This window comes from Benincasa hispida, chromosome 11, assembly GCF_009727055.1.
Source record: "Benincasa hispida cultivar B227 chromosome 11, ASM972705v1, whole genome shotgun sequence".
NCBI lineage: Eukaryota > Viridiplantae > Streptophyta > Magnoliopsida > Cucurbitales > Cucurbitaceae > Benincasa > Benincasa hispida.
In genome coordinates this window covers 35,021,809-35,093,897 of record NC_052359.1, presented here as the reverse complement: position 1 = coordinate 35,093,897, position 72,089 = coordinate 35,021,809, and the positions used below count along the sequence as shown (strand labels likewise).

Here is a 72,089-nt window from a genome sequence, read left to right as displayed (position 1 = left end):
CGAAGTCAGGGATGATGGCAGTAATGAAGCGCCAAGTGGTGCTCAGGGGACTGAAAATGAACAAATAGTTGGGTACAGATCAACAGGCTGACAAGATCAGTGAGATTGAGATTGATGCTACCTTGGATTTGCCAATAGCTATGCGAGAAGGTACTAGGTAGTGCACCAAACACTCTATGACAAGCTTCCTGTCTTACAGTAACCTATCTACAAGATTTAGAGCTTTCACCACCATGGTTGTTAACCAAGACTGGCCCCTCCATCAGTTGGATGTGAAAAATGCTTTTCTAAACGGTAAGCTAGAAGAATAGGTATAAATGAACCCACCTCTAGGTTTTGAAGCACAGTTCGGCAATCAGGTTTACAAATTTAAAAATTAAAAAAAAAAAAAAAAAAAAAACTTGTATGGCCTGAAACAGTCCCCTAGAGTCTGGTTCGATCAGTTCACCACCTTTGTTAAATCTCAGTGGTTTGTTTAAGGACATTTAGATCACACCTTGTTCACTTAGAAGTTAGCACCAGAAAAAATAGTTGTCTTGATTGTCTATGTTGACGATATTATACTGTAAGGGGATGATTCAGCAGAGATTGATAGGTTGAAACGACAAATGGCAGATGAGTTTGAGATCAAAGATCTCGGTGACTTGAGATATTTCCTAGGAGTGGAGGTAGCAAGATCAAAGGAAGGGATCTCAGTGTCTCAAAGGAAATACACTCAATATTTGGTAAGAGAGACTGGAATGACAGAGTGTAAATCGGCAGATACACCTGTAGAAGCCAACTTCAATCTAATAGAGCCAGTAGATGATGTTCTTGTGAACAAAGAGAGATATCAACGGCTTGTGAGGAAACTGATATATCTTTCGCATACCAGACCTGATATATCATATGCAGTTAGCTTGGTCAGTCAGTTTATGCAGACTCCGTATGAAAGACATATGGAGGCAGTTACACGAATTCTGAGGTATCTGAAGTCTTCTCCTGGAAAGGGCTTGGTTTTCAGAAAGCATGATAAAAGGTGCATCGAGGCTTACAAAAATTCAGACTGGGCTGGTTCTGTTATAGATAGAAAGTCCGCCTTAGGATACTGTACTTTTGTATGGGAAAATTTTGTTACCTGGAGAAGTAAGAAGTAAGGTGTCGTGGCCAAAAGCAGTGTCGAAGCCGAATACAGGGCTATGAGCTTGGGTATATGTGAAGATATTTGGTTGAAGAAGGTTCTGGTAGATCTACATCAAGAAAGTCATGGCCCGATGAGACTTTACTGGGATAACAAGGCTGCCATTAATATTGCAAACAATTCAGTTCAACATGACAGAACCAAATACATTGAGATTGACCGACACTTCATCAAAGAAAAACTGGATAACTGTAGCATTTGCATTTCTTATGTTCCGTCCAATCAACAAGTTGCGGATGTTCTCACCAAAGGGTTACCTGGACAGACTTTTGACACCTGTATTTGCAAGTTGAGTCTCATTGACATCTATGCCCCAACCTGAAGGGGAGTGTTGAAATTGTAATTTAGCCCTAAGGGCATTTTGGTCTTTTTATGTGGTATCTGCAGTCTAGGGTTTCTTACTGTTTGGTTAATTATACCTATCCCTATAATGTGTATTGTGTATCTGAATTACAATAAAAAAACTCTTATCGTGGTTTTTTCTCCCTGGTCTAGGATTTTCCACGTAACTCTAGTGTTTTTTCTTTTCTATCCTAACTTTTCAAGAAAGACTATTGTAAAGAAATTGGAAAAAAACTAAAATATGGTCATCAAACGTGGTCTTGAAAATTTGTTTTTGTTTTTAGAATTCGGTAATTAAGAATTCCATTGTTTCTTTGAAAAGACACAAACAAACTATGGTAAAGAAATTGTGAAAGAAAAAGTATAAATTTTCAAAAACTAAAGGATGTTAATTATGAGTTTATAGAAAAGAAAACATAATTATGCTACAACTCTTTGGAAACAAAAACAGGACAAACAACAGGGTTTTATAGGATTCAACTTGTATACAACACACTATGTTCCTTTGACTGACTCAGAAGAAGATGCAAATGCTGTTCAAAGGGCCACTGCATTCCTTATTAATTGGTAACTACTCTTGCAAAAACAGACATTATGCTTACATCTTGAAAAAAATAGTGTTGTTTTACCAGCTTTACTTCGAGTATATAATCTATGTCTTCGAAGTAATTAAAATGTGATTCTGTGTTTAGTTGGATTGGATTAAAGCACTTTCAAACCCAACTCAATTATTCAAATTGTAAGTTTCTTCAACCCAAACAATCCAACTCATAAAATTTTCATTTATTTGAACCCAATCCAATCCAAAACCGTATCATATGCACTTGGATTCTTCATGTCATTGATTTTTTTGAACACTTGTTTAAATACACTCGTTGATCTCAAATAATGCAGGGTCCTCCATCCATTAGTTTTTGGAGATTATCCTAATTTGATGAAGGACATTGTTGGTTTAAGGATGCCAATTTTTACAAAGGCTGAGAAGGAGCTAGTGAAAGGGTCTTGTGATTTCATAGGGATCATATATTACTATAGAATTCATGTGAAGGATAAACCTCCCAGTCAAATCCTGGAAACTAGAGACTATCATGCTGATGTGGCAGTACAACTTTTAAGTATGTTTCCTGACCATAATCTAATATATATATAAGCACAATCTAATTTATATAAGCTAATCATTCTTTGCTTTGATAAAATTCATAAATATTCTTTTTGGCCACCAGTTGAGTTTGATATATATATATATATATAAGAAAATTATATTAACTTCTTGCAACTCTTTGACACAACAGGCATGGAAGATGAAAGAGCACCTGAGGTGAGAGTTGGGTCTTTATGGCTCCCTGTGGTAACCATTTGGTTTTTTAAAAATTAAGTTTATTCTCTCTTAATTTCTTACGATCTTTTACATCTTTCTTAAGTAAACGAATTGAATACTTTACCAAAATTAAAAATAAGGATGGGGTCTTTCCCCCGACTCTGAAGAAAGTCGTCAAGAAAAATGGACAATTCCCGACGATAAACCGTCAGGATTTAAAGGTTTATCCTGACAGTCAACCGTCGGGATTTGACTATTAGTCTAACGGTTTTTTAGCCGTCGGGATGAAGTAATTTATCTCGATGGTGCGAGTGTCGTCAGGCATTTTACTTTCGCCTGACGGTGACAAGGACCGTCAGGATATATCTATCGCTCGATGGTTGGAGTATCGTCGGGCTATGTCCTTGACCCCGATGGTCTCTAGCCACTGTCGAGATATCTTTAAATCTCGACGGTTACTAGTCACCGTCAGGATTTCTTTGCCCGACCCCTGTACCGTCGAGATATATCTTTTAGCATCGGGATTATACATTTAACCAGATATCATACCTATTTAAATCTGTTAAATTATTTATTTTTTTTAGATCTGTTTTTTTTTTTCAAATGTCATACTTGTTTGAATCTTACAAATATCAATCAAACTAAAATAAGATTGCCAAAATGAAGTAAATGTCCATAATAGATTAATAATATATAGAAAACACGTTTGTATCTACAATCTTAATCCAAGAATTTCTATAACATCCACAATTTCTTAATCCAAAAAAACATTACATGATAACAAAGTAACATTAACCTTTCCTAAATCCAAAATAACATTAACAAAAATCTATAATCTAAATACATTTGCCGAGAGATGCATCTTCAACAAAAATCTCCAGATACCTACAAAATATAAATTTTAAATAAGTTTAATGTTCAATATACTATATACCAATCTCAACTAAACAAACCAACTTACTTCAATCATAAACAAACCAAAAAACTAAGAAACCAACTAAGAATATTAATGAATTGAACTCAATCATAAACAAACTAATTTAACTAAATTATAAACAAACCAAGAAACCAACTTACCTCAATCATAAACAAACCTAAAAACAAACTTACCTAAATCACAAAGAAACCAACTTACCTCAATCATAAACTCAACAAACTAACTCAATCATAACTTAAACTTAAACATACTTGTACTTAAATATAGATATGCAATCAACTGACAAACTAACTTAAATAAGCTAACTTACACAATCAACTAAAACATCCCCCCTCCCCTCACCCCCAAAATTATTCTCAATCGTAATATACAAACCAACTGAAACACATATCTATACGTTTATGTTGTTACCATAACTACAGGATAACAACATACATAATCATCTAATTTAGCATAAAATGAAATTCAAACTCAACTTCAGAACATTAACTATACTTTACATAACTATACGTTTATGTTGTTACCGTAACTGTAGGATAAAAATATACACAATCTTATAATTAAGTTTACTACAAAAGTCAAAGAGCTCATATCTAGTTCGATCTATCTTTCATGAGTTATAAGAGCATAGCTTTCATATCATTCATCTCATATTATCTTTTGGCGTCCTATTCATCTAATCTAGCCAATCTAGACTTTAAGGATTCTATCTCTTGTTGTTGCTCCTCTATAATTCTTGATGAAGATGCACTGGACGATGATCCCTCTATATTTTCTCACTTTTCTACCCTTTGGTGTCCTATCAAGGCCCACTCCTGCGCCCAACATCTGCTCACATATTTCTTCATCCGATATTTGTTCAGCCCTTCTTGGGTGGAGGATTCTCTCAACTCAACCATTTGACTCTACATCAATAATTAAGACTAATTATTGTATGACAATTTTATATAAATAAAGTTACATTGAAGAATAAAAACTTACATATGCATCATTCGTAGTTTGATTAACAAACGAGTTATCACTTCTACAGTGTGTTTGCTTAAATAAGTCCACTAGGTCCATTGTTTGACCGTTGGATCCCGCGATTTTGCATACTCCGATAATTATCACGCTCAATACTATGATAGCGTACTCCATTAATAATGCATCCACTGTATAAGCGCACTTCTGAACATGGCCCCATCGCTAGTGAATATATGTCATTAGACATATCTCCATTTTCACGCAATGAAAGAACTTGTTAAAAAGTAATGTCACTCGTCATTAGTAGTCAATTGAATTTTTATTGGTCTTTTAAACTCATACTTACATGAGATTTGAACCAATTAGGAAAGCCTCGTTGGTGCCTTCTGTATAAATCATTCTGACTTTAAGCTTCATGTCGAATTAGTCTCGAATATTACTTAGAAGTAAGAGACGTGTCTCGATTTTATATTTCACACTTTGTATCAAAATAATCAATTACAATAGAATGTTCAAAACTTACGTTCGATAAGATTTAATTTCCATGCAATTGTTCAAGATGTATCAATGTGCACTGCATTTCTCTTCTCTCGATAGTGTTCTTACTCTTGGTGCTCCTAATGGTCGTGCATTTTGTCTAAACATCAAAAATTCACCACATATCTCATCCTCCGGAAGTCTATCATCATTTCTTTCATTTCTATTGAACCTTGTCTTAATTCCAGTTATGTACAAAGAACAAAATTCCAACGATTCATTCATTATATATACTTTTACTATAGAACCCTCAAGACGTACTTTGTTTCTTACATATTGTTTCAATGTTCGTAAGCTTCTTTCAATAGGGTACATCCAACTATAACTAATTGGACCTGCAACTTTTGTTTCATAGGGAAAATGGATTGCTAGGTGCACCATTACATCAAAAAATGTCGGTGGAAATATTTTTTCTAACTTACAAAGTATGATTATAATGTCTCTTTGTAATCGATCCAAATCTCCTATAGATATTGTTTTTGCACATAGATCACAGAAAAATTTGCATAACTCAACGACAATAGTGGACACGTCTTTTTTCAAGTATGCTCGAATACCAATTGTAAGAAGCCTCTAAAGTAGAAGATGAAATTCGTGAGTTTTTAGCCCCCATAGCTTTCCATCTTTCTCACTCACACATCTTGATATATTGGATACAAACCCATCAGGAAGTTTGACCGATTTCATCCACTTACAGAATGCAACCTTGTCATTAGTAGTCAATGCATATGCAACGTGTGGCTTTACAACTTTGTCAACTATTTTTTGCAGGTGTAGTTTTTTTCATATATTTAGATCTTCTAAATCCAAACAAGCATTAGTTGTATCCTTATTCTTTCCTTCAATATTTAACAATGTGCCTACCAAATTATCACAATATTCTTTTAATATGCATAACATCCAACTTATGACTCAATAAAAGTTTCGACCAATATGGAAGTTGGAAAAATATACTTTTTTTATTCCAATCATAAACTTCGTTTCCGTTTTTATCACGTTTCTCTAGATGTTTGTTAAGCATGGGAAAGTTTAACAAGTTCACCTTTCGTAAGATATCTTCTCCATCCATGTCAACTGGGGGAGGTCTACGTTCCACTTTTCCATCAGATTGTTTGCTTTTGCGCCAACTGTGATTATCTGGAAGATAATGTTGATGCCCCATAAAATATTGTTTTTCTCTTAACCTCATTGATGATGTATCCTCTTTACAAATAGGGCATGCTTGGTAACCGTACTCAATCTAGATAGGTTACCATATGTAGGAAAGTCGTTAATAGTTCACAATAAGCAAGCACATAGTTGAAAGTATTCATTGCTAACACAATCATAAGTGTGCACACCATCATTTCATAACTCCTTTAACTCTTCAATCAATGGCTATAAGTAAATATCAATTGCTTTTCCAGGAGATTTTGGATCGGGTATAAGAAGGGAGACAATGAAATTTGTCTCTTTCATGCATTTCCAAGGTGGAAAATTGTAAGGAATGAGCACCATTGGCCACATTATATGAAATACTCATATTCCTGGATGGATTGAATCCATCTGAAGCTAGTCCTAAACGAACATTACGTGGGTTTGAAGCAAACTAAAAAAACTCACGATCAAAATGCTTCCACCCTTCCGCATCACCTGGATGTCGCAACACTCCATTAGTTTCAATATTTTATCTTTATGCCACCTCATTTCAGGTGCAATATGCTTAGATCCAAACAATTGCTTCAATCTTGGTATTAAAAGAAAATGTCGTAAAATTTTATGTGGAATCTTTTTACTTTTTCTAGATTCAACTTTGTACCGAGATTCACCACATATTGTACACTATTGCAAATCAACAAATTCTTTCCAATATAGGATGCAATCGTATTTTCAAGCATGAATACACTCAAACTAAGTCCTAAGTCTCGTAATTTTCTTTTAGCTTCATAAAATGAACTAGGTATAGATGCTCCAACGGGTAACAAATCAAACGACTTGTTAGTCCAACTACTAAGAACCTTAATATGCATCAACTTCACCAAGAACAATAATAACGAGAAATTTGTACAACCAGGATACAACTGGTTGCGAGCTTCATTCATTAAGTCTTCAAATAAGTTTGAATTGTTATCTCTTTCTTGGGCATTGGTGTGCATCTTATCCTCGTTTTCTTCTTCCTTTACATCAGCAATTGGACACTCTAGATCCTTTATAATATTCTAAATTTCATTTTCTTTATCTATAACATTCATCTCTGTCGTACTTAATCCATCATCATGTGTCGATTGAGATATCTGACTCTCGTATCCCCTAGACAAGTCGATTAAATCTCCATGATATACCCATTGATGATAAGATAGAGAAATTCCATTCATGAATAAATGTCATTCAACTCCATCTATTGGCTCCCACCTAGCATTCATACATTTTCTGCATGGACATCTTGTTTTTCCCGACTTATTAACATGAAGTTTTGCAACATCAAGGAATCGATATATTCCTTCTGCATACTCAATTGATAACTTATTCCTAATCTTAATCCGCTCTTTATCTATACTTAATAATATATGTGATAAGTTAAACCTGTATGATTTAAACAATTAATTATATTAGAACATATAGTTCCAATTTCTCAATTTTAATTTCATTTCATTTACTCTTATTCCTCTTTTGATATTATACAATTTTCTCTTATAAAAGTAGATCTAAGGGTAGAAAGGCTTGAGATGTTTGGAGATAGTTTCAAAATCTTAGTCGAAGTCCTAGAGGTTAAAAATTTAGGCACCATTAATAGTTATATGGTTTTTATTTTTGAAAATTAAGATGGTTATATGGTAGAAAGGCTTGAGATATTTAGCTCCATATATGTATGAAGAATAGGTAGTTCAGCAACCCAAAAATGACAAAATCAATGTTCAAAGACCCAGAAAAAATTATCTAAGATTGAATCACAAAGAATAGAAAATCAGACTATTTTTCTTAAAGACATTCTAAGTAAACATTCACATGCAATCCCATTACAAGATTCTATTGTTTAATAAGAGAACCATGTTGCACTAAATAGTCCATGGGAGTAACGAAGGGAGATTCCTCAAATAACAAAACACAGAAAGAATAAAGAAAGAGAAACTAAAGAATACAGAAAACATCCCCAACTAAAGAATACATTTTGAGAATGTCAATTCAACGACAAGCTTATCAAATAGTGCTACGTTGGAGAATAAGCAATTGTGAAAATGATATTTTCAAGTAATAAATTATTGTTATTATTATTAGAGAAGATATTGAAAACCCATTAAAAATAAAATGAATTCATTACTTTCCATCCAGCTTCCAATTATTGACCCAGAAGAACATTCCACCCAACAAACTTTTTCGAGAGAGAAGAAGGAAAAGGACTTGAAATACACCATGGAAGAAAAGTCACAAATGAGATGTTTAAGGCATTAAATTGTTATTATAATATGTGCAATATAATAGTTTGATACATTATAATAGTCTATGTTTGAAAAAGAAATGATGAGTAAGAAATATTAAGCACTGTAATAAATATGAATTTGAAATAGTAATATTGTAGTTACTTGAAACCTCAATAACAAATGTACATTGGTCTGAAATTGGGTGAAAAGAATGAGATTCATAGATATGGTTGGAAGAATGGCCATTGGACCCTAAAGAGAACTCAAAAACTTTTGCCAACATACAAAAACTAATTTTAAACATAACAATTAAACTCAAGATAATAATCAAAACGATAAACATAACAATCGTACTGAGCAAAACTTTTCAAAATTAATTACACATACAAAAATTCATAAATGTTACAAAATAATGTACACTCATATAAATATGGTTCTTCAACTTCTTAGTTCTAAAGTACTTAGTTAATGCTAGAAGAGTTTAGCCACATTAGTGAACAAATATTCCTTTAATTAAAGAAGAATACAATTCAATTTTACTTATACAACAAGGAAGAAAAAAGCTAAGAAATGTAAAGCTCCATAACTTCACTCATAAAGTAGGGAAAAGGGAGAAAGACAATGATATCAATGAACTCTAAACCAAAATCCAAATATAAATATGTACAAAGGGCATGTTTATAGGAAGAATAGTAATGAACAAAACTTTATAAGCAAAGTCTAGAAGCACACAACCAAGAGCAGAAAAATAACTAATTTATCATGCAACTATGCGTGTGCGTGCTCGTCCATTTGAATTTATGTGTTTTCTTTGGGTATGCAAGTATTTATGTTTGTATGGATATATTTACATACTATCAGCTTCAAAATATAAAGTTTGGTTCTCCCACATCCTACATATTGTCGAATATATATATATATAAAACGTATATCATAATATCCAACCAGCTCAAAAATGAAGACAAAGTAGAAAAACTAGTGAAGGGAAAGAAAAAAGTTACCTGTCCGGCGAGGGAGAAATCGAAGATGGCGTGCAGACGGAACTCAAGGGGGACCGGACAGCGGTGGATGAACGAAATCGAGGGAGAAATCAGAGAAGAAGGGGCGTGCGGACGAACGAATGGCAAGCTCGAGAACGGAGAGAACGGACGGCGAGAGAGAATGAATGGATGGTGAGGGAGAATGGCGTGCGGACGGCAAGAGAGGGGGAAATCGGATAGGAGAAGAAGAAATCGGGAAGAAGAAGAATCAGGGAAGATGGAGACGGGGAGCTCGAGCGTCATTTATTTCGAGATAACTGTCGGGATATAGTTATTGACAACCGTCAGCATAACTTCGCAATCCCGACGGTGTTCTGACACAATCGTTGGCCAAAGTTCCCCAAATTCCCAAAAGATTCTTAGAACGCCCGACGGTTGACCAAAAATCATTGGGGAATTTAACATTAGCCAACAATTAGAACTGACCGTCGGTAGTTTTAACTTTATCCCGATGGTCCTCGTCAAACCGTAGGGATAAACTTAATAATTGTCGACGGGTCCTAACCGTCGGGCCAACTTGCAACTACTGACAATTTTCTAACACGACCATCGACTAAAGTTCCTCAAATTCCCAAATGAATCTTTATATATTTAATAGAACACCCGACGGTTGAGTGAAAACTGTCAGAAGTTCCAAGTTCGGTTGATAGTTAGAAAAGCCCATCGACAGTTCTTAAACTTATCCCGACGGTCCTTGTCCACTCGTCTGCTAAAGTACCCCAAATTCTTATTAAAAAAAAATTATATTTATATTACAACTTAGAATACCCGATGCTTACGCGGAACCGTCAGGTGTTATTATAAACTCACAATGGTTCGACGCCATCGTCGGGCTAACTTTACAAATTCCAATAGATGGTTTTTATATACTGCACACCTCGCCCGACGGTTGATTGATCACCGTCGGTCTTAAATAAGAATTTTCGACGATTTTTGCTGACCGTCGGGAGAAAGTAACAGGCCCAACGGTCAAATAGAACCGTTGGACGAAAGTGCAATAAGCCCGACGGTTTCTTAGAAGACCGTTGGGAGGATTTAAAATCTCGACGGTTTATTAGTAAATCATCAGGATAAATGTTTATGCCGACCCCGTATATCCACCGTCAAGATAGGTTGAAATCGCTGACTCTTTTTTGGTCGTCAGGAGAAATATCATCGGGAATAACCAAAATTCTTGTAATGAATGTTAGGGATATTGAAACCATCCATATATACCTATAACGATATGTCTAATAGTTTCATTTTTGGAATCACTCAAAAGACTTCATACAATTGAAGATATTGTCTGTGGCTTATGTATCCATGATCTTTCCCTTATCTAGCTGAGATGTGAAATTTTGGTTGCATTCTCAACAATTCTCCCCTCAAAATGAAACACTTTCAAGCTAATTCTCTTCAAATAGTCATCCTTCCACATTTACTCTTGAGCAATCACTTTTAAACAAGTCAACTCCTTTTTGTAGAAGCACATCCGTTATCCCATTAGCTCAACTTCGGATCTCCACCATGACTATATTTTTTTTTTAGACTCACGACTTCTTTATTCGATATTTGAGGATTATACTAACATTATTGTTAAGTCAAGGGCATGACTACAATGTCACGTGCATATTTTCAAAATGGTATGATATTGTATATTTTCGGTATAAGCTTTTATGATTTTAGTTTTTTAACCATCCAAAAGTACTCATACAATTAGATATATATTGTGTTTGACTTATATACCCCATGATCGGCCACTTATTGGCTGGTCACATCCTCAACAAAAGATCTATTAAAAAATTTGTTAACACAAAATTGAAAGTTTAAAACTATATTAGGCGCACAATCTTTTGAAGGTTCTAAGACTTATCAGACATGTAAAGACCTATTGACACAACATTAAATATAGTTCTTATCTTTTTGTTTAAAGATATATTAGATACAAAATTTGAAAGCATTGTCAGACCTGTAATCTAATTCCATGTCATCCATTACCATGCAGGGCCTTCAAGAATTAATACAATACTTAAATCAAGTTTATGGCAATCTTCCTATGTATATCTATGAAAATGGTATCTCTCTCTCCAACCATGACAAAGAAAGTTCTATTTCTGAAGCTATGCCAAAAGAAAAATTCTCCATGATACCTGAAAATGTTAATTTATAACTTCATTTTGAATTAATTACACTTTGGTTTGAATGTTATATGTCTTATTAATTAGGTCTTTCATTGAAGAGAAATTCATCCTTGGAAGATGGGCAAAGGGTGGAATACATGCAAAGCCACATTGCAGTAGTTCTTAATGCTTTGAGGTAAAAATGAAACTCACATAGATTTATACACATTCAATTTATTATTGTGTTTTAAAAAACTGTTCTTGATTTGAATACCCTGTTGATATTAATTGATAGAGTTTCCTGTATAGATGCATTTTTGAGTTGTAGTTTGAAATTGATGCAGGAATGGTTCAAATGTAAAAGGGTATTTCACATGGTCATTTCTTGATGTGTACGAGTTATTAAGTGGCTATAGTACTGGCTATGGATTGATCTACGTAGATTTGGATGATCCAGATTTGAAAAGATATCCCAAATTATCTGCAAAGTGGTACTCTAATTTTTTGAAAGGAAAAGCTGCTTCTTTAGATGGAGTTTTGCAACTCCAAAACAATCATGGTGTGCAGTGAACCACCAAATTTTAGGATATATATATGAAATATTTATTTTGTGTATTTGCCTATCCATCTTTGTACACCATATCCCATAGATTGAGAAATCTCTCCCGCTTTAAAAAATATATGGGTTATTTCAATCGTTGTCAATTACTTTTGAGATAGAACTCCAATATTATGTGACAAGTATCTCTAAGTTTTTAATGGAATAAAATATTTTATACTCTTTTGTAAATGGTAAGATACATAGCATTCTCGAACTCCATTATATCTAATATGATTTCCTTTTGAATTTGTATCTTTATGGTACAAGATTATCGTTAATTGAGCCAAACTTTGTCAAAGTGTGCGATGGTTTTTTTTTTTTTTGGAATTGACGATATTGTACTTGACAAATAACCATAGTGTTGTGAAAATTATATATGACCATGTTATACTTATTTTATGAGACGTTTGGATCTTGATAATCTCAAGATATTTTAAGAATTTATGTTCCAGAGTATATCCTAATATTATTATTATGATCAGGATTATCGATTTTTTTTCAAAAACTAACTATATGTTTCAGCGGCATTTGTGAGTGTGTCACTGCTACTGCTCTTTCATTGGCACATTACCATTACACTAAAAGTTTCCTTTAGCAACGTGCATGTGTCATTGAATGATAAGTTTTAGTGATATGCACAACTTTCGTTGCTAAAATTTAGCACTATGCAGATACAGAGAAAGATGGACTTGTAGGAGCTTCTTTTTGTAAAGATTCTGGGAATTGGGAAGATGGATTTCAACAGAGAGAAATTTCTGTAAAGTTGAGAGAGATCTCAATTCTTCTGGAGAGTAAAAACAACCTCCGTATATACAGACCACCTATATTTTATAGAGAGAGAGGATTACTTTCCCACCCTCTTCCCTCTCCCTATTCCCTGCAACACAGGAGAGTTATTTAATTACTTTGGATTAAATTAATATATAAATAACTAAATTTAATTAAATAAATAATTATTAGATTAATTGATTGAGTGATTGAGTGATTTAATTAAATATCTCATATTTAATCAAATGAATATTTGAATCATATTCAAATGTTTATTTCTCTATTCAAATGTTTGTTTCTCTTATAATCTATCGTTTTAATATGAATTTCATTCATATTAGCTTTTAACCTATGGTTTTAATATGAATTTAGTTCATATTAACTTTTAACCTATAGTTTTAATATGAATTTAGTTCATATTAATTAATCTTCCATATTATATAGTTTAATTCAAAATTAACTATATTATAATGTATCTATATACATTAACTTAATTGTATTATAACGTGTTATTCCCTAAGTTAATTTGAACACTTTAAATTATTCTTTTAAAACATTAGTCTTTGTTTTAGTTGTAAGCTAGTAGAGAGACCTAATGAACTTACAGATTATAAGTTTCAATAATTCGAGATTAATTAGTTACTTCATAATTAATTAATCAATATTCATCAACCATAAGGAAAACCACTATAGATCCTTAGGTGCACTCTTTTGTACTTAGCACATGTTGTGTCCATTGATATAATCACTTCATATAAGTCGATACTTCACGAGTTATTCATAATTACAACTGGATTAAATGTTCATTTTGCCCCTGTAAATCATCTCTGTATCCTTAAGTACCATTGATATTCTAAAGAACAATTTGTTTAGGGTCCAACCATAAACCAAATCTTTCTCGGATCAATGAGAGGGTTGGCTCCATTGTTCAAGTCTTGGAGTCATCACTTAAGGAAATTACTCATCTACTTACCCTATACGAGAAGGAGTGAATTCCATCTTGTTAAATTACGTTTCTAGCTTCCTTTTTTTATCAAGTCTCCAAAATAGTAGGCATATTGAGTCAGCAACTCGGGGCACTCTCACCCATACAAATCAGAGGACGAGCCCTCATAGGCAAGAGTTCATAACTCACTCAAGATTAAAATCAAGTTATATATGATCATCCTCTAAAATATTAATCTCTTTAATTAACAGAGTCATAGAGAGAGATTAATTATTCAGTAGTCCAGTCTTATACAAACTCATTGTACATGATATCCCCATTCACATGTCTCCATATGAACGATTTAGATTATATTGTTAGTAATATTTATAAAGTGAGCCATATTCATAATATTACCAAGATAAGGCACCCAACTTTATCCATCTATTATAGATTCTTCAAGTTATTACATGAACATAATCCATTATATGTCAACTACATAATGTTCAGTTTCATGCAAATAACCTTGAATTTTCCTTTATTGGATATAGTTATGAAAACTAAAGACATGATATAAAATAACAAATTATTTTATTACATTTGAAATTTATTTATATATTTACAGACCACGAATTTAGGGCATAAAACCCAACACCTCACTCTTTGAATGGTCATCGGGTAGGGTTAAAGGCACATAGTAAATTTTTGTTAAAGGGTAGTTCTCTTGAGCACTTTTTTCATTTTCCCATCTTGTTCGTTGTGTAGTAATACATGATATGGATACATATTTCTAGGAAGATTGATGGGTGAGGGATAGATCCCTATGCTCTATGTATCATTGTTTTTCTTCTTTTTAATTTCTTGGTTTGGTCAAGGAGTTCAATTTCCTTCTCATATGGTTTTCATCATTTGTTGTTTGATAGGAAAGCAACGAATGTTGTCTCTCTTTTATCCTTGATTGAAAAGGTTACTTTTAGGATTGGGAGCAAATGGACACTTTTTTTTTAATCATAATCCTTTAGAATGCTTCTCTTACGAGTCCTAAATTAAGTTCTTTACCAGACAAGTTTTACTTGGTCGTGTGAACACTTCGGATCGACTTTTGAGAGAGATGTCTTCATTAATGGATTCATTTTGTTGTATTCTTTGTTGATATTCAAAGGAAGATATGGTTCACTGATAACTTGTAGAAATACAAGTTCTTGTAGCCTTTTATTTCAAATAATTTAGGAAAATAAAAAGAAAGTGTGATAACTTGAAGTGAATTCATAAAAATAATTCAAGCTACGCGATCACGTTTTTACAAGAGATAATCTCCTGGAATTTATAATTTATAAATTTTGACATTTTTTGACGCATGATTTGGTTAAAAAGAAGTAAACGCCTCTTGAAAGACGAAAGTTGCATCCTTGATCGCAAAGGTAAAGAAAGGCGATACAAAATTACACGTGTAGACAAACCACACGATGAAGATTGAAGTACAACGACGGTGTGGTTGGCAAATTGTCAAATCACAAAGCAAGTTGATAGCCGACTTTAGCTCAAGCATGCCAGATTAAATGAATCTATGACAGGATCATTCAGTGTAGTAAGGCAAGGAATTAAATGTAAAAGTATCATATCATCATTGAAGAGATGCGGAAGATACACTTTTTGACATCTATAAACAGCACATAGCAACTCATGCAAAATATAGAGACTTTACAAGAGATTGCGAAAGTTCTGTCAAAATACTTCCATCTTCAACCTCTTAACTTCACATTGAAGATTCTAAGTGAGAGCTTAGTCTCTTCTCTAGAAAATGAGAGATTTTTCACCCTTCATCTCGAGAGTAATCACCAGTAGTAGATAGCATTAGAGCCCAAAGGAGCAAGAGATTGCAACTAGCAACTCGACATCTCTTTCTATCACTCTTACTCTTGTCTTTCATTCATACTTCGTATTAAAAATCACGTTTGAGAACTCTATTATTTTTAATATGAATATGGTTACCACGCATTTCATTTCACTCCTGTTCTCTGTCGCTTTCATCATATGCAACTAAATTTTCAATAGGTTAAAAAGATAAACTAACATTTTCCAAAAGCATGTCTACATAAAAGTTCATCTTGTTTAATATACATTTAACTCTATGCCTAACTCAGTGAGAACTTGATTAGGTAACAAGTAGTCAACTGCTCGATAGAGTAAGTGACTTAGACTCCATTAAACAAGCATTTAATTAGCTTTAGAGATAAAGTTAGATCTTTTGTGAAAAATTAACTTAGCATGCATTCTAAAGATAGAACAAATGTGGCTTTTGACACCGAAAGGTGGATTCCTTTCAAAAAGTTGAAATATGAGTGTCTATGTATGCTATGCTTAAGGAAATGATAGCAAATCTTCTTAACCTTACTTTATCCATTGTTTTTTGTCCTCACTCCATCGCCTGCTACTGATATCTTGTAGAAATACAAACTATTGCAATCTTTTATTTAGAATCATGAGGGTTGATGAGCAGAATATGTGTTAATATTGCTAAGTATTCATGTGAAATAATAAGTTTGCGTCGATTAGCACTGAAAAGCCCCGCTAACCCTATATCATGCGTTATTTTGCGTCAAAATGTCTATTTTTGTAGATGTCACAAGAATCGATCGCATGCGTTGATCCCAAACCTTTGTAAAGTTGATCGTATGCGTTGATGTTAATGAAGACAAGTTCGTCGCATGAAATGTTGCAACTGTAGTGTGATAGTCGTGATAGAAGGTTGATCGCAAAGTGGGTGGAATACGTTGTTACTTCATTAGAAACAATTATGAACACATACCTTTGGAGTATGAAAGAGACAAGATCATGATGACATTTCACCTACCGCATCAGTGATGACAGTGATTCAGAGGGGGATTATCAAAGTTGTCGGCGTCTGAGCTCTATAAATAGAGCCTTGAAGCCCAAACTTAAAGCATCTGAGACTCTGCCTTGGGAAAATTCTTGTGATCACAAATGATAGCATGAGCAAAAAGTCTTTGAGAGTTCTTCACTTCCACATCCTCTTTCAAGTGACGACCGACGCTTCACCGGAGATAGAGCTCGAGAGAGACTACTCCACTGCCCACCACCAGTAGCCTTAACATACATCTAATGGAAGCAAGAGATTGCCTACATCTAGCCTTCTACCTCTCTTCTCAACTCTATATTGTATTACATTTTGACTTAAGACATTAATACATTTTGTAATCAATGCATCTCTTTAGTTCCTTCAACACCATCTTCATAATCTTCTTCTCCTTTATCATCTTTTACTTTTATCACGATGAGTTAAGTGTAGATTGCAAGAGTTATCACATACTCAATCATGCAGTATAGAGATATGATGCATGTAGCAAACCATCGAGAGGTGTGCATTACGTGAGTATCGTGAGCCAATCCTGTTTACTTAGTGCGAGGCTATTGCAATGCTTGTCTATGAGCAGAGTAGCTATAACCAACTACCCGAGAGGGTAAGTAGTGAAACTTACTAAGCAAAGTAAGCAATGTTCCTAGGGATGGGAATAATCTTATGCTCAACGCAAACATGCATTATAGAGATGTAATCATGTGGCTGACCATCGAGTGGCGTGTAATGCGTTAGTGTGGCAAGCTGGGATTGCCCTTGCTACCAACTTAATGACTTGGTGAAATTTTCTCCCCCAACACTACTTCTCCATGAATGTCATTACACGTTAACAGCTGCCGCATCTCTACCGATTCTCATAGTCAAACTTCAAATTTTCAGTCTATTTAACTAGGAGTAGGAGTAGCGCATAGTTAATCAACATTTTTCTTTTTATTTTTATTCCCGCCTCAAACGCATTACTTTACAAACATCACTTAGCTGCAAGTCCCCGTGTTCGACCTCAGATCATCCCGAGAAACTTGCGATCTTGTTATACTTGGTGAGAGAGTAAGAAAACTTGTGATAGGACGCATGGTCATCGCATACACGGTTAACACAAAATGCATATTCTTCACATTAACGCATGATCATCAACGCATGACAATTAACACATATCAAATAGAACAATTTATCCTCAACAACTACTTTTAGTGATCGCTAAACACCACATCACACTCACCACATCATCATCATTACCTTGTAGTTATCAGTGTACTTATTTAGAATCACACCAACATTGCTTATAATTTACACTTCACCACAAGAGATAATTAAAGCATTCAAATAAGTCACACTACTCAATCCCTGTGTTCGACTCTGGACTTACCAGGAAACCTCGTTTGGATTTATACTTAGGTTCAAAAAAGGAAAACTTGTGCTACGTCATTATATTCATTTCATACTTCATCTAGGCACGACTTAAGGCTAAAAGATCATACAGACACTTAGGGAATAGAATGAGGCAAACAAGTTTTTGGCGTCGTTGTCAGAGAGTTGGAAATTAACTGACCTTGAGTTCTTCTTTGATCTTTTGTAGGGCTTCAATTTCAAGTTTATTGAGCACTCACCCGAAGAGTAACAGAAACAGTATATGAGTGAAGGCGACTAACCTGAACTTAAATTTGACCCTGAGATTGAACATATATTTCAGAGGAACAGAGCAAACAAAGAAAGAAGATTGAGAAATCAAAACATGGGAGACAATCTCAATAATCCCAACAATAATGTTCAAAATCTCAACATTCCTATTGTGGTCAACTAAATTATCCAAAACGTGTCAACAATCCCAACAACAATGCCATAGCCTTAATTCACCAAATAATGTTAGCCCATGATCACAACAAACCCATAAGGAAGTATGCTTCACCAAGCCTTTATGACTTCTCTCTAGGAATTATGCGGCTCGTTTTTTAAGGTGCTAAATTCGAAATGAAACTAGTAATGCTTCAAATGATCCAGAGTGCTAGTTAGTTTGGCAGATTCTATGGAGAGGACCCTCACTCACATCTAAAGAGTTTTTTAGAAATTTTGCAATACTTTCATTATCCCAAACATCACTCTTGAAGAGATCCAATTGTCACTCTTCCCGTTTTCCTTAAAGGAAGATGCTAGACGATGGGTCTATTCTCTAGAACCTGGTGAAATAATCATGTGGGAATAGATGGTGAAGAAATTTATGAAAAAGTATTTTCCACCCATAAAGAGGTCAAAGGGTATTTTTTATGCCCTAGTTTATTGTATTTTTCTCTCTTTATTTCTCACCATTGTAAACATTATATATTTATATGTTTATCTCACTGGATTGTTAGTCCAGGTAGGAGATTGTTGGGAATGACTTAAACTTGCAGTTCGTAAATGTTGTTAATATATTCTATTTATCAATAAAAACGTTGTTGAGTTTTTTATTCAATAAATTACTATTGATATGCATCCTTCTATGAAAATCCAATAAACGAATCCATGGCTATAACATGAATACTTTAACTTTATGTGGTGACATAAAAATGAATCAAGTTTTAGTATGTAGCCAAAATGGTCTATAAGTATACAAATGAGATTAGGTACCTCATCTTGGTGACACTATTGGATGCAGTCCATTTGACATACTAATACAAATGATGTGATCCAAAAAATTATTCATGTAGAGACATATGAGTGGGGGCATTCTATGCAATAAGTTTGCATAAGATCGGACCTCGAAATAGTCACTTTTCTTTATAACAAACGTTTACTGTTTAAACTGACTATCTTAAACTCAATGACCTAGGGGAACTCAATGTTGATCTTGAGCTAACTATGAACTCATGTTTATTCGGGATTATCCTTTGATCTGCATAGGTGAGAGTAATCCAACTACACTGCTCAATAAGCCTCTCATTTTGCGGATACCGCCGGATAGATAGCTGGGGACATGGCTTTGCAATATGGAATTCACTCCTACTCAATTTAGATTTAGCATATGGGTTGAGCGCTTCTCTTAATCGTTGATGCCTTGTCTTGAACAATGGAGCCCCGCTCTCTCATGAAAGAGAGGGTTATGATTTATAAGTTGGACTATAAACCAATTGCTCAATGGAGGATCAGTGGGAGCTTAAGGAGCAAGATGTATTTACAGGGGTAAGAAGGTAATCTTTGACCCAGCTGTAAATACGAACGACCTGTGAAGGATTAACTTATCGATTATGGTTTAAATGGACAAAAATATATCTATAATGAGGAGAGTGCAACTATCGGGCTATAGTGGAATGTCTTGATAGTGAACGAATAGTGATTAATTCGGTTTAAAGAGTTTAACCAATTAATTAGAAGTCATTGGAGCTCATAATCTATAGGTCCACAAGGTTCCTCTACTAACTCGTAATTTGGATTAGTAAATTGAGTAATCTTGATAAGATTTGAAATGTTCAAATTTAATTAGGGTTTCTATTTATTGTATTCGATACAATTGAAATGTTTAATTTTATCAAAATTAAATGAAATTGGAGAAACGATTAATATTTAAAATATGATTTAAATACTAATTCTATAATATTAATTTCATTATGATGGAATTGTTTTTTTATTAATTTAATATTAGATATTAAATTAACAAAATTAATTAAAAGGTTTAATTAGTTAGTTTTATTTAAAAATTAATTAATTGAATTAATTTTTATAAAACTAATAAATCAAATTAAATAAGTTTAATTTAGAAAATGATTTTGGAAATCATTTTTGAAAAATAATTTTGAAAATCAAAATTCAAAGTGCAGATTTCCAAAAGTTGGAAATCTCCACTATGGTGCAAGGTACCTTATTCACTCAATTTCATTTTCTCCATGAAGTAGGAGATGACCTTCATGCAAGCTTTGAATTTGCTGATGAAAGCTCTATAAATTGAAGTGCTAAGTTGAATAATTGATTCATGCTTACAAGTCTTTCTTGAAGAACTCTGCAAAAATAAATTACCCTCCAAATCCTCTTCATATCTTATATACATCTAGCTCAATTTAGTATTTCCACCAAAAAATCCTTGCAAGAGAATAGTAGAGAAGATTTTCGTGGTGGTCTACTTGAAGATTGAAGCTCTTTCACCTGGAATTCAGTTGGTATTGAAGAGAATTCTTCAAAGGTATTGTGTTCAGCAAACCCTTTTCTGTAATTGTTACTTTGAAGCATGTTTTAAACTCAAATTAAGTATAATTGAGTGCTTATTGATTCTGTTTTTCTCTGTTGCATGTTATACTCTAACAAGAGAATACCAAGCGACGAAAATACATTAAAAATTTCAAGCAAAGAGATTGAGAAACTCTCAGTTACGCGTGGAATAGATTCAAAAAGTTGGTAGGGATTTGCCCGCATAATGACATTCCTGATTGCATACAAATGGAGATTTTCTATAATGGGCTAAACAAGAATTCACAACAAGCAGTTGATGTGACTGCAACAAGAACTGGAAGGCTGTTAGACAAAACCTACGTTGAGGCAAAAGTAATTCTATATAGAATCTCAAGAAATCGTGAAGATTGGGAAAATAATGACATTAGCTCGAGATTAGGTAGAAAGTAAAGTGACCAAGGAGAAGTTGATAAGGAAACTGTGACTACTCTGAAAACTCAACTGGCTACCATGACAAATTTGCTATAATCAATGACAATGAATCAAGTCAATACCAGAAGTAACAACCAAGTCAAGGTGGTGCACCATAATACTGAAACCAGCTACATGGGAAGCAGCAAGCCGCATAGTTATGAATTGTGCCCATGAGACCCACAGTTTGTATGCTTCATGAAGCATGATCCTTTTTCCATCACCTATAACCCAGTGTAGAAAATTTATCCCAACTTTGCTTAGGATGGGAATCAGTCAGCGTAACATGACAGATTAGGCAGCCAATAGGTAAATCGAGGTAGACCACCAGGATTCCACTAGAATTACTAATGTCACCAATAACAATACCACCAACTTGCACGAGAACATCACCAACCCACACAGGCATCCAGTTCATCATCCTCTTCCATAGAGAACTTGCAAAAAGAATATATGCAGAAAAATGATGCTCTTTTGCAAAGTCAGGCTTCCTCAATCCATAGCCTTGAGATGCAAATGGGCCAACTCGTTGGTGAATTGAAGACAAGACGACATGGTTCCCTACCAAGTAACACGAAGGATCCATGCAACATAGGAAAGGAGCAGTGTCATATTGTGACATTGCAAAGTGGTAAACCTCTAAACGGAAAACCAGATCAACAAGAATCAATAGCAAGGAAATGAACCAACCAGACCAATATAAGTCAGGACCTATAAACTTTGGAGCAAACAACAAGCACGCCAACTCCAGATTCAGACAAAGACAGCTCAACGCTCGAGACAACCAAGGAAAAGGATGAATTACAAGAAGTGGAAGTCGTTGATCGCAGAAAATCCAGTGAGAATGCTTCAACTTCAGACATGCAACCAAACCACTCTTTTCCTCAACACCTAAAGAAGAAAAGTGATGAAAAGTAGTTTTATCGTTTCCTTAACATCTTGAAGCAATTTCATATGAATATCCCCTAGTTGAAGCGGTAGAGTAAATGCCTTCTTATGCAAAGTTTTTAAAAGATATTCTATCCAAAAAGAGAAGGTTGAATGAATTGGAAACAGTGGCTCTGATGCAAGAAACTTGAATGAATTGAAAACAGTGGCTCTGATGCAAGAAACTAGTTCTTTTCTCAAAAGAGACATTCCTAAAAAGATGAGGGAACCTGAAGCTTTATAATCCCTTGTCCTATTGAAGGAATTGAATTGGGTCACGCCCTATACGACTTAAGAGCCAGTATTAACTTAATACCACTTTCGATCTTCAAGAAATTAGGGATCGGAGCGACGAGAGTGAGTGGACAAGTTTATATTCCCAACCAATTTCATAATTCTGATTACTTGCCCATTATCTTAGGTAGGCCATTTTTGTGCACAGGAAAATTCCAAAAAGATGTTTACAAAGGTGAGTTGTCACTGAGGATGAATGAACAGGAAATCAAATTCAACGTATTGGATGCATTGAATTATCTTGATGGAGCGAAAACTTGCCAACATATTGACGCATTGAATGGAAATGTGAATAAGCTGAAGTTGAGTCTAGCTATTTTGTAAAGAAGATTTTGATGTCGAAGTGGTCAGTGCTATGACTGAAACACAAAGGAAGACCTAACTAATAGAGAGCAGAAGAGAACAAAACCATCGCTTGAGGAACCGCCAACATTGGAATTGAAGATATTACCAGCACATTTGAAATATGCATACTTAGGGAAGGACAACACATTACCAGTTATAATATCCTCCCAATTGAATGCCTCTGATGAAGAATCGTTAATAAAAGTGCTCAAACAACACAGCAAAGCCATTAGATGGACCTTGGCAGATATCAAAGGTATAAGCCCATCATATTGTATCCATAAGATTCGGCTAGAAAAGGGACACATAAGAATTATTCAATGCCAACAAAGATTAAACCCTACGATGAAAGATGTTGTGAAAAAGGAATCATCAAATGGCTAGACATAGGAGTCATTCATCTCATCTTCAATAGCCAATGGATTAGCCCTATCCAATGTGTGTTCAAGAAATGGGGAATGAAAGTAGTCACTAATAGCAACAATGAGTAGATACCTACCCGAACAGTGACTGGATGGCAAATATGTATGGACTACAGGAAGCTCACGCCGCCACCAAGAAGGAGCACTTCCCCTTACACTTCATGGACCAAACATAAGATAGATTGACAGGTAATGAATTCTTTTACTTTTTCGATGGCTACTCAGATTATAACTAGATAATGATTGCTTTAGAGGACTAAAAGAAGACTACTTAGAACAATGGACTTTTGCGTATCGTCGCACATTGTTCAACTTAGGCAATGCACCAAGCACATTTTAGAGGTATACGATGGTGATTTTCTCCAACTTTCTAGAACAATGGAGATTTTTATAGATGACTTCTTTGTTTTTGGACATTCTTATGATAAGTGCTTGACCAACCTTGAGGCTATACTCAAGAGATGCAAGGAGACCAACCTGGCGATTCGTATGACCACGCTTTCGAACTCTCAAGCAAGCATTGACTTCAGCGTCTATTCTTATAACACCAGATTGGTTGGATCCATTTAAACTCATGTGTGATACGAGTGATGTGACAGTAGGCACCATGTTGGGTCAAGAGAAAGACAAAATGATTCATCCAATTTACTATATGTGCAAGACTTTGAATGGAGCTCATGAGAACTACATGACTATAGAAAAATAGTTGCTTGCAATAGTTTTCACCACAGAAAAATTTTGCGCATATCTTGTGGGATAAAAAAATGACTATCCACACTGATCATTCAAGAATCAAGTATCTAATGGCGAAAAGGATGCTAAACTGCGGTTAATTCGATGGATCCTATTACTTCAAGAATTTGACTTGGAGATTGTGTATCGCAAGGCACTGAAATCAAGTTGCCGATCATCTTTCAAGACTTGAGAATGAGCCTTTTCAACATACTACTCTCGATATTCAAGACGGTTTCCCTGATAAGAAGCTACTGAAGATAGAAAAGAAGGAGCAGTGGTACGTTGATATTGTAAACTATCAAGTCTGCAGGACATGGTAAAATGACTTCAACCACCACCAACGTAAGAAACTTGTCCATGATTGCAAATTCTATAGATAGGATAATCCTTTCTTATATAAGTTGGGTTCTAATCACATCTTGAGAAGATGCTTTCCCAACTTTGAGATGCAAGGAATTTTATCAAAGTGCCATGAAGCACCTTATGATGGGCACTTTGGGTGACAGTGGACATCAGCTAAAGTATTGCAATGTGGTTATTATTGGCCAACATTATTCAAGGATGCTCGCACCTATGTGGTCAATTGTGACCACTATCAAAGGACTGGAAATTTATCTTAGAAAAATGAGATGTCACTTACGTCAATCCTAGAGATTGAATTATTTCATGTGTGGGACATTGACTTTATGGGACCATTTTCTTCCTTAGTGGCCACCAATACATCCTCTTGGTTGTAGACCATGTGTCTAAATGGGTTAAAGTTATTGCCTGTATGAAGAACGATGGAGCAACCATATACAAATTTTTATAGAAGAACATCTTCACACACTTTGGGATGCCTCGCACCCTAATAAGCGAAGAAGGTACACACTTCATCAATTACATTGTTTCTAAATTATTGACAAAGTTTAATGTTAATTACAGGGTTGTCACCGCCTATCATCCACAAACCAACGATCTGGCGGAAGTATCTAATAGAGAAATCAAGTCTATCCTCAAAAAATTGGTGAGCACATCAAGAAAAGGTTGGACAAAACACCTGGATGAGGCGCTCTGGGTCTATTGCACTACATACAAAACTCCCATCGGGATGTCTCTATATGTGTTGGGTTTCGGAAAAGCCTACCACTTACCACTAAAGTTGGAACCCAAAGCACTTTGGGCACTAAAAAAGATTAACCTTGATTTGAATCTTACAGGTGAAGTGAGGAAGATTCAATTGTATGAACTGAATGAATAGAGGCTTGAGGCATACGAGAATGCCAAAATCTATAAAGAAAAGACAAAGGTGTGGCATGGCAACCCCATCTGTAAGTAAGATTTTTATGTTGGACAGAAAGTATTACTTTTTAACTCTTGCTTACATTTTTTTCCAGGAAAATTAAAGTCAAGATGGTTTGGTCCCTTTATGATTAAAGAGATTTTTCCACATGGTAAGGTAGAACTAACTAGAAAATATGGAACAAATGCGTTCAAAGTCAATGGCCAATGCATCAAAGCTTATGATGGAGGCAACTTCGATAAGGAAAGGTTATCCATAGATTTAGACAATTCTGAATGATGAAAGAACGTATGGATGGTCCCTGAGATGAACTTGACCTCACCAATTCAGGGATGCACCCTTCTTTCTTTTGTGAATTTTCATGTTTTGTGTTTTTCTTAAATTCTTTGCTTTATCTCATCTCTTTTAGTTTAATTATTTAGAGAATTGCTAGTTTAGAAAAATGAGATTGCTTTGAGTGAAGTTTGGGAAGTTTTTAATTAAGGAGAAATTAAAATGAAGAGAGGCGATGAGTTATTGTTTTTATCTGATTAGGAAGTGAAAGCGTGTGTTGCCCAGGTGTCAAATAAGCATTTAATAAGGTATGATCGCACTGACATTTGAGTTCACATGCGCGATTTTTCTTTAGGAACCCCCACTATACACCTTCTCATCCTTCATCTTTTTTCCAAACTTTCCAGTACCCAAACTCTCTCAGCTTTTTCGATGACCTTTTGACTACCCTTCCAATCCCACACTTTTATTTTCACCCATGGCCGACCAAAATATGATTATCCCTTCCTCTTCTGAAGCCAAACCAGCTCCACAAACCAAAAAACCTTCCATCCCTCAGTCTCCCTAAAGTTGTCTAGTTGTAACTCTTGGTGCTCAACGTCCCATTTCTTAGAGCACTCAAAGGATTTATTTTGCAATTAAATCCAAATGTCACAATGTTCTATCCTAAATTGTTCAAACTTCCCCATTTGTTACCCCTTCTTCTACCCAAAAACTTAATCTTTCCGAAGTTATTGAACCTTTGGCCATAGTCCACCCACCGCAACCTGCCCTTCCTCGTTCATCGCCCTTTGAGAGAAAACGTCCAATGAAGCTTCCCACTATCCAGGAAGATAGGGAAAGAATTTGACCTGATGATCCTAAAGCAAGAATAGTCCAGCGACCACTACCACTGGCCAATAGCGACTTAATGGGAATAAGCGAGGTAAGGAGAAGAGATGAAAAACATGTTTTTTGGGATATTCTCCAAAGTCTTAAACAAAGAGAGTGAGGAAAAGAAAAAGAAGATGGATTGATGCATTTGAGACAGGATGAAGCGGCCAAAAAGAAGAATGCTGAGAACAGAAAACTGGAGAAGCTGAAGAGAAAAGAAGAAAAAAAAGCAAAGAAGAAGAGAGTTGAGGTGAAAAGAGAAAGCTCGATTACAAGGCCTCCAAGGAAGAGAGTCGGCAATGAACGAGTTGAAGTAAGAACACCAGACATGAGGTCGAACGTCCACAAGCTAAAAAATAATAAGTGGTATAAGAAATTATTCTACCCGTATCCTCTTTGGAGCGGGTGGCAAGAAAATTCTCCGAGAAAATGGAGAAATTCATATTAGAGCTCATAAAGAGTAAAGGAAGATCCTAAATTCTCCACATAGCCATTGAGAAGAAGAAACAGCTGCGTGAGGAAGTTTTAAGAACAAGCAGCACGGTCAGGACAAGGCCTCATGCGCACTCAGAAGTAGTTAAAAAACCAAAGATGACATTGGAGGTAAGCAAAATGCCGCTTGTTGAAAAGAAAAAGAAGGAAATAGAAGAGGGGAGTGGGGTGCCAAAAAGCCCTTCTCTAGAGAGAGGAAAACAAGTAATGGAGGAAGAAAAATCAAGGGAAGACACCCCACTAAAGCTGCACTTGGAGATGGGATTCTTCCCAGCTACTTTGCCCGCATTGATCACCAATGTGGTGGATGCATTTGGGTGGCAAAAATATTGTAAAGGCCACTCATTAATCAGGCTAAGTGTGACAATCGTCTTCTATGCCAGCAACTTCCATCACACACAAGATTATGCGAGGATTAATGGGGTTAATATGCCTTTCGATGTAGAAATAATTAATGAATTATACGACTTAACCAATAACCTTAAAGTTGAAGGTAACTGTAGAATCCACGATCCCATTGGAGACAAGCTGTAGCACATGTTAAAAGTTTTGGCTTAGCCTGAGGTAGAATGGACTTCGTCGCCTAGTGGGTTGTTGTCACTGACCCAAAACTACCTGACGTCAGAAGCCAATATGTGGTTTTATTTCATTAAGAGTAAGTTGATGCCCACTCGCCATGACAGTTTGATATCGAGAGAAAGGGTAATGACCATTTACTGTATAATGCAACACATCCCCATGGATATTGGGAGCATTATAGCCACCCACATACGAAGCATGCATTAGAAGTCAAGGGAACAACTCTTCTTTCCTTTAACAGTGATGATGTTATGTTTAAGGGCTATTCCTGAGATGGAAAATGATCGAAGGAGCCTATCAAAGGCATTATCACTAACATAGTCCTCCAAAGGTTGTTAGCAGATTCAACACTCCAATCGGAGGTGGTCAAGCCCAAGCGATCAGTTCAAAAATCTTATATAGCTCATTCCCCATAATCCCCGTCGCTGAAAAGAAGGTTAATGAAAGGTTGGAGTACATGCTCCCAGCCTAACATCAGAGCTCATCCTCCTTTTCCTCATCAAAAAGAAAAATCTCCCCTTCCTCCTCAGGGAAAAAAAAAAAAAATCCTCCTCTCTCTCTAAAACAACCAAAATCCCCATTGCTTGACCAACAGACAACGTCTATCCTTCTTCTCCCAAAAGAAGAAAGAATTGACAAACCCCTCCCACATTGAACGCGTATCAACATAACCTTTATCGCCCCCCCTCTGCAAAATAAGACAAACCAAACAAGGGCCCTAGAGCCTATAGACCACTACGTCTCGGGTTGCCGCCTCCTCCAGCGCCTGTTGATGACCCACGCGATCAAGGTACCACTTCAAATACTTTGCCTCGGTCACCTTTTGGTGAGACACGACCGCCTTCCAAGCACTCAAATGATCCACAACCATCTCAGCCTGCCAGAAATGCATCTTGGTGTTGGATTGTATGTCATGAAACTCGTGGTTTGTAAACATTAAACATATTCTATTTTACAATAAAGATGTTATTGAGGTTCATTCAGTAAAGTTGTTATTAAATATTTTAATCACCTTTTTAAACCTAAGATCCAATAATCTAAGAACCCCTGGCTATAGTATGAATATTTGGACTTTATGTAGAGACATAAAAGTGGATCAAGTTTGAGTAGTAGCCAAAACGATATATAGTATAAGGATAAGGTTGAGTACCTTATCTTAGGGACACTATAGATGCGACCCACTTTATAATTGTTATGATAGTAGTAAAGTGTTACAAACGATGTGATCCTAAATCGTTCATGTAGAGACATACAAATGGAGGCATCCTATGCAATGAGTTTGCATAAGACCGAACCACAAAATAGTCACTTTTACCTTAAAACATCGCTTATTGATAAGACTGACTATTTGAATTCGATAACCTAGGTAACTCGATCTTAATCTTGAGCTAACTATGAACTTCTGTTTATTCGGGATTATCCTTAATCTATATATATTAGAGTAGTTCAACATCGGTGACTCAATAAGCCTCCCATTTCAAGGGTAAAACTGGGTAAATAGTTGGGGACATAGTTCTGCAAGACAGAATTCACTCCTACCCATGTCTAGGGTTAGTAGATAAATTGTTCTCTTAAGTGTTGAATCCAGGTCTTGAACAAGGTGCCCTGCCCTCCTTAAAACTTCAGAGGGACTCAATTTGTTGGTTAGACCATAAATCAATTGTTCATTAGAGAATCAGTGGGACTTAAAAAGCAAGATGTCATTACAGGGGTAAAACTATAACTTTGACCCAACTGTAATTACGAACCTGTGAAGGATCGAATTACTAATTATGGTTAAATCAAGTGGACAAAAATATATCTACAGTGAGGAGAGTGCACCTACTAGGCTTTAGTAGAGTGTCATGGTAGTTAATGAATGTTGGTTAATTAGGTTAATGAGATTAGCCGGTTAATCTCAGATTATTGAAGCTTAGGATTTGTAGGTCCATTAGGTCCCCATGCTAGCTCATATAAGACTAAAACTTGGAACAGTATGTTGAGAGAATTTGCAATGTTCAAATTCGGATTAGGAAATAAAAGTTTTAATTATATCCGATATAATTAAAATGTTTAATTATTGAATTAAACAAATTGGAGAATCGTAAATATGTAAATTTGATTTAATTACTAATTACATGAATAGGGATTCATATTTGAAATAGGTGTTTTTAATTCAATATTTGATATTAAATTAATTAAATTAATTTAATTATTTAATATATTAAAATTGATTTTATTTAAAATTAATTAATTACTTTAATTAGTTGTAATTAAAATCAAGAAAATTAATTTTAATAGATTTTTGGAAAATCAAATTAAAAATGAATTTGAAATTGAGAGTGGGATTATCCTACATTTCCCACTTTCAAACTTGAGTTAAAAACCTCATTTCCCATTTAAATTAAGTGTAATTAGGTTTGAATTTTTTGTGGAATAGATTTGCATGATTTTCTTCTTTAAATAAGAAGAAAATAAAGGCTGGAAAATTTTCATGCATTTTGAAGATTTCAAGAGGATTTGATCTTCTCAAGTGTGACACCAAAACTCTCAAAATATCTCAAAATTCCCCGTCTATTCACACACAATTTGGATTCTACAATCTGTTCTAAGGCTAGAGAATAACATAAAAGACTTTAGCAGTGGCCCACCACGAGTTCATATTCTGATTCGTGCAAAGGAATTGTTGAATGTTGAGTTCTACAAAGGTTGTATTCTAAAATCCTAAATTTTCCTTATGAACATGCTTGCTTGATCTCTAAAATTAATGAAATTAGAGTGCATAAGATCCAAATTTCTTCCGCGTGTTAAATGTTAATACTAACACTTGGGAGGAGGAGTCTGAAGACCTCTACACCTTTCATTCCTGACCATGTCATGCATCCAATCATTGGCACACTTGACTAGGTGTCAAATAACCAACACGGCCTGACATTTCAGCAATATAATTTTCAACGCGATCAAAAAAACATTGGTTAATCAAGTGGAGTTATTAAGAGAAGTTGTTCAGCAACAGGGTGAGCAGTTTGCCACCTTCAGCACGAGCAAGATCAGATCCTACAATACTTGGACAAATGTGGAGAGAGTAAGCCAAACTGAGGGATTTCGTTCAAAGGCAATCTCAGCGGCAAGATGAGCAATTTATGTTGATGAATTATATTCATGACGTCTTTGTTCAACGCGTTCCTACTCTAATCATTCCACCAATACTTCAATAGCCTTTACCGTTCTAGACTGACAATGCTCCTCCCGCACCCAATAATGACAACTATGCGATAAGAAATTAAATTTAGGGTGTTGTATATTTTGATTGTTTCTATCCTTCTTTCTTTTATATTTTTTGTACTTGTGATCGTCATGTTATCTCTATCATTATTATGAATGCATCACGAGTTATCCATTTTTAGTATATGTTCTTTTTCGTTTGTGCCTAGTCTATTTTTATTGACCTTTAGTTATTTCTTCTTATCTTGGTGTGTATTCAATGGTGACTTCAATGATGATACGTATGCAAACCCTACCTTGAGATTCAATAGTCAGGTGTTCAACTCTAGTTTTTGGAAATTTTTCTTAGGGAGCATTTTTGGTATTTACTAGGCGTGCAATCTTTATCTCAAACCACTTTTACAAAAAATTTCTACGACAATCTCATTCTTCAATTTCAATAATGAAGACATTGTTGCCTTAAAAATATGGAAGGGGTGAAGTTTGAGCTAAATGCAGTTCAAATTTTTGTTATATATATATATATATATATCAAGGACAATCTAATCGAGGACAGACAGGGTCACTGGACTACTGTCAAGAATATCCTCAAGTATCTTCGGAGAACGAGGGACTACATGCCTGTGTATGGATCTAAGGATTTGATCTTTACTGGATATCTAGACTCTGATTTTCAGACTGATAAAGATTCTCGGAAATCCACTTTAGGATCAGTGTTCACTCTTAACGGAGGAGTTGTAGTATGGCAAAGCACTAAGTAGGGGTGCATCGTTAAATCCACTATGAAGGTCGAGTATGTAGTGGTTTGTGAAGCTGCTAAGGAGGCCGTTTGGCTTAAGAAGTTCCTGATTGATCTAGAAGTTGTTCCAGACATGTCTAGGCCCATCACTCTTTATTGTTATAATAGTGGTGATGTGGCGAATCCAGAGAGCACAAGCGCGACAAACATATCGAGCGAAAATACCATCTTATCAGAGAGATTGTGCATCGAGGAGACATGATTGTCACGAAGATAGCTTCGGAGCACAATGTTGTTGATTCATTTACAAAGGCTCTCACAGCTACAGTATTTGAGGGTCACCTTCAAAGCATGGGTCTACGGGACCATCCGCAGCTAGACTAGGGCAAGTGGGAGTATTATTATACTGGGCCTTTGTGCCCTAGTTTATTGATTTGTACTTGTAATTTTCTTGTACACCCCAGTAGCTTTAGGACAAGTAGGAGATTGTTGGGGTTGATGCCCTAAATCTCATTGGGTCCAGTAATTTGTAAACATCTGTATGAATAAACATTATGTGATGTAATAATATGAGATATTTTGTTCACTAAAATTTTTTATATATGAGATATTTTGTTGCATTAACCACAAACCAGTAAATTAAAATCTTTGGTTATCATTGTAACTTAAGCATGTATGTGATGACATACAAGTGGATCGTGCTTTAAGTGATAACCTAAATGGTCTGTAGTAGGATCTCTTTGGTTCGATCGATGATTGGTTATGCTTCCTTACTGGACTCGTTTTGGGGTTTTGCAGTAGACACTGCAGCCTATATTCTCAATAGTGTTCCTTCCAAAAGTGTTGCTAGAACACCTTTCGAGTTGTGGAACGGGCGTAAAGAAAGTTTGCATCACTTCTGCATCTGGGGTTGTCCAACACATGTGCTTGAGGTTAATCCTAAGAAATTGGAACCACGTTTGAGGTTGTGCCTATTTGTAGGCTACCTCAAAGGGACACGAGGGGGTTACTTTTATGATCATAAGGAAAACAAGGTGTTTGTGTCGACAAACGTCACCTTCCTTGAGGAGGATCATATAAGGGATCACAGTCCAAGAAGTAAAATAGTATCGAGTGAACTTTCCAAAGACACTATTGAAACTTTAACAAGAGTTGTTGAAGGGCTTGCTACATCAATAAGAGTTGTTGATGGAAGTTCATCTAGTAGGTCAAATCCACCTCAAGAGTTGAGGGAACCTCGACGTAATAGGAGGGTTGCGAACCCACCTGTTTGCTATATGGGTTTAACTGAAATCCAAGCTATGGTAGTTGATGGTGAGGTTGAGGATCCATTGTCTTATAAGAAGGTAATGGAGGATTTTGACAGAGATGAATGGGTCAAAGCCATGGATCTCAAGATGGAGTCTATATACTTCAATTCAGTATGGGATCTTGTAAATCAACCTGATGGGGTTAAACCGATATGTTGCAAATGGATCTACAAGAGGAAACTGGGTGCTAATAAGAAGGAGCAAACCTTCAAGGCTAGACTTGTGGCAAAGGGTTACACTCAGGTGGAGGGAGTTGACTATAAGAAGACTTTCTCACCTATTGCCATGCTTAAGTCTATCTGCATCCTTCTGTCCATTGCCTCATATTATGACTATGAGATATGGCAAATGGATGTCGAGACTTCCTTTCTGAATGGTAATCTTGAAGAGACCATTTATATGGTGCAACCCAAGGGATTCATAGCCCAAGGTCAGAAGCAAAAGGTTTGCAAACTGAATCAATCCATTTATGGACTGAAACAGACGTCTCGATCTTGGAACATAAGGTCTGATGAGCCTTGTGTCTACAAGAAAATCATCAACACTTTAGTAGTTGTCCTAGTGTTACATGTAGACGATATCCTACTCATTGGGAATGATGCAGGTTTACTAACTTCAGTTAAGAACTAGTTAGCGACCCAATTCCAAATGAAAGATTTGGGAGAGGCTCAGTTTGTTCTTAGGATTCAGATCTTTCGAGATCGAAAGAAAAAAGTGCTAGCACTGTCTCAAGCATCATACATTGACAAGATGTTGATCAAATACTCGATGCAAAACTCCAAGAGGGGCCTTTTGCCTTTTCTTCATGGAGTTACATTATCTAAGGAGCAATGTCTTAAGACACCTCAAGAGGTTAAGGAAATGAGAGAGGTCCCATATGCATCTGCCGTTGACAGTTTGATGTACACGATGTTATGTACTAGACCTGACATCTACTACGCTGTGGGGATAGTCAGTAAATATTAGTCTAATCCAGGACAGGGTCACTGGAATACTGTAAAAAATATCCTCAAGTATCTTCGGAGAATGAAAGACTACATGTTTGTGTATGGATCTAAGGATTGGATTCTTACTAGATACACAGACTTTGATTTTCAGACTGATAAGGATTCTCGGAAATCCACTTCAGGATCAGTGTTCACTCTTAACGGAGGAGCTGTAATATGGTGAAGCATTAAGCATGGGTGCATTACTGACTCCACTATGGAGGTCGAGCATGTAGCGGTTTGTGAAGCTGCTAAGGAGGCCGTTTGGCTTACAAAGTTCCTGATTGATCTAAAAGTTGTTCCAGTTATGTCTAGACCCTTCACCTTTTATTGTAATAATAGTGGTGCTGTAACAAATTCCAGAGAGCCTAGGAGTCACAAGCGCGGCAAACATATCGAGTGGCAATACCATCTTATCAGAGATATTGTGCATCAAGGAGACCTGATTTTCATGAAGATAGCTTCAGAGCACAATGTTGTTGATCTGTTTACAAAGGCTCTCACGGCTATAGCGCTTGAAGGTCATCTTCAGAGCATGGGTCTACAGGACTGTCCGCAGTTAGACTAGGGCAAGTGGGAGTATTATTATACTAGGTCTTTGTGCCCTAGTTTATTGATTTGTACTTGTAATTTTCTTGTACACCCCATCAGCTTTAGGACAAGTGGGAGATTGTTGGGGTTGATGCCCTAAATCTCGTTAAGTCCAGTAGTTTGTAAACACTTGTATGAATAACATTATGTGATGTAATAATATGAGATATTTTCTTCACTACAGTCTTTGATATATGAGATATTTTCTTAGATTAACTACAAACCAATAAACTAAAATCCTTGGTTACCGTTGTAACTTAAGCATGTATGTGATGACATACAAGTGTATCAGGTTTTAAGTGATAACTTAAATGGTATGTAATTGATTAATAAAAGAAGGAAACCTTATCCTGTTGACGCTACAAGTGTGGCCTGCTTTGTAGATGTTACAAGTGTTGTAAATTACTACAAATGATTTGATCCTAACCATTCATGTATTAGACATGCGAGTGAGGATGCTCTATACAAAAGAGTTTGTATTAGACCAGACCACGAAATATTTAGAATCGTTATATAACGCCGCTCATGACAGAGACTTTCATTTCACTGGGATGACCATAGGTAACATGACCTTAATCCTGAGTGAGTTGGGAACTCCTACCTATGAGGGAGATCCTTTGATTTGTATGGGTGCGAATGGTCAGATCATCAACTTAAACCTACCACTTTGGGGATTCATCTAATTGGGAAGCTGGGAACTCAGTTACATAAGACGGAATTCACTCCTTCCCCGATTTAGGGGTAAGTAGATAAATTGCTCCCTTAAAGGCTGCTTCCAGGACTTGAACAAAATGGCACCACACCTTCTCTTAACTCGAGAAAGATTTACTCATAGTAGGGCTATGATGTATTGTTCATTAGAGGAATTAGTGGTACTTAAGGAGTTAGATGTAATTATAGGGGAAAAACAATAAATTGGTCAGGCTGTACTTACAAGCGATTTATGAAGGGTCATCGTACTGTTGATTAGTTATATCCAATGAACACAGAAATATATCTATAGCACAAAGCGTGCAGCTGTCAGCCTTTAGTGGAATGCCCGACAATTAACGGATGGTGGATATCGTGATTAAAGAGTTTAGTCAGTTATTCACATATTGTTGGAGTTTTAAGCTACAGGTCCATGAGGTCCCCTTGGTAGCTCAATAGATTCATGTTGAGAATCAATTTTTTGGTTAGTTTGAAATGTTCAAATTAACAAGAGGAAATTTAATTATATATGAGATATAATTGACTTAATGTATTAGATACATTAATTGGAGGAATCATTATTAAATGCTATAAGGGAGAAAAAGAACTATAGTTTATATATTGCATGAGATGTGATTAAAACTATAGGTTATGAATATATTGATTATATTTGTAATTAAATCAATTATAGGATAATTGGTTACAGTTTTTTTCTCCCATAACCAACTTAGTGGGAAGTTGTGATCAGTTATGGTAACTGATGAATGAAATGAAAATTGTTTCCATTTTTACATAATGCGATTATTAAGAGATTGAGAATCGTACAATCGAAAAGATAAGCTATACGATAGCTTGAGAGCATGCATGATCGTGTAAGAGTTTTCTATACGATAGTAACTTGTTTTCTAAACGATTGAATACATTGTCTATACGATAGACTAAAACTATCTCCCACTTACTCGATAGTCTATGCCATCTGCCAAATTCCTCCTATCCTCTACCAAATCCTACAGAGCCCACAACTTCTGGATTCTCACATCAAGAATACCAAGGTAGCCTGCTGGTGGTGTCTGTTTCCTGTTCGAGGGACGAGTGTAGATTTTTTCTTATTCAAGGAGATTGTTGTTCGAGTGTAGATTCGTTCGTGTTGGTGAACGATAGTGCAGTAAGTTTGAGAGAACGAGAAGAATAGTTCTTCAAGGGTAAGTTCTCTTGAACCTTAGTACTTCCCCTTTGTGGCATGTTGTAATTTAGAGTTTTGCATAACTATTACTGTTTAATTATAAATGTGTATGTTGTGTCACATTGGGGTTTGGCGATCTCGCTTCCGCTCATGGGTCTCTTTGTTAAGAGTTCCTTCAATTTTGAGACTTAAGCTTACTGCATATAGATTAAAGAAATACTTTCGTAGGAAATAAAATAAAAATTCGAGGCAATCAGTCTGCCTAGCGAGTCTTAAATATTGGAAGCATGTTGAGAAGTCTAGTTAACACATCAATTCAAGTTAAGAATCTAACTAAAACTCTAAAAATATGCTTGAAAACAAGCATTGTTTTAAATTTGGGGGTGTGATAACTTGTAAAAATACAAGTTATTGTAGCATTTTATTTAAAATAATTAAGGAAAATAAGAAGAAAATATTTTAACTTGAGGTGAATTCATAAAATAATTCAACCTACGCAATCACTGTCAGATATTTTTAAATAATAATAATATGTTTAATTAAAGTATGAGTTATGTATGAAGGGACCTAAATTCCTCCATGGTAATAGGGTTTGAGTTACCTAATTGAAGCCAGGGGACATAACACCCTAACAACACACAATAAGAATTTGGAAATAATTGGAAGGGTGCTACGTTTACATAAGTTAAGAATTGTTGAATGAAAGGATGAAAGGGAAATCTAACTCCAAAAGTGAACATAGTTGGGTAGAAAGCCACTTCGCCTAGGGGTGGATTGAATGGATCTTCATCTAAGGAAGGGACTCTCATGTGAACCGAATCAGGAATTCAGAATTTGATCCTAAGAGAATTTAAGGCGTTTGTGGTTAACGGACCCAAAGGAAGAGTGTGAGAAGTTAAATGGTCACTTTGTAACTCACATTGCCTCCGTGTATGATTTGGAGCCCTTTAATTAGGAACGAAGTCGGAATCATCAAAATCAGTCGACACATCAGTCCTAGGAACTAAGGCTCAGTATTCTCCATGAGAAAAAAAAAGGAAAAGTATAAATCAAGCGGTAAATTACCTCGAGGAATGAGGGATTACAGATGAAGATTGGAGTGTGGTGAGTTTGGTGGCCAAGTAAATCCTTTTTATAAGGGATTCTAGCACGAAAAACGAGACTTTTCACTTAAACCAAGCTAAGACATGGACACTAGGAAAGCTTGAGAAGTAAGTCTCGAGCTAAGCTCCAAGTAAAGGATTTGAGTCGCCCAGTTCGAGAGAGGGGCAACTGTGGAGGGTAAAATTAAACTCAGATAGTATAATCAAATCCAAGGTTTTGGTAAAGGCAATTGAGTTAAAAAGGTGGACTAAGGAAAGCCAGCCAAGTTCAACAGGCAACCCAAGGATGAAAGCTAAGCTAATAGACTTTCAAATGACTTTTGGCTAAAGCAATATTGTATCTTGTGTATATGGAATAATATATGCACAAATAAGAAATATATGTATATATGTATATTTAAGTAAAGAAATATATATATATATATATATATGTATATTTAAGTAAATATATATGTATATGTATATTTAAGTAAATATATATATAGGTGTGAGTATATTTTAATAAAGGAATATATATGTGTGTGTGTATATATAATAATAAAAAGAATGAGAGAGGGGGTGGCAGTCGGGCTGCCCACCCCCTCTAGTGTGGAGCGCCAGCCTAAGGCTAGTAGTCGGGCTGTGAAGCCCGACTGGAAGGTGAGAAAGAGAAGAGGGGCGGTCAGTTTTCCTCTCCCCCCAATTCGTTCAACGCCAGCCCAATTGGGTTGGTAGTTGGGCCTTACAGCCCAGCTGGCCTCAATGAGGCTAGCTAAATATATGTATATATATATATATTAATAAATATATATTTTATGGGTAGTCAACCTCCCATTTCTACCCTCAATTGGACTTGTTTTTCATAGTTTTTGGTCATACATTAGATTTTCAAGAAAATGGAAAATCAATAGAAACCTCTTTTAAGATGGTTATTTTAAAGGTTGTTTAGTTACCCAATTTCGTTTATGCAACTCAATTATTAGAGAGCATAACACATTAAGAATAATTGTTAGTAAATCGAAAGTCATACTTCCACCCAAAGGTCGAGCATATTAAGGGTTGAAGTTTGTAACAGCCCGGATAATGATGGTTCAGACAGAAAACGGATAAAATAATGATTAATGATGGCTTGGAAGCTGAATAGACAAGCTATGTTCGGTTATTACATGGACGACCTATATAATTCAAGTGGTATCATCAAAGAAAGGTTTTTTTTTAACCTATGCTAATTGTTACCAGTTGACTCAAATTCAAACTTGATTCTAACTTGAGCGTCGGAGTGGATTTGGCTCAACACCACACTGGTGTTAGCTTTACTCACTTTTCTTGCAAGATATCCAGTTATTCTCTTCCAACTACAAATTTACCATTGGTGCAAATTCTGGTATCAACAGATATTAGGAATATATACTAACAATCACATGTTTACAAGAGACAATATCCTAGAATTTATAAATTTTGACATTTTTTGACGCGGGACTTAGTTAAAAATAAGTAAACACTTCTTGAAAGACGAAAACTGCAACCTTGATCAAAGAGATAAAAGAAAGAAGATACAAACTTGCACGTGTAGACAAATCATGCGATGAAAATTGAAGTACGCAATGAAATCACAAAACGACAGCGTGGTTGGCAAACTGTCAAATCATAAAGCAAGTTGGTAGCCAACTTCAACTCAAGCATGCCAAATCCAATGAATCTATGACATGATCATTCACGCATAGCAAGACATGGAATTAAATGTAAAAGTGTCATATCATCATTGGAGAGATGCGCAAGATACACTTTTTGATACCTATAAATAGGTCATAGCAACTCGACTTTACAAGAGCTTGCGGAAGCTCTGTAAAAATACCTCCATCTTTTACATCTTCACTTCACGTTGAAAATTCTAAGTGAGAGCTTAGTCTCTTCTCTGGGAAGTGAGAAATTGTCTACCCTTCATCTCGATAGCAATCACCAGTAATAAACACCATTGGAGCCAAAGGGAGTAAGAGATTGCAACCAACAGCTTGACATCTTTAAATCACTCTTACTCTTGTCTTTCATTTCATACTTCGTATTAAGAATCACGTTTGAGAAGTCTATTACTTTTAATATGAATATGATTACAACACATTTCATTTCAGTCATGTTCTTTATCTCTTTCATTAAGTGCAACTAAATTTTCAATGGATTGAGAAGATAAACTAACATTTTCCAAAAGCATGCATAAGTAAAAGTTTGTCTTGTTTAATCTAAATTTAACTCTACGCCTAACTCAGTGAGAACTTGATTAGGTAATAAATAATCAACTTCTTGAGAGAGTAAAATACTTAGACTTCATTAAACAAGAAAAGAATTAGCTTTAGAGATAAAGTTAGATCTTTTGTGAAAAATCAACTCAGCATGCATTCTAGAGATAGAACAAATGTGGCTTTTGACACCGAGAGGTGAATTCCTTGCAAGAAGTTGAAACATGAGTGTCCATGTATGCTATGCTTAAGGAAATGTTAGCAAATCTTCTTAACCTTACTTTATCAAATAAGTCACGTTACCAAATCCCTGTGTTCGACCCTGGACGTACCAGGAAGCCTCGTTTGGATTTATACTTGGATTCAAACAAGGAAAACTTGCCCTACGACATTATATACATTACATACTTCATCTAGGCACGGCTTAAGGCTAAAGATCATATATACACTTACGCAATAGAAGGCGGTGAGCAATCACCTTCTTTAGACCTTCGATTCATTGTACTTCATGCCTAATCAAAATTAGTATAAATTTAAACCTCAATATGGTTGTGCTTTTTTAAACAACATATCTTTTTTTGGAGACCCTTTGAAATAATCAAGATTCTATGTATTAGTTTCAAAGTGGATCAATCTTGGCCAGTGAATTGGATTACCATGTTAAGTGCAAAGACAATATCTGACGTTTCTGAGACAAATAGACAAGTTTTTTGCAAGTCTTTGGTACCGTTCGTTATGTAACACTTCACACTCCTGTTTTTTTTTCACTTTCGAATTTTCTTCGTGACCCTAAGATTCCTTCCAAGTCACTTATCCATTAATCACCTATGTATTGCCAATAATTGTCTTTAGTACTTTTGAAGAATGAGAAAACACGGACTAAGTTAGAAACATAAAATATTAGAGACTTCATATATTTAGGATTTATATTATGTAAAAGATTAAACTTAATAAATTACTTAGAAATCTATTTAACCTTGTTCAAATTTTGGCTAGAATTCTAAATTTATAGTATACAAAACAGTGACCAAATCTTCAATCTTTTTTAGTTCAACAATTATAAGGATGGGAAATCAAACTACTGATGTCTAGAATGATAATTAGTCTTATCCATTAAACTATTATCAGATTGGAGATGAATTTCTTTGTTAAAAATTTGTAGTTACTTTACAATCTTGTTTATTTAAAACCAAAAAGTAAAAGAAGTTCAAAAAGAAATAACGATTTTGAAAATAGAGTTAGGATATATTCTTTGTAATGACTAATGTAAATCAATTAAAAGGGATAAATCACCTCTTAATAGTTCTGTTTTGGGGATACAAATTCCAAACCTGTCGTTCCTACCTATTACTTCTACCTCTAGAAGTAATGAGGGATCCATTGAAAACCATATGTTAGGGCTCAAATCAATCCTATTTACGATAGGAGTAGTTGACAACTGAATCCAAAAGTTTCCATTATTTTCATTTTTCACACCCTTAATAGTTCAAAAAGAAAGAATATTCAATAAATTTTCTCCCTTTTGCATAGGATTAGTCTGCTCTATTTTTTGATGGGGGCCAGGGAAGGGATATAAATTAGTGGTAAGTGTCGCCTTGATTTAGCAAAAGTTATCAATTCGAGTTTGATTATCCTTAAATTCAAAGGGAGTTTTTCTATCTTTACAAGAGATTTCCATGTTCTTCGCGGGATCAGGGTAGGTTCGAGGAATCCATGTTTAGCCAGGGAGTGGAGAAGAAAATTCCCTGCAAGTTAAATCTCATCTTCCACCAATAGAGGCCAAAGTGTATGCACTGTGAGTGGAATATAATCCATTCTTCGAATAATGCCACATCCAACAGTCAGAGATCACGGTTTTACAAATAAGCACAGATATCGTCGACACAAAGAAAGCTCTCCATCTTAGGCACATTCCACTTGCCATCCCCCAACATCAGCTCATTAACCTTAATATCACAAAGATCCGTGGGAGGGGGCATAATGAGTAAAAAGGAATTCTCTTAAGGCAACCATCGATGCTTGAAAACAAGGGTGTGCTCCCCAGTTCAAATACGTTTACGAGTCCTTTGTTGCAGTAAACTTCTCCCCCACAACATACTACGCCAAACATAGGAAGGAGACCACCCCATCCCAACTGAAAGAAATTCAAACAAATGAAAATACTTTCCTTTGAACACCCTTGCCATCAAAGAGGATGGATATTGCAAGATCCTGGTGCCAACTTAGGCTTACACAGTCTTCCAACTCAACCGATGCACTTTCCTCTTTACACTAGAAGAACCCCACCAGAACGAAGCCGTGGCCGAAGAAATGGCCTCACAAATGCAAATACAGATGCATGACATGGGCCATGACTTTTAGAAGGATTTCTTTCCGGCCAGTAGTGAATATATTTCTTTTCCACCCAGTAATGCCCTTCTGAAAAACCTGAGGTGACCAACATTTATTTCTGGACAGATCGGAGGGGAGCCCTAAATAACGCCCCCAAATCATTTATAGATTTCTAAATCCAATAAATTAACGAATTCATGGCTATAATATGAATACTTAAAGTTCTACATAAAATATTATCAAGTATTGAGTATATAGCCAAAACGGTCTATATGTATATGGATAGAATTGAGTATTTTATCCTAGGGACACTATAGATCATTCATGTAGAGACATGCGAGTGGGGCATCTTATGTAAAAAATGTTTGCATAAGACCAGACCACGAAATAGTCACTTTTCTTTAAAACTGACTCTTTCAATTTGATGACCTAAGGTAACTCGATTTCAATCTGGAGCTAACTATGAATTTCTCTTTATTCGAGATTATCCTTTAATTTACATGGGTGAGTGGCTCAACATCGCCGCTCAATAAGCTTCCCATTTTAAAGGTAAGACCGAGTAGATAGCTGGGGACATAGTGCTACAAGATAGAACTCACTCCTACCCGCTTTAGGGTTAGCAAATAGATTGTTCCCTTAAATACTGACTCCTAGTCTTGAATAAAGGGCCTCGCCCTCTCTATGACTAAGAAGGACCCGGTTTATTGGTAGGACCATAAACCAATTATTCGTTAGTGATCAATTGAGACTTAAGGAACAAATGTATTACAGGGGTAAAACGATAATTTTGACCCAGTTGTATATATGAACGACCTGTGAAGAATCGACTTACTGATTATGGTTAAATCAAATGGACAAAAATATATCCTACAGTAGAGTGCAACTATTGAACTATAGTGGTATGTCTCTATAGTTAACAAATATCGATTCTAATTAATCTCAAATCGTTGGACCTAATGATCTATAGGTCCATTAGATCCCTCTACTAACTCATAAATGGATTAAATTTAGAATAGCGTGTTAAGAAAATTTGAAATGTTCAATTTTGGTTTAGGATTTGGATTATTATATTAAATATAATTAATGTTTAATTATCGAATTAAACGTTACATTTTTTAAAGCTAAAAATATTTAAATATGATTTAAATATTTTAGTGATTCATTTTTTTAATTAGGTGTTTTATTAATTTAATATTTAATATTAAATTATTTCAAATTAATGAATTAGATTTGTTTAGTTAATTACTTATTTAATCAAATTAATTTTATTGGATTTTGATTTTTGTTTTAATTAAAATTAAATTAAAGAAAAATGATTAAAAAATGGAAAATGGGATTTTCCCATCTTTTCCATATCAGTTAACACCTAATCAAAGAATTTAGTGGAAAATTGAATGTCAATTTCCTATTAAACTAAATGCATAATCAAATTCGAATAAATACATGTTTGAATTTCTGTAAAAAGACTCATGCAAAAATCAAGATTTTTGTTAGAAAAATAAGTTTTTTTTTTTGTCAAGTTTCTCTCCAAACCAAAAGATCATCCCAAATTCCTCTTGATTTGGATACCACCACTCAATTTAAGGTCAAGAGTTTAGTGGTGAAGATCTTGTGATAGTCTACTTCAAGTTTATAAGAAGAATTTTGTGGAGAATTGGAGCAATTCAAGAGTTCTTCTCATCGTAAACATGCATGTTAATCCACTAAAAAATACCTTCCGTTTGTTGAATTTCAACTTACCATTTAGAATGTTAAAATTTAAACAACTTTTCTATCTATTTATCATTCCATCTAATAACATATATAAAATTACAATACATCAAAATCAATACCAACACCATCAACTTGTGCGTAGATAAACTAGTAAAGGGTGTTCGTGGGTCGGGTAAGGGTTCATCAAGTCAAAGCCTTTTTTTAGTATTAATCCAATTTTACATGATTTTCTTCAACCCAAATAACTCTTATTAAATAATGAACTCAACCCAAACCAATGATTGGGTTGGATTGGTTTGAGTTAATTGGATCATTTATTTAAATTTTTGTTCTAAAAATAAGTAAAGTATTATTATGCAAAAATGTTATTTAATTATTTAAGATTAATAACTCAATTTCAATTATATTATAAATTTTTTTTCCAAAGTGCTAAAAATTCATTTTGGAGAGTTAAATGGGGAATAAGTCAACCAAAAAAATCATGTAATAAAATAAATAAATATGAAGAATTGAGAAAAGTTTGATTATACGATAGATGCATCGAGTATGTGGAGGAACGGGTTGAAAAGGACTTTACCTAGCGTTACCTCTGTCTCTTATACACATCTAGATGTGTATAAGAGACAGATATATAATTATATTGTAAGTAAATACATCATAATTTTTAAAATTAATAATAAGTTTGATTCATTCGAGTTGGAAGTTATTTTAAGTGAACCCATTAACCAACCAAGCTCGTAAAATTTTTCAACTCAAACCGTATAATTGAGTTTGATTAATCAAGTTTCTCAAATGATCGCATTTTTTAAACACTTCTATCAACTAGTTTAGACTAAACTCCCCAACTAAAATCTATATTTTGAATCTCCTCCATCATCATTACTATGTTTTCATTTAACAACCCCCCACTAGAAATGTTAATGCTCCATTCAATTACCATCTGATTTTTTTTAATTTTTGAAAATTAAGGTTGTAATACTACTTGAGTTCCTTTGTTTATCAATCTATTTTTAACAAAGATTTCTAAAATCTAAATCAAGTTTTAAAAACTAAAGGAATAATCTTCAAAACTTGCTTTTTTTAATTATAGAATTCGATTAAAAATTACTATATATCTATGGAATAGATAAAAATTGCATTAAAATAATTGAGAGTAAACAACCACAATCGACAAAAACCAAAAATCAAAAAATCAAATAGTTATCAATGGCGTAGAATCTAAATCGAAAGCAAGTAATGTACCATCAACAAGCCATAGTGAAGATAATATTTGTGAGAGAGTTCTCCACCAGATCAATGCAAATAATTTTCTTTTTTTGTGTTCTTTTCCTTTTCTTTCAAGTCTCTTTTCCCACTAATTGATTGGGAACCAATAAGAAGCAATAAGCTTACAAAACCTACTAAATTTGCTCTAAAAAACTAAGAAATATGCTCCCAAGAGACTACTGATATAGATTGAGAATCCTAACAATTGCCAATGCAAATAATGTGAAGGATTGCTATATCATTACCATATTGGGATGCTAAGGCTTGTTTTCTACCACATTTTTCTACTCATCAAAAAAGTTAACCCGAGCTCAAGGTTGCCTACGGCATTGCATTGCTGCTCGAGACACGACATCAAGAAGCCAAACAAATTGCAAAACAGTGCACTTAAAGGTCTAAGGAGCGGTTGGCATACTCCTGAACCAATGCCCCAAAAAGTGTTGGCCTCTGAAGCAACTGAGAGGGCCTGTCAAATTCTCTTGCTTTCCCTGTTCAATGTGAATTAAAAGAAGGTATTAGTTATTTGGGGTAAATGGTTTAGAAATCTAGTCGAGTTAAGAGAAAACTTGCCTGCATCGATCACCAAAACTCGATCACAATCCATGACTGTGGGAATTCTGTGAGCAATGCTTATGATCGTGCACAATCCAAAATCCTCCCGGATGATATTTTGAATCAAAGCATCTGTTTTCGAGTCAACTGATGCAGTTGCTTCATCCATGAACAAAAGCTTACTTCGCTTTAGCATGACCCTTCCTAGGCAGAGAAGCTGCCTCTGTCCCACACTCCAGTTTTCTCCATTATCAACAACTGTTAGAAAATGGCAATGAATGATTAGTTGATAGATTTCTGAAGAGAGAATCCATCATTATAATTTCAAGAGAAGAGAAGTTGAGATTATGGGATAAACACCTGGAGAATCGAGTTTCTCGGGCTTTGAAGCCACGATCTCTTTTAGCTGGCACCGATCCAAGCTCTGAAAGAGTGATAATATTCAAGTATTGTCAACAAATATTAAAAAGATACTCATCATGTTGCAGCATCAGCACTTCAAATGTTTCAAATCTTTTACTCTAATGTGACGTGCTTAAATCATTGGACAAATCATAGAAGAAAACATGCAAACCTTCCATATCTCATCATCAGTATACTGGCCAGTTGGGTCGATATTGCTTCTCACCGTCCCCTCGAAAAGAACCGGTTCCTGAGGAATGATCCCGAGCCGTGATCTTAGATCATGAAGCCCCAGTGTGGCTATGTCAATGCCATCAATAATTATTTTTCCAGCTGCAGGTTCAACCAGTCTGAACAACACTTGGACTAGAGTTGATTTGCCACTCCCCGTTCGACCAACAACACCAATCTTTTCTCCTCCATAGATACTTAATGTAAGACCCTTAAGGACCAGAGGAGTGTTTGGCCGATATCGAACCTGTTGCTCAAGAAAAAAAAATGAACTTAATTTCAAACATATTGTTATAATAGGGATTAGGTCAACGTTGTAACTTGTAACTAATAACATTACCACACCTAGAAAAACATGCAATGCAATATTAGGATGCAGAAAGAAAACATGATCCTATGAAGAAAATGATAGATAACTTAAGCGCTAACCTGCAAATCTTTGAGATCAACATTCCCACGGTGTGGCCAATTCGAGGAAGGAAGAGTGTCTTTAATTCTCCATGCAGCTTCTGGTGGTATCACAGAAAATTGTTTCACCCTCTCAACCGAAACCATTTTGTTCTCGATGAAGCAGCTCATATATATGGCCCAGAACGTGACAGCATTCAAAGACAATCCATATGACAATGTCAAACCAACATTTTCTGCAATAAGTAACAATAGTTTAAGCAACAATCTGACAAATTCTTAAGGAACATGACAATATTTTTCCGCGAGGAAGAACCATTCATTTACCCGGCTTGATAATGGAGCTAGGTAGTAAGATCAAGAACATTGCTGAACTACAGAACACTATACTTCCAAGCAATTCCAAACGGAATCCCAACCATACATTGGATCCATAATTGTGGAAATCCATACGCAAATTATTGTTTACTCGTTTAATGTTTTCTTTGCCAAACTGATCTTGCTTCCTAAAAGAGCGAATGGTCATAACTCCTTGTATGCTTTCTGAGAAGTGATGAATCACAGGTGCTTTAGTTATTGAGTCAAGGCGTGTCAATTCACGAGACGTAGCAAGGTAGTATCCCTGTAAAATGAAATAGTATAGGAAATTAGAGCACAAAGGCGGTTTACATTCATGGCGTCAGTTGAACATATATGTTCAAGGGTCATAATAAATTGCCTCATGATAAACGAACGTCCTTACCCGGTACCAAACGTTGAGATACAGAAGTGGAATCACAAGGAAAACTGTAGGCCAAGCATACTGACATGTGATGATGAAGATACTGAGTACTGTAATGTACATTGCAGTAGCAATAGTAAAGAAGAAGGGAATAAACAAATCAATGTTTGTCTGATCATTTGAAGCCTACATGAAAAAATGGAGAAAATAAAGGTTAGGACTGGATAAGTAGAACTTGAATGTCATTCCTATTAAAGGTAAAACAGAAACTCGTTCAAAAGTATGCTTCATGGTGGGAAAACTTACTCGACTTAGTATTCTTCCAGATGGTGTGGTGTCGAAAAACGACATGGGGGCATGCAAGATACTAGTAAGAATTTGTGAAAAGAAAATTCGGGCTGTCTTAAGCCCTATAAGTGCAAAAGAAAACGATCTTGTCAACACCAACAAAACTGAAACGAGAGCAATTCCGGCGTACACAGAAAGGAACAATGTAGGATTGAAGGTCGCAGCACGGTCTGCTGAAGTTTCATATGCCAACCAGTAATCACCAGCCATCAAAGAACCTTGCCACACTAGGGAGAGCAACAAGGCCCATACAACTCCCCACCATCCATAAGCCTCAGTGCAATAAAGTTTATACACCTCCAAGCTAACACTACCAGTTTCCCTCTCCTCATCTTTGATGAGTTTTGATGAACCCTTTTCAGCCTGTGGTTGATCAACATGATTATTTTCGCCATTGGCTTCCCTATGGTGGGAAGGCGAACGAGGAGGTTTAGGAGAAGAAACTTCAAGCATGGGATTGCTGCTATCCACAATTTCCATGGAGGTCTCATGTGCTGCAACTAGCGCCCCAAATTCCATTCCACTCTCAACTAGTTCATTGTATTTTCCAGATTGCACAATTGTCCCATCTTTCATGACCTAGCATAAAAAAGAACCACCGAAATGTCATTAGAAACTACAGTACTGTCATAGATGTAATTGAGAAACCAAATAGACAGACTTCAAGCACTTACAAAGATCATATCAACATTGTGCAAGAAATCGACTTGATGAGTAACAAGTATCACGGTCTTGCCTTTGAGGGCTCCTCTTACACATTCCTGAAGATACAAAGTTAGTTATGAGATTGAAATTGTAGGGAGGAAAAAACGAAACGTTTGTATGGATTTCATAACCTATCACAGAGTTACTGTGTACAATTATAAGACTTTAACAAGCAGCAATCTTTAAAATATATAACATAAAGGAAACAAGAACATACAATAAAAGTCTTTTTTTTCACAAATTGCATAACATTGTCGCCGTTATGAAAGTGAAACAAAGTTGTATCCTTCTCTACGTGAATGAGTTCAGAGCATATGAAACCAAGGAGCCAATAAAATAAAATATGTACCTTAAAAATTTCAGACCCAGTGTGAGCATCGACGGCACTAAATACATCATCAAGAAGATAGATATCACAGTCCTGATATACAGCTCGGGCAAGTTGTATCCTCTGCTTCTGCCCGCCACTGAGGTTAATGCCGCGCTCACCAATCTCAGTCTGATCTCCATACTCCATCATTTCCAAGTCTTTTTCTAAACAACAAATCCTGACAACTTTCCTGTATTTCTCTCTATCCATAGGCAACCCAAATAAGATATTCTCTTCGATGGTGCCATTTTGAATCCATGACGTTTGAGCAACATAAGCAGTTGTTCCACAAACATGAACCTGTTGTGGAAGCATGCAACATAAGAGATTAAGAATTAATCATTTATGTGTTTGCATATGTGCATATGTAAATTAGATAAATGATTTAATTATACCAATCATACATGGAAAAATAAACTTGGACTGCTAGCTTATCAAACAGTTAAGCTCACACAGCTTCAAAACTCTCAATGAGAAGAAACTATACCTTTCCCGACAATTTATGCATCTCACCAAGAATCGAAGCCAGAATAGATGATTTCCCTGATCCCACGGTCCCAACCACAGCTGTAAGTTCTCCCTTTTTTATGTTCAAATTTATATCTTTCAAAACTACTTCTATATTTGCATTGTCATCCCAGCTAAATTGACCATTCTCAATTACCACAGCGACATTTCCATGACATCCCTCAGTCCTTTCAACTGAATCTTCAACCAACTCTTTGCTCAACATGAATTGATCCAACCTCCCGAGTGATACCATTGCTTGTGAAAGTGATATCATCGATTGAGGGAACGTTCGGATAGGCTCCTGCAACAATTTGAAGATAGTGGTCATTGTAAACACTGTCCCGGCATCAAGTTTGATGCCTAACAGCAGTGCAGCCCCAAAGGTGAGAGTTGATACTACTATCGGCGTACTCCACATGACTATAATGTTAGCAAACATTGAATACATGAATTTGGTTAGCCATCCAAATTCCAATTCTCGAAAAGCTTTAATTCTATCATTGAAGTGCTCCTCCCATGATTGAAACTTGATCACCCGCATGTAATTCAGCATCTCATTTGTTGCTTTCATTCGTAAATCACGATTCTTCATTACATTGAATTGGAACTTATTGTTCCGCCTAGAGCCAAGCACAACAAAGATAAGAACACCAATAAGTGCAATCAGTGTAACAAGCGTAGCAGGGCCTAGATAAGCACTGAGAAGTGTCAAACCAACACCAACTTGTAATGGCATTAACCATACAGCATGCAGTTGTAGCATCATATCAGAAAGCTGCTGGGTATCAACAGCCATGTAATTCACAATTTGTCCAACCCCATGATCCTGTCTAGATGATGATGATAGCCTCAAGCCCTTCTTGTACAAAGAAGTAATAAGTGTACAACGAATCAGCGTGCCAATCTTTTGAGAGTTAAAATTGAAGTGATGAGTAGTGAGAACTTCAAAAAATTTGGCAGCAAGAAGAATCAGTACAAGATAGTATCCTTCATTCGGGGAGCTTCTTTTTCCAGCAGTGAAATCTACAAAACGTTGAATAAGGACAGGACCCACATACATGACACAAGTACGCACGATAGCAAGGAAGGCAGTAAAGGCAATTTCCTTCCAAAAGCAGCGGACCAATGCCGTTCGAACTGGGTGAGTGGACTTCTCATGAGGTTTAGGCCACTTTGATTCAAAGAGGGCTGACATTTCCTCAGCTCTATGTTGAGGTGCAAGAGTTGGAACTTCTTCTAATTGGAGAGGGGCTTTGTAACCTTTATCTAACAAGGGATTCATCCACAGCCAAAAGGCCTTCGATACAAAGGATGCTGAAGCAAATAAAGACACATTTGATTTACTTGAAACCAATTCAATTAAGTCACTTTGTCCATCAAATTCTTCCTTGGCTGCTATAGCCACCATAACCCCTGTTGATCCTTTTATGGCAACAAAAAGAAGAACTACTGATAATGGAAATGAGGCTATGGAAATTATGTCATCCAAAGTCAAATTGAGTTCATCAGTTGCTCCGGTAGAGGCCAATCGCATTATTGCTGATGCCATAAACAATGAAATTATTATGAAATTTATAACCCAGTAAACTCGAAGTGTAAGTGGATGCTTAGCAGCTTCAAATCTTTTTTCATGAATTATCAAGATTGCAATAACTGCATAAGTCAATGCTTGAACCAACCAGAATGCCCCATTCACAATCCTCCATGAAGATTGAACACTTGATGACAATGTCAAGATACTTATGACAAGGTAGCAGATGGTTAACATGCCAGAAACAATTAGAGAGAGTTTGAACAAGATGGTGGTCGTTATAAGAGGTTTATTGCTACCTATGAGAGGTTTGCTTATGTCAGAGTTCATCCGATCACCTGACCTGAATCGAGAAAACAACTTTTGCAATGCAAAAGCTAAGAGTGCAACCAAGAACAGGATATCAATAGATGATAGCAAAACTCTTTGAGGGCAAGGTGAAAGGAAAATGAACCGTGACCATTGGAATATAGCTCCAAGAGCATGGTCCGCCGAGGATTGAATCATGGAGCAAGAAGGTGAACTCAACCAATTAGAGGTAAAAGCCATGGCTAAAAATTCTAAAGCACAACACTAAATGATCATCCTCTAGTTGGAAACCTTCCAGTTATTCCTCTACATTCCCTGAGAAGTGAAAAGAAAACAAAAGCAAAAGTCAGTTCATAATGCCAACCAACCCTTGCTTTGATACTTCAACATGATACAAAGACTTCTAAAGCAATGAACGGGGGAGGAAAAAAATTGATTACAGAACCAAACAGCACCAGAAACAATAGAGCTTAGAAAAAGAAAAGTTGTCATCTAACTATGTGATGAGAAAAAAGTAGAACAACCAAGAGAAAGCCACGTTAAGAGCAAAAAGAAGGTCAGTTCCCACATGGTATCAGAGTTTTTCTTTTCAAAAGATACCCTTTTTGTTTAAAACTGACAAAATCTTCTAACAATGAATAAGGGTTAAAAACGTCATTCTAATAACAAAGCAAGATTTAAAGGTTGAGATACCAAGAGGACACAAAGAAGCACTCTGAAAGGAAGGAAATAGAAAAAGATTAACATCTTTTATCAATAAAATATTTCAGAAATAAATTTTTTAAAAGAACAAAAAACAATATTAATATTCTTAAAAGAAACCATATTTAAAGTTTGATGTTGGATATCACCAAAGAGGAAACAGTAGTTCCTTTTGAAAATGCACTAAATATAAGCATAAAACATTAAACTACACGTTAATCCAGAAGATTCTGAGTTGGGTTAGTAGCTCTTGCTCCTCCAATGATGCCCAAAAAATTATTAAATGACAAAGTAGAGTCGATAACAAATACTTGATCTGGAATCTGAAAAGAGGGAAAAGAATGGCGATAAAAACACAGCAAAGTGCGGCATACCCAAGAAAAGATTCACCAAGACCATATCAAAAGGACAAAAGATAAAAGGATAAAGAAAAAGACAGGTCCATTTGCCTTACAGTGATAGTAAAACAAGGCCAGGGAGAGAAAGATTGTAGCTCTTTTACACAAAAAGGGAGTAAAAGCAGAGCCAGAAAGGGAAAAAGGGCAGACAAAACAATGCATAAATTTATGGATATAAAACAAGACGAAAGTAGATGTGGAACACACAAAAAAGGGGGAAAACAAGTAAGCAAAAAGCAAAATTGGAACAAAAATCCATTGAAGGAATGGCTCTATAAACCATATGTTCCAAGCAAAACCCAATTGAACAAAAAGTAAATTTTGTCGTAATAACACACGTCTATATCTAATTTTTGGCACTCAAAACAAAACGGCATTACAAGAAAAGCTGAAGTTTTTCTTTAAAAACAGAGGCTCTAAGCAAAACCCATTTGAACAATAAACGAATTTAGGACAAAACCTGAACAAGAAGAAGAATCCATTAGAAGGAATTGTTGTATAAACAGAGGTTTGAAACTAAACCCAGATGAACAAAAGGGTAAATGCATCGTTAAAACTCATCTAAAGCTCATAAACAAAAATAAAAATGGGATTTTTAGGGAAAAACCTGAACATAAATCCATTGAAAGAAATGATGGGTTTTCTTTAAAACCAGAGGTTCAGAGCAAAACCCTGATGAAGAAGCAGCAAATATGTGGCTGAAGCTCGTCCACACCCACTCTTTGAAGTCCATTAAAATGGGAATTTAAAGGGAGAGAGAGAGAGAGAGAAGGCAAGGGCCTGTCAATTTTTTTTTTTTTTTTTTTGACGGGGAATTTGGCTGGTTTGATTCATGTGAGACATTGATGGTTGAAAAGGATTCATGGGTAAATCTCCCCAAGTCTCCAACTTTAAAATTTACAATTTTATTACAACTTTCAATTATTTCTGGTAAATAAAAAAAATCCAACAAAATTTCAATTCATTATTTGCCATAAACATTTTAGAAGAGTGAGGACACAAAATAAGTCAATTAATGACACTTCAAAATGTAGATAGGAGGCATAGATATTGTGGAATTATACTGTTAAAATTTAAGTGCTTCTTGTTATATTTGAAAATAATTCTATTTTATCATTTCAATTTTGTATATTGATTTGCTGCATACTTGGGATCATTTAGTTTATCAACTTTTTTTAGTGTAAACACTCAACTTCAATAATAAACAATTTTTGAGTTGCTCATTTTCTTCTTCTTCTTTTTTTTTTTTTTTTTTTACTTTTTCATATTTATAGATGAACTTCAATTTCTTCTATATTTAAACTTTTCACATTCTTTGAGTTATTTTATAATCTTCTATTGATATACTTTTTACAATTATTGAAAAAATTTATCTTACATATCTACATCCTAAATACAAATTTACTAATTCTAACATATTAATACTACTTCACTCAATGGGCCAAACTCTCCTTACCTAACACCCTAACAATTATTTAAAGGACATCTTTTATGCATGCTAGATTTTTGTTGATTAGTTTAATACTTACTTAACAAATTAACAAAGTTTTATTGACCATGTTGCTAACATATTTTGAACACCACATTTAAATCATGCACGAGTGTCATGGGAGTAATAAGCTAAAAAAAATAGTTTTTAAAAAAATCAAAAGGGGCGCAATAAAAAATTCAAAACAATTTTATTATAAAACAAAGGTAAACGTGTAATGTAGATAACTACATACGATGTACTAGATAATAATAAAAAAATAAAACAAAGGGTAAGTATAACGGACGGTATGAGTTAACACAAGTATAAAATTCCTTCAAATTTTATGGTTTTATTTTAAAGGTTAAAATATTATTTTTGATCCCTATGTGGCTGGCTAAGAAGTTTGTGTAAATCTTACACCTAAAAAATATTAATTTCCTGACCTATTTAACTCCTAACAATCCCTCGAACTTAACAACTTTCTAGATTAAATACTTTTACTCGTTCTCCAAACCAACCCTTCAACCTTCCTATTTTCGATTGTAGAAATATATAAATATTATCTATTTCCATAAAGGAGCATTTTTTTTACAATTGTGTTAAATGGTAAAACTGTTAAAAATATTTTCAAATATAACAAAATGTTACCATCTATCAGCGATAGACCGCGATACTGATAGATATCTATTGCAGTTTATCACGGTTTATCTTGGTCTATCACTGATAGATAGTGAAATTTTTCTATATTTATAAATAAATTGACTAATTTTTCTTTATTTGAAAACACCCCAAATTTCTTTTCTTTTTCTTTCCAATTAAATAAAAAATTAAAATAATAATAAACTACTAAAGTTAAGATTTACTATCAATAGAAGGACTAGGATGAAATTAACAAAACCAAAATTTTCACTCCTATTTTTAACCCTATATAAAGTTTCCATCAATTTGGAGATTTGTGTTTATTCATAGTTAAACTTTAAAAAAAGTTAACAGATTTTTAAAATATTGAATGTACATTCACATATCTCGACTTATATATTTGAAATGTTAACCACAAAAATTAAAATATAAGGTTTAGTTACACACAATATTTTTTTTTTTATCTTCTAAAACATTAATTTTATGATAATAGTTTAAATGACAAAGTTGTTGAAAATATTTTTAAATATAGTAATATGTCAATAAGAATTACGCCATGCAATTTGCTACGTGGTGAGATTCCTTTACCACTCTATAAATGGAGGCTTAAAAAGTGTCTTCACTTCATTAAATTCAAATAAAAAAAATTGAGTACTAGTATGTATGGCTATGGATGCAGCAAACAGGCTTCTTGCAATTGCAACCGAAATGAGGCATTTGCAAAATATGATTCAAGAGCACTCGACAAGACCCAACCAGATGATGTTTGTTGTTTGGTAGTGAAAGGACTCAACTTACTAGTTCTTTTTATGAGGCACAAATGGGAAAATTTATCCTCAAAGCAGAAGAAGAAAACGCAGTCTATCCATATCTAACACTGATAGATATTTATCATTCTCTATCACTTATAAGTTGACTCATTTTAGTATGTCCGAAAATAATCCTAATTTTTAACATTTTAAATATTTTTTAGATCTACAAAATATAAAATTAACTTTTATATATTTATAATAATTTAGAAGTGAAAGTGGTATTTAAAAACTTACTTTTCAAAAACTAAAAAAATAAATAAATAATTACTAAATGAAATCTAAAGATTTATTAGTCACAATTTTTAAAACTTAAAAACTAAACTTATAATTAAACTTACATATAAATGTAATTTTAAATATATTGATATATGATATCTACATTAAATAATACTAATTACAAATTACAAGATTAAAAAATACAAAATTATTATAAACCTTAATATGAAGATTTAGAAATATGAAATATTTGTTGCATTGTAATAAAAAAATGGAAATTAAAAACTAATATATAAATAGATATATTGATAAATTTAAGCCATCTAAATTGAAGCACAAAAAAAAAAAAAAAAAAAAAAAAAAAAAAAAAAAAAAAAGTGGGCAAATCGGACTTGATCTCTTAACCGCTAGCTATAGGCAGACTGTCTTTAATTTGTCTTTGAAGAGAGCGAAAAGGACATATTTAAAACTCTACAATTTTTATATATATATATAATGGAAAATAATATAAGTACATATGTAAAACGTCACCATCGAGGAATAAATACCCTTGGCCTCTCAATAGATCCATCCTTATCTTTTCTTTATTTTTTTTTATTTAAAAAATATTATTAAATAATAAAGACGTAATAGAGTAATTAAATAATTATTGATTGAAAATTTGAATATTAACGGATGCTGATTATTTATCTAGTTTCAAGGTAAATCTGAAGTAATTTAAAAAGATATATTTTTTTACCTGTTTAGCTAACCTCAAGAGTAAAAGTGGTCCAAAAAAAGTACATTTTTATTTGTAGAAAAACTTTCAAAACATATATGCTTTAATAGATGTAATTATAATATTTTACAGATATAAGTAAATTTTCTAGTTTGGCACGTCAATTTATAGACCTTAACAACTTTGTTTGTCTGATAATGCCCCTTTAAATACAAAACTTTGAGAACAATCATGATAACAACTCTCAAATAATGGAGAACATTGGTTAATGAGCTCAATAATATATATATATATATTGGAAATTTGAGCTCAATCATTTTTATTATATTTACCATCTTTGAGTGTAATTTCATATTATTTGATCTAAGAAGAAAAGAATGCTAAAATAAGAAAGGTATTAAATAATAAAGGTGTGTTGCTTAAGTAAATAACAGTTGTAATTTGATTGTATTTTTACTTTAGTTCATTTTGATATATTTACTCCCAGAATGTATTATAAATTTTTTTATTTATTTGATCATTTTACCTTCAAAAGGTTATTTCAATATTTTTGTTTCCCTTTTGAAATGTCAATTTCGATTTATCCTTTTAAGTAATTAATTTCGATCCATATATATGTACAAAAAAAACTCACAACTATTCTAATCTACATTAATAATATTTCAACAAAAAAAAAATTGTTCGACATAAGACTACATTTCAAGAAATAAAATACAAGTTGAAAATTATATTTTTATATGAAAAATAACACGTTTTAAAAATTCAACAACTAAAACTAACAAATTCTTTTTTTTTTACAACAACTGCGAGATAAGGAATCAAACCTTCAACTTCTAAACAGTAAGGTTATACCAATTATCGTACAAATACTTTTAAGAGGCCAAAACGAGCCTAACTCAACTGGCATAATACTAGAACTGTTAGCTTTAAAGTCAAGGCCAATACTAAAATTGTTGTATCAAATGTTTGATTCTCCCATCTTATCAAGTACCAATACTAAAATTGAACAAACTTATAAGGACCAAAATAGTATTTTTATTTTTATTTTCTTTCAAAACGTTTCTTTAAAAGTTGGTAATGTTATATTAGACATTTAATTAGTATATTTTAATGCTTAAATCAACTAATTAAAAGTAACTTGTCGAATTTCTATAAAATTCATAAAAATAAAAATAAAAAAATATATATCTAGCTATTATTTTTTTTTCAAAAGGCATCTTAATAACCCAGCAACCCATTTAAAAATTAATATGCAAAATAGGCATTGAAAATCTTTGAATCTAAAAGAAATTAAACAAAATTAAAATCAAACAACATGAACTAAATATTTCTTAAAAAAAACAAAAAACAACTCAAACATTATGATTAAATTATACATATTTTTCTTAGTTAAAAAGTTCTTGAAGTGGAAATCTAATGGTAAAAAAAAGGTCATGGATGTATTATCCACTAAACTATGTGTTTGAATTGAGAACAAAAACACATGTAACCCCTGAATAAAAGATTATTTAAACTACTCTGTCCTTCAATATTAAAGAAAGGAAGAAAAAAGAATAAAAAAAAAAAAGGAAGAGAGAGAGAGAGAGAAAAAAAGTACCTGAAAAATGAAAATTATAGAGAGGAACCATTAATGGAGGAATTATGATGCAGAAGAAAGAAGAGTTTAAAAAGGAAAGAGAGAAGAAGAAGAAAGTGGATGGGATTTTTCTTTCTTTGAAATTGGAGAATATTTTGGACTCTTATTCTTAAGTTCGTATTGTTTTTTTTTTTATTATTATTTTATTTGTATCTTTTGTTTGGGAGACAAGAAATGTTTAGGCGATGAATGGCGTGGCCGATGTGGTTGATAGAATGAGTGGCTCACAGCCGCCTATCGAGTCTTCATTAATTACTATTTTTTAAAAGAAAAATTAAGAGAAATATCATTTAGCATAAGATTGCACATTTTTACTTTGGCTTATTTGACAATTTTATGGGCTGGTTGCACCACAAATAACAATTACGTCGGAAATAATAAAAGATGTAGCATAAAAATAAATATATTAAAGATATGACCCAAAATTACCGTTAGACATCACTGGTAGCAATTATAGGTGATAGTCGTATTGGCAAATGACTAAAAAGCTACACGCAGTCCAAGATTGTGTGCTTCTTCTTTCGATTTCTTAAACTGAAAGCTATCAACTGATAGTAATGATCAGTGATAGTCATGGATAGCTACTATAAGTTGCTATCAACGGTAGTTTTCAATTTGAGAAATATTAATACAACATTGAAATAGTAACACTTGACAAATTAGCTTTCTATTTGCTATAGTTATCATTGGCCATCATTGATACGCTTTCTTCAATTGGAATCAAACTTGAAATATTGACATTTAAGGCTATCAGTGGCTATCAATGATAGACTTTTATAAATAGGTATCAACTATGAAAGGAAATTACCAACTTTCAAAGAGATGAACATTTAAAGCTGTAAATGATAGAAGTCTACTAATGAGAAGTTTATATGTGACTACCATTGATGTCTACATAAGTCATATCACCAATATCATTAATAATTCATTTAATTAATGTATACTTAAGTTATATCATTGATATACAAAATATCACTAATAGCTTTAATTAGTGAATATCACTAATAACCTCTATCAGTGGTTATCAATGATAGACTTTTATCAAATGAAATTGACTTTTTATATAATTGATATCATCGATATATGAATATTACCTAAGTTATGTCACTGATATCACTTATATTGTGATTATCAGTGATAGCTTCTATCATTGATAACATGTCATCAGAGATAACTTATGTCATTTTTTTACCATAAAATAACATGCTCTGTCATTGATGGCTTCTATCACTAATAATATGCCATTAATGATGACTTTTAAGAATCTCACTTACATTTTAGTTCAAGATTCAACTTTATTAATTAATTAAAATTCATTATGTTGGCTATCAATGATAGTATTTTATAAATGGCTATTAACTGTGAAAGAAAACCATAAAAAAATAAGCTATCAATGATTAAAAAAAAAATATTAGTGGCTATCACTAATAGACTTTTGATTAACCTGGTTGATGACGCTCTCATTTCTCATTTTTGAGAAATAAACTTGTTTAATAACTATTATCTTTTCCTATTTCAAACTTTTAAGAAATGTTTCTAAAAATGGGGTGCAAATTTGAGGACTCAAAAAAGTAGTTTCTTTCAAATTCGTTTTCATTTGCTATTTATATTTAACATTTTGTTATAATAATCAAACTTGATGATTGGGTTGTCGGTGTTAAGTCACTTATGAATTAGACGCTTTCAAGTCTTGTGTTTGAAACTCAGTCTCATGGGAAGATGAGGGAGAGGGGGAAGTGTTTGGATAGATGGAAACAAAAGCCGGAGAAATGAAAGAAAATAAAAAAAATAAAAAAATCGAGAAATGAAAGAAAAAAGAAAAAATTTCACAGATAGAAAATAAAAAAAAAAAAAAAAAGGAAGAGAAGGCATGCAACAAAACAAATTAGGGGAAAATTGAAAACTAGAAGAAATTCAAAAGTTGACCGATCAACACTTCCATATTTGCAAATATTTTAAAGATGTGCTATATTTTTAGATTTTTTCCTTTATTTGGCTGTTTATTACACATATCCTATTAATTTATACTAAATTTTGGGTGTTATATCAATTTAAATCCTAATCTAATAATTCTATCAATTTAAATCCTGAAATTTGAGATTGTATCCATTTAAACTCCAAACTAATAATTATATCATTTTAAATCTTGAATTTTTATAATTTTATAAATTTAAATCCTGAATTTTTATAAATGTATCAATTTAAGCCCTCCATTATGTTTTATTTGGATAGTTTAGGGTTTAAATTGATATATTTGTGAAAATTCATGTTTAAATTGATACAATTATTAGTTTGGAGTTTAAATTGTACAATTCTCGAAGTTCAGGGTTTAAATTGATGCAATTATTAATTTAGGATTTAAATTGATACAACTCCATAGTTTAGGAGTATAAATTGATATTTGTCCTGATATTTTTCTCTTTTTGATCTCTATTTTATTGGGTTTTTTTTTTCCCCTTTGAGGCAAACATAAACCATGAGAAAACTTACAACCCAACCTTATTACCACGAATGATGAAAGAATATTATTACAAAAGTATTATTCTAACTATAGAAAAACCTTCCAATGATGTCAAAGTTGCAATAGCATGGATAACTTTATTTTATTCTCAATCAATATAACAAAAGCATGGCAATATTAAAAAATTTGCCCACAAAAACAATTTCAACATGGGTTGAAATTACAAATTTAGGCCTTTTCCCTTGATTGATTTTATTTTTTGAACTACCTATAATCAAATTCCTTATTAAGAATAGAAGACACCCAATCAAAGTAAATAAAGTTACAATAGATCTCTCTAACAACCTCCTCAAAAGGTTGGAGCCCTAGATCAAAAAGAATAATTGCATCTCACCTCCTAGAGTGGGCGAAAAAACTATAGGCACATTTAGAACAGAAATAATGAATAACGCCCAAGCTTTATAAGTGATCTCCCAACCATAATCTTTCACAAGTCAATTGATGGCTCCTCGAGAGCACAAATGATGTCTATCGAGACTAACTCTACCTAAAAAATAGAAGATGAAAGTTAGGAGGTACAGATAAACGATTTTCGTCTATATACTAATAGTATAAGGACATTTTTTTAACATTTTCTTTTCATATTCTAACATCGTAAAATATTAAAAATTTAGAGGTATTTTTTGAACAAATACATACTAATAGTTTTCATTTAAAATTATGGTAAGAGTATTTTTTTAACTTTTCTCTATTAAGTTTAAAAGTATTATTAAAACTTTTGATACTTTAAATATATTTTTGAACCAACTACGACAAATTTCATGTGGTACGAAGTTCTTGAGATGTATTTTCTATAATTTAGTCTTAAAACTACTATTATATATGCATCGTCCACATTGACAAATTTGTTTAGTTTCGACTGACGTCTTTAAATGATAATATGGCATATCGATAAGGCTAACAAATATATAATAAGTTGTACAAAAGAGTAGATGTAGATAATTATTTGGTTTAAAAATATACTTTAGTGGGTTGTTTGGGGTGCTGAGATGAGATATAATATCTAGAGTTCATATGTCCGTGCGTTTATATATTTGTGTTTCGGATGTTTGGGTGTTGAGTTGATTTCATATGTCAGGGTTATCTAGCGCAACTTTTCTTAAGAGGCCTAACACAAATAATCTATTGTTAGGTGATTATTTTTGTTTAATTTTTTTATTCAATAATTCTACGTATATATATTTTTTTAATCAAGTATGAAATACACCTTGTTTTATTGTTTGTTTTAAATTACACATATATTATTGGGAGTTTTGGGAAATGGGTTTTACGGTTTATTTTTGTATCATGCCTTTAATTTTTTTAAGCAATCATTTTACAAATTTGGAATTGTTGCTTTGATAAGGGAAAGTAATAATTGATAAGAAACTTTGAAAGGTATATTTGATACAACAATAATAGATATTTGAATTTTTTAGAAATGAACTAGAATATATTTGATAAGTTTATGAACAAGACAATTTTGACAAGATAACGTCCTATATACTGAATAATATATGCGATGTTTTAAAATAATATAAAAATACATGATTAATGTAGTAGAATTTTTTTAAACCTCTTATTCAAAACTGAGGGACTAAATTAGTCAAATTCAAATTTAAGGACCAAACATACCTATTCCTAAAAGCTTAAGAACTAAAAAAGTATTTGTCTCTTATATTTTTCAGTATATTTGTAAACACAAAAAAAAAAAAAAACCATGTTATATGTGATATATAATTACATTTTTCAGTACATTATTAATATATTCGACATATACTTGAACTCTCAATAGAGAGGTGATTGATTTTCAACTAGAAATATGGAAAAAAAAACAAACGAAATCTCCTAAAAATGAATAAAACATTAATTTAAAATGTCCTACATTTAATAAATATCAACTAAAATCAATAAATAACTAAATAAAATCAAAATTGAAATTGACATTAATAAGAAAAGAATTAAATATTTCGAAATTTTATTAATCAGAAATAATTTAATTAATGATATTTTAAAAATTAAAAATTTATATAATTAATAGTAAATTTGAAAATGATATATATGTTATATTTTAAAATATTACCAAATTAAAAGATGAGAGAGAATCTATAAAAGGATTAAAAATGTCTGCAAAATATTGTTGTTGAAATCTGGTTATGAAATATTACTAAAATTCGACATTTGTTAAATATTAGTTTTATTGTAGCTTATTTTCTCAAATCTTTCAATTTAATAAGTATTATTTGAGTTGAAAAATCTTATATACATAATTTAACCCAATCCACGAACACCCCTATCTAGATTTTATATTAGGTTTTTAATAAAACTAAGATCACTTGCAATTCTATCTTTTGATCATTTACTAAATCTAATTCTTTAGCTTTTAAATGTTTCTTTTACTTCATGTAACCCCCCCCTTTTTTTTTGAAAGAATTACATTATGTAATCATCATCAAATGGAAATAGTAAATTCTGTCCCTTTAAATATCACAGCCCATCAGAAATTTAATAGTTTCATTTTAATAAATAGAAAAAGAAAGTTGAATTTTTAAAATACTCTTTTACATTTCTTTTGAACAATTAGTTTTAGCTATTTAAAAAGAAAATAAGAATTTATTAAGTTTTAAAGACAAAGGACATGTTTTTTCGTTCAAATATATCTCCATTATTAGATTATGTTGTTTCGTATTCATGATGTTAGTTACACTCATATAAGATGATACACCATTTCTATGTGTAACCACTCCTACTCGAAAATAGTTACAATGAAGCAATAATTTAACTTTTCATTTAAACATAGCTTCACTATTAGATTGTGATGTTTCATATCTATAATATAGATCACACACCCATATACGAAAGAGTAGACTATTTCGTCATGTAACACTTTGACCTGACTGGAGCAAAAGACTTGATCATCGGTTCAAACATAACTCCACTACTATATGTATCGTGTAACGTTTCATATTTATAATCTAAGTCATACCATATATATACAATTTATAAATAGTATTAGATAATAACTCAACTTTCATTTTTAGGAAAATCACATTAAATTCGTAATTATGTCACATTAGGTTACATACCAACTAATCTATACACAATATTAAAAAAAAAAAAGAAAAAAAGAAAAGAAAAATCATTCAACACAATCAATATTTCACATTAAATTCTTAATTAAAATGGAAGATAAATTCAAACATATTTTTCAATGGTTTAAGAATAATTCCTTAAAACTATCAATCATGAGTGGATATTTCATGTGTATTATTGGTTGGTGGGATGTTAAAATCAAAGGGGGAAATAGACAAGATGGAAAAGAAGAAATATGGTCCTCCAAAACCAAACTTGCAAAATATTTCCATTTGAATATTAATCACTTTGAAACTTTTTATTAGGGGGTCCCTAAAAATACTTATGAAGTAAACTTTTTATTTTGAAAGTATGTAAAGCCTAATATGAGATGTACTTGCCTTCTTCTTTTACAAACAAAGGAAGGTGATAAAATAGCTTTTTGCTTTTGATGTAAATGCTATATGGATAAAGTGTAATGTGTTTACATTTGCAATTTGGACTTTTAAATTAATATGAATGAATTATGGATAACTTTCTAAAGACTATGTTTTTGAAGGAAACAAATGTGGAAAAACAGCATTTATGATATTTGTTTCTTCACAACATTCTAAAAAAATGAACTTTTTAACATGTTTAAATTTACTTTTTGAAATTTCACAATCAAACAAAATATAAATATTTTGAAAATATTCAATTAGGTAAGGGATGTTTTTAAATAAGAAAATATATCAACTTATTTATAAATATAGCAAAATATCATTATTGTATATTAGTGATAGACTATAATAAAAGTTTATCGCAGTCTACCCCTCAGTGATAGAAGTTTATTGTTGTCTATCGTGGTCTATCACTGATAGACAATGACATTTTGTTATACTTGAAAATATTTTTAGCAATTTTACCATTTAAAATAATTACTCATTAGGTAAACATATATATTTTTCATTCTTCCATAAATCATGTATGCTAAATTTGTTTTTGGTATATATTTGAATCCCAATTAGGGTTTAGCTCATAATTAAAGAATCAAGAATGTGTTTGGTTTAACTTTTCAAGTATTTAATTTTGAAAAAAAAAAAGTCAGTTGAAAAAATTGGAGTGCTTTGGCAACCATTAAAAATAGCTTTTGAGAAAAAAAAAAAGTGCATGAAATAAGTTGGTTTGAGAGAAACACTTGAAATTAACTTTAGAAAAATGATTTTCTAGTGTTTGATGGTTAATCTCTCCCTAATTTGTATAAATACATAAAATTACTAAAATACTTTCACTAGTCCCACCAACAAACGACTCTGGTGACCACCATCAGCAATCAACTTTGACGGCCATCACTGACGACAATCCCAATGGCCAATTCTAACAACCCCTTTAGTAACAAACTACAACAACAACCACCTTTAAAGGATAGTTCTAGTGAACAAATGCATCAATCATCTTCAACGACCAACTAAATCTAATGACTAACTAGATCAATCATATGTTGAAAAAAACTCGACCAATAAATATGTTTCTAAATTATTAGTTCATAGTGTTCGATAGTCATTCTTTACACTAATTTGACATTACTAAGATTTAGTATATAGCGAAACAGATAAACTAATATATAAAAACACTTCTGAAAAAGTGTAACCAAACACATGACTACATGAATGTTTTTATTTAAGCCTTCAATTTTAAAAGTATTTAACAGAAAATATTTTTTAAAAAACATTTTTCTCGTAGTCAACCTAAACAAGAACCTCTAAAGAACAAATATGGGATGAAAAAAATGGCATAACAAACTTGAAAAAAGAAAGAAATAACTCTATGTATTAGGAAAATAAGAAAATAGTAAAGTGGGGAATGGATTACAAATCAAACGGAATTGAGACTTAAAATAATCAAATAAGGAAAATTGAAACTCTTTTAGATAAAATCGTAAAAGGAGGTGAAGATAATTTAAAAGATAATTTTTCTTTCTTTTTGAGGTTATTTCTAACTTTTTTCTTTTGTTGTACTCCATTTAATGGTACATTATTTGCATACTAATATATATGGAGCATTTATTCATCAATAATGTTAGCTAGTAAGAAACAGGAATGATAAAAAGTAATACATTAATACCAGTTTCAAATTTTGAATTTAAATTTAAAGTTTTTAAATTGCAATAAAACGTGTTTTCTTAAATAGTGAAAATAAAGAATTTGTTTTTGTTTACTATTGATCTGAAATAAAGCTTATTTAACACACTACAAAAGTTGTTATGCACAATGTTACAATAATTCCAAGAACTTCAAAGATAAATACAAAACAATAAAGCATGAACATAACATAGAGTTTTGTAACCCAATTCAATACAATACCACTTACGTCTGGGAGGCAGTGTGTTCAGAAAAGATAATTCCACTAATATAAAATGAAACAATTACAATACTTATCTGTAAATGAACAACAATTACAATGACACAATAATAGTTTAACTTCATGAATGGTCACTTAGGCTCCCTTTAAATGTGAGGCTCCCTCTCAATGAACTGAATGCAATGCAATTATTCATGAAATGGTTGTTGCATCTTATTCTCCTCAACAAAATGATATTGTTGAATGTAGAAATTGAACGCTGAAAAAAATTGATGAATGTTATGCTTTTAAGTTATGAATATTTGGTAATATGTAGGAGGAAGCTGTACTTTCTACTTGTTTCATTTTTAATAGGGTCCTTCATGAAAAATTGGATAAGACGCCCTACAAACTACGGAGGGGCTACACGTCTAACCTCAACTACCTGAGAGTGTGGGGGATGCTTGGTTAAGGTAGCATATCCCACGTTAAAAAGGTCTACGGTAGCATATCTAAAACCTTTGGTTGTGTTTTTATTGGTTATGCCTATATTAGTGTTGCATATAGATTTATGTGTATAAATGATAAATCAACATGTGAACATAGAGATGTTGAATTTTTTTAGCATGTAATTTCCACGATCATAGGAGATAATGAACCAGTTAGAACATCTAATAATGATAATTATTTGTCTCTTTACCTTCTTAATCTAATACTATGCATGAAATTGAACCCAACAAAAGTAAGAGACAAAGAACTGAGAACAATTTTGGTCATGATTTCTTAACTACCTTTTTAATTGAAAAGTTAGATGATATAGACAATCAATTTGCATGCATGTATCTAATATATGAGGATCCCAAAACTTACCAGGAGGCCTTAAATTTTGTAGACTCTAGTTAATGGAAAGAAGCTATCAAGAGGGAACTAGACTCTCTAACTATGAATCAAATCTGGGACATGGTAGATCTCCCTGAAGGAAGCAAACCAATTATATGTAAATAGATTTTCAAATAGAAAATTAGGTCTGGTGGTTTAATTGAAAGATACAAAACTAGATTAGTAGTAGTAGGGTATACACAAAAACAAGGTATTGACTACTGTGATACATATTCTCCTGTGACTAAAATAGCTACAATTAGAATATTGATTGCTCTAGCTGCCATCCATGGTCTACAAACACACCAAATGGATGTAAAAACAATCCTTCTTAGTGATGATCTATCAGAGAAAATATATATGATACAATCTGGATGTAAAAACAATCCTTCTTAGTGATGATCTATCAGAGAAAATATATATGATACAATCTGAAGGCTTTACAGTTGCTAGTCAAATAAAGTATGCAAACTTAATTTTTTTTTTTTTTTATGGTCTTAAGCAAGCTCCCAAATAATAGTATTAAAATTTTATTTATACTTTAATAAACCTCTTATACGCATGTCTACTCAAAATTATTTGAAGCTGAGTGTGTGACTATATGTATGTACGTTGATAGCCTTATCTTTGGAACAAACATAAATGTAATCAATAATACCAAGTTGCTATTATCGTCACATTTTGAAATGAAAAATTTAGGAGAAGCTTACGTAATACTTGGTGTTAAGATAAGAAAAATTAAGAACAAATTCTCTTTGTGTTAATCACACTACATTGACAAACTTTTAAAGAGATTTGATAGCTTTGGTGATACTTCTATAAGAACACCTTGTGACACTAGTATGAGCCTTAAGAAAAATAAAGACGATAGTGTTTCTCAATCTAAATATGAAAATATTATAGGAAGTATTATATGTTTTGTGAACTACATTAGACCTAATATGACATATGTTGTGAGTAGATTGAGTAGATATATACATAATCTTAATAAAGATTATTGGATTGCTCTTTGTCATTTATTAAGATATCTTAAGGGTACGATAGACTATTATTTACATTTTAATAAATTTCATGCTGTACTAGAAGGGTATTATGATGCAAATTGGGTAACAGACAATAATAAAGTAAGCTCCACTAGTGGACATGTGTTCTTACTAGACGAAAGAGCTATTTCATGGAAGTATGCAAAATAAACTTGTATATTAAGATCCATTATGGAGTCTGAATTTATTTCTTTAGAATTAGAAGAGAATAGGCTAAGTGACTTAGAAGCTTATTGTGAGATGTGACATTGTGGGAGGCATCAATACTAGTCTCTTTACACTATGATTTATAAGCTCCCATAGAAATTGCTAAAAATAGTGTGTATAATGGCAAAAAAATGCATATACGCCTTGAACATGGAGCTATGAAACAATTGTAAGGTCTTAGAGAAACTTGGTGGATCCTCTAACTAAAGGCCTAACGAGGAAAATAATTCAAGAATCATTAGTGTGCTGGGACTCAAACCCATAAAAATATCCATAGCCCTTTCTTTGGGTGGTCTTAATACGGATTTAATGGTTAGAATTAAACCCTTAAAATTTTCATAGCCTTCTTTGGGTGGTTTTGCTATGGAGTTGATGGATAATTATAAAATCTTCACAGGTCAGTTTTTTAGTAGTGTGTGTATGACAGACTTAATGAAGTTAGTTGCAGACTAGATGATGAAGTCTCCATAGCTCAATTAGAATTTCATAACCCTTATTAGCTGCTCCTCAGTCACACCATAAGGCCGCATCCCATCACATACAATATGGAACTCTTTGAGATGCTTGTGTGTATCCTCACCTAGACACCCATGAAAAATAGGAAGTAAATGAATGAGATCAGTTTTAAGTTCAAAATTACCTATCGTCTCTGGATAGGTAATGCAGAGGAGTTGTTGAGTTAGGTCTGGGGCCAAAGGTTCCTAAGTATGTGCTCAGTAGGCTACACCATTATCTCTTGCTGATCAACTTTCTCTTTTGAATGCTCTTCTTCTTCAGTGCCTCCTGTACGGATTCGTTCTTCTAAAGCCCAGCGTTCTCTAATTTCTCTCATTCGTCTCCTTTCCTTCCTGCCAATCTCTGAAAAATTCAATTTGAGAAAGCCTAGTTTGGACTGTTTCAAAATTCTCCTATTAAATGTATTCGATCATAGAATTCTCATTACTAGAATCAAGTAATTGTTTATACCTAACCGAATTAATTGAAACAACCAGTTAATTTAAGCTAATCAACTAATTATCTCAATTCAAATCGGTGAACAACATACAAATTTAAATTGGCCTAATTGCATTAAGATCTAACAGGAATAACCTTAATTAAATATTCGTGGATTCAGTTCTAAGTTGGTTAGAACAATGCTCATCCAAATTGATTCGCAAGCTAACCTATTGCTTCTAAATAATTAACACAAGATTATATATCACCTATCAAATGTCAATCAAAAGCGATAATTATAAAATTTCTAAACGTCTAATAATATAATCATAATCAATCAAGAATATAACTGAATCTGGCAATTACAATAAACTAGTTCGAAAACTCACAAATACATCGAAATAGGTAGAAAAATTCTAAACCCAAGCTAGAAACGAATACATTAACCCATGATATTCATGCTAAACACCAAGGAATTGTTTGATACATTCTCAGACTGAGAACAGAAGAAAAGTGGAGAGAAATCGTGTAGAAGTTGACTGGTTTCTAGATTTCTTGACCTAATTTGGCAAAGACGATATTTATAACCAGTGGCGCACGTCGACTTATTGAGTTTTAGTTTTCCTTTCATTTTTGGAAATTGGGATTAAATTGAAATAATTGAAAAGCTTTTATTGGTTAAGCTGAATTTAATTGATTAAAAATTTGAACAAATTATCTTGAAAATATTGAATTTTGTCTCTCTCTAATTTCGGATTTTTGAGCCAACTTAAAACAATCGAGGAAATAATTAATTTTATATGGTTTTAAATTGATTTAAGTATTTGGAAGGATTTAATTTGTATCAAATTGATGGATTTTATGCCCTTTAATTTTGGTTTCTGGAGCCTAAATTAAGGTAATGTGAGAAATTAATTGATTTATTAATTAGATAAATATTTGGAGATCTTGGAGATATTGTGAAAAAATATTTGATTTATCTTTTTAAAATTTGAAAAAAAAATGAAAGAATTGGGATATTTGAAATTAAAGGAGGGTGAAAAGAGGCAGAAAATCGGAGAGTAAGACAACAATTCAAATTTTTGGCGACAACTTTTACATAATTGTCTATTTTCAGAGTTTGAACCATTTGGATCGTGCTGAAAGTTGGTCAATCTGTTCGGGACATATATAGTCTCGTTTTGAACGGTTGGATCGTTGTTTAGAGCTCTGGTTTATCCATAATCGTTGTTGAATAGAAAATGTAAAACTAGAAACTCTTTTCTCTTTCAGTCTCGCAAACCCTCCTCATGCAAAACCATCACTACCAACCGCTAGCCTAAACAATACCCGCCGCCCGTCTATGGTTGCCACTATCGCCACCACCACTAGCGCCATTATCGTCGGAATTGATATTTTGGGAAAGTTATTTAGTGCTTTATGGGTTTAACTGGAAGATATTGAATACCCATCAAATTTTTATTTAAGTTTTGGCTTATTCATATTGTTTTGATGTTGAAATTGGATTTTACAGGCTCAAGGTGCTTTTCGACAAGATTAAATTTGTTCGACATCTTTTTTTGTAAGGTTTAGGGTCTTTATTGAGAATTTTTTTTTGAAATCCGCTAAGTGTCAGCTTAACTTTTGTTTTAATTGTGAATTTTTGAGGTTGGATTAAAATGTCTAAACTTGCTGTCTATTAGAGCTAAAGATTGATTTTGGTGATATAGTTGTTGATTTGTGTTGATTTTGAAGCTTCGAAATGGTATTGGATCAAACCACGTGTTGGGTAAGTTGTTCGAAGACATTTAGGTTAAGTTGTGATTGGAATTATGTCTTAAATGATGGAATTAATTTTGATTTTTGGTATAGGGTTTGATTCAAAAATTGAAAAATTTTGAGGTGCTGACCACCAAATTTGAGATCAATTCCAACATAGTCAATTGGAACCATATACTTTTAATTTCATCGAATTGCACCTCAAATTTAGTCGGGTGTTGCAATCTCAACCATAAATTTTAAAATCTGCTTCAATTTTAATAATCCATATAAGTCTTCGCTCAAAGTATTGCTAAAAGATTTTCTCTTATGTGTTTTGATAAATTATAAAGCATATGAATGATATTGGAATTGCCAATATTTTAAAATTTGTTGAAATTTATGAGTTTTGACAAGTTATTGGCTGATTAATTTGTGCTTTAGTCAATTCAATTAATAGGTTTTGGAAGATTTTCCCATATTTCCTATTAAGTCAGTATACAAATTAGTGAAATTAACTGAATGGTAAATTTTGCAACATTTATTTAATTTTAAGATCAAATTATCATGCTTTAAAAAAAAAAAAATTCAATTATCATCCAGAAAATTATCTTAAATGAAAAAAATTGTTGAATATATTTAAAAATAATAACAAAATATCATAATTTATCTATGATAAACTGCGATAGACTACTGTATCTATCATGATACAGATAAACATGTCTATTGCAATGATAGACATATATAATAGTCTATCACATATAGAAGCTAAATTTTAATATTTTTATAAATAATTTTATTCCAACATTTATCATCTTTCGATAAAAACGATCATCCAATTATGATAGTGAAAGTTTTAGTAAAATGTCGTTATTCAATTTTTTTCTTAAATTTACCTAACCTACTTTTATTATTGTACCATATATTCTGTCAAATCATCAATGTAATCCAACTAACATGTTGCAACTAGGATTTAAGTAATAATATTAAATTTGAAATCCCAGATATTCTTATTCTTTTTTCTATTCCAAAGAAGAAAATGGAATTGCATATTATTTATATATTTGGCCTCACTATGAAAAATCAAAATCAAAATCAAAAGTTCCAAATATAATATTTGAAAGCTTTGAAAATATGGAAACTTGAAAAAAATACCAATATAAATATTATTCTCTGGATTCCTAAGAGGATATATATTTATCTATTTATTTATATGTATTTATATGTATATGTATATATTATTGTTGCATGGTATCTATTTAAAGTGGGTAGTTCTTTCATTGAATATTTGTCGCAAGGCGACTTCATAATAATTAAAAAAGTATATATTTTCGAATAATTATGGACAAAAGATCGAGATACTTTTAAACTTTCTCTCTCATATATTGTGAGTGTGACACAAAACTATATATTATGATAAAACTAATCAACAAGTAATAATGAAACAAAAATAAATCGACACACAAATTTATATGATTTTGTTAGCAGTGTATTAATTATATGTACAGAGAAAGAAATTAAATCATTTTATTATCTTGAAGAGCAATACAATATAAAATACATAGATATTTATAA

At 33.3% G+C, this 72,089-nt stretch overlaps 2 protein-coding genes across 6 annotated transcripts in view; one reads left to right on the top strand and one right to left on the bottom strand.

Moving 5' to 3' along the window:
• LOC120091720 (beta-glucosidase 11-like) overlaps positions 1–12,610 on the top strand; it is a 23,862-nt gene extending 11,252 nt beyond the window's left edge. For 3 of the 4 annotated variants that reach the window (XM_039049830.1, XM_039049833.1, XM_039049832.1), the window contains exons 8-13: positions 1,974–2,089; positions 2,417–2,637; positions 2,815–2,870; positions 11,700–11,769; positions 11,920–12,010; positions 12,159–12,610. In XM_039049830.1, coding sequence (XP_038905758.1) covers positions 1,974–2,089; positions 2,417–2,637; positions 2,815–2,870; positions 11,700–11,769; positions 11,920–12,010; positions 12,159–12,384 — 780 coding nt within the window. In that variant the 3' untranslated portion in view covers positions 12,385–12,610. The remainder of the gene's footprint in view (positions 1–1,973; positions 2,090–2,416; positions 2,638–2,814; positions 2,871–11,699; positions 11,770–11,919; positions 12,011–12,158) is intronic. The other variant, XM_039049831.1, reaches the window with a different exon arrangement.
• Positions 12,611–45,116: 32,506 nt separating this feature from the next.
• Positions 45,117–57,941, bottom strand: LOC120090948 (ABC transporter C family member 14-like). 2 transcript variants are annotated; one of them, XM_039048661.1, is made up of 12 exons: positions 57,786–57,941; positions 49,370–51,547; positions 48,862–49,182; positions 48,482–48,568; positions 47,766–48,386; positions 47,481–47,645; positions 47,066–47,360; positions 46,760–46,974; positions 46,272–46,577; positions 46,058–46,121; positions 45,716–45,955; positions 45,117–45,633 (listed from the first exon to the last, which is right to left on the bottom strand). In XM_039048661.1, exons 2-12 carry the CDS (start codon positions 51,470–51,472, stop codon positions 45,533–45,535), a joined length of 4,518 nt encoding a protein of 1,505 aa, XP_038904589.1. In that variant the 5' UTR covers positions 51,473–51,547; positions 57,786–57,941; the 3' UTR covers positions 45,117–45,532. The 2 variants fall into 2 exon arrangements, with proteins under 2 accessions (XP_038904589.1, XP_038904590.1); XM_039048662.1 differs by lacking the exon at positions 57,786–57,941 and adding an exon at positions 52,940–54,357.
• Between the last annotated feature and the right edge of the window lie 14,148 nt (positions 57,942–72,089).

Coding starts and splice junctions, on each gene's coding strand:
- LOC120090948 (XM_039048661.1), bottom strand. CDS start 51,472: ATGGCTTTTACCTCTAATTGGTTGAGTTCACCTTCTTGCTCCATGATT. Junction 47,361..47,480: donor ATCTCAACGTTTGGTACCGG/GTAAGGACGTTC, acceptor TTCATTTTACAG/GGATACTACCTTGCTACGTC. Junction 45,634..45,715: donor AGTTTTGGTGATCGATGCAG/GCAAGTTTTCTC, acceptor CACATTGAACAG/GGAAAGCAAGAGAATTTGAC.